Source organism: Anser anser, assembly GCF_964211835.1.
Source record: "Anser anser genome assembly, chromosome: 1".
In the NCBI taxonomy this organism is placed as follows: domain Eukaryota; kingdom Metazoa; phylum Chordata; class Aves; order Anseriformes; family Anatidae; genus Anser; species Anser anser.
The window spans coordinates 7,501-68,170 of NC_139720.1; the positions used below are offsets into that span (position 1 = coordinate 7,501).

Here is a 60,670-nt window from a genome sequence, read left to right on the forward strand (position 1 = left end):
AAATGCTCCAGAAAAGCCCCAGACGCAGGCCCCAAGCACTACAGCTAGGCCCCAGAAGCTCAAGACACATCCCAAAGCCAAAATGCAAGCCCCAAACGCTACAGAAAAGCCCCCAAACACCAGACGCAGGCTGCAGAAGTCTACAAGCAGGCCCCAACCCACACCCAGACGCAGGCCCCAACCACACCCAGATGCAGACCCCAACTGTCCAAAAGCAGCTCCCAACCCCCCCCCCCATGAACTGGACCCCACCCCACCCAGATGCAGGCCCCAGGCCCCAGACCCCACGCCCCAGACTCAGGCCCCAAAGGTGTACAACCAGCTCCCAACTGCCCCCCTCAAAGGGAGGCTCCAAAGCCCACCAGAGGACCCTAGAGTGTACAAGCAGCTCCCAACCCCCCCGGCACAGGCCCCAACCCCCCCAGACACAGGCCCCAAAGGTGTACAAGCAACTCCCCACCCTCCCCAGAGGCACGCCCCAAAGGTGTACAAACAGCCCCAACCCCCCAAGACCCAGACCCCTACAGCGTAGAAGCAGCTCCCACCCCCCCCCAAGGCAGGCCCTAACAGTGTACAAGCAGCTCCCACCCCCCCCAGACGCAGGCCCCAAAGGTGTACAAGCAGCTCACAACCACCCCCCCAGAGGCAGGCCCCAACCCCCTCCAGATGCAAGCCCGAAAGGTGTACAACCAGCTCCAAACCCCTCCCCCCAGACACAGGCCCCAAGCCCCCCCAGACACAGGCCCCAAAGGTGTACAAGCAACTCCCCACCCTCCCTCCCCAGAGGCAGGCCCCAAAGGTGTACAACCAGCACCCGACCCCCCCCCCAGATGCAAGCCCCAAAGGTGCAGAAGCAGCTCCAAACCTCCCCCCCCCAACCCAGGCTTCCAGTGTACGAGCAGCTCCCACCCCCCCCCAACGCAGGCTCCTATACTGTACAACCAGCTCTGAACCCCCCCACTCCCCAGAGACACAGGCACCAAGCCCCCGCAGAGGAAGGCCCCAAGGGTGTGCAAGCAGCTCCCAACACCCAACCCCCAGAGGCAGGCCCCAAAGCCCCATAGAGGGAAGGCCCTAGCATGTACAAGCAGCTCCCAACCCCCTCCAGATGCAAGTCCCAAAGGTGGACAAGCAGCTCCCAAGCACCCCCTCCAGATGCAAGTCCCAAAGGTGGACAAGCAGCTCCCAAGCACCCCCGAGATGCAAGTCCCAAAGGTGGACAAGCAGCTCCCAAGCACCCCCGAAATGCAAGTCCCAAAGTTGGACAAGCAGCTCCCAAGCACCCCCGAGATGCAGATCCCTACATTGTACAAGCAGCTCCCAACACCTGCCCCCAAACGCAAGCCCATACTGTGTACAAGCAGCTCCCAACCCCCACAGATACAGATCCCTACATTGTAGGAGCAGCTTCCAACCCCCCCAGATGCAGGCCCTGACCCCACCCCCAGACACAGTACCCAAAGGTGTACAAGCAGCTCCACACCCCCCCCCAAGACACAGGCCACAAAAGCCTAAACATATGCCAAGAAAGTATTAATGCAGGTGCCAAATGCTACAGACAGGCCCAAAAGCACAGGCACAGGCCCCAGATGCTCGAGGCCGAGACGTAACTTGGCTTTCTGAATTACTGGAAAGTGGCTTTCATTCTCAGCGAGGTGTGTGCAGGCTAGACAGGATGGGGCTTCAGGCACCTCTTCACCTGTGGAAACACACTGCCATCAGGCACTGCCATGCCAGACAAGCTTTTTCTGTTAAAACACCCTTCTCAGATGCCCTGCAGCATTCAAGTGACCTGCTTTGCTTCGATTCTAAAGACTGATGTTACAGCCCACCTTGCCTGTGGCACCTGATGAACAGAAGACAAAGTAACCATACCGTTTGGAAACCGTCACTGCACGTGCCGCTCCTTGATGCTCTGTAACCTCTTCTCAAATCCTCAGCCACTTCTGTGTAGAGCCTGCCATGACACGTGCAAAGCAAGATGGATACCCTTCGCAGTCACCTTGCGCAACTTGGCCATTCTGCGCCAACCCCACTCACGACCAGCCTGCCCTTCTCGTGCTGCTCTTCCGAGTGCAGCTTGGCCCCTCTGAGTCTGTGCAAGGCACCTGCGAAAGAAAAAGAAAAGCATAGGCCACGGCAGCATCCAAAGCCGCAGCACAGCTAGGACAGGTACTCTCACCTGCTCCCTTACTCTGCCCCCTCACCTGCCCTCGAGACAGATGCTTCCATCTGCTCTCTTAAGCCAGCTACAACACCTCTGGAATATAAACAGGACTTTAACTGTATTTTGTGTAGTTAAGTAACTGCAGTGACAACCGCACCCCTAAAATAACTGCTAACGTCTGTTCATCGCTCACCTTGCCAAAAGCAGCTCTGGTCGTGACGTCCCAGGTTGTACACTGTGTTTCAGCTTTAACAAATGAAAACAGTCAGAAGATAATCATTCAGATGCCAGCATTAGCACCCATCCCTCAACAATACAAGGGACCCCATGGCTAATTTTATCATTTCAAAACAGCAGCCCCCTTGCCTCAGTACCTGGAAAGTAGATCAAGCCAGTCACTGGGTTGCCTACCGAGTCCTTCACAGTTCCAAAAGGAGCTCTTTCCTGTGACCAGTTCCTCCTAAGGTTTACACCTCTACTGGGGAGGGGAAAGAAATACAAATAAAAAAAATCAAAACCACACATGTGCAAGCTTTCAAGATTCAGTGACAGACCTCTCCTCTAGCACCACTCAAGCACTATGCAAACAGCTGCTCGCAAGCAGCTCAGGTCTCCCCCTCCACATTTGCCAAACACCACAGAGATGACTGTGCCAGCTGCCCTTCAGTACGTGCCCAGAGGCAGACCGGATGTATTTGCCAAAACAGTCCGGACAATGTATTAGTACACCGATGGACCGCCACGGTAGCTACCATCACTAACTGCCAGGCAGGACAGCTCCAGGCCAAACACGCACACACAGGCACGCTACAAACATTACGAACAAAACACAGAACACAATGCGCAAAAAAAAAAGAATGACTCCCAGAGGGAAGCCCTACAGCGACAGCAAGTCAGAACAGGTGCTCTGCAGCAGCAGACCCAAGGAGAGACTCAAATGTCACGACCTGCGACTGGAAGCAACTGCCAGAACTGGGATGATGGAGGCATAAAAAGCCTGCCTTTAAGACAAGAGACCAGAATGATGGGGAGTGTAAACCCCAGAAGAAATCTCTTAGGAAATGAATTCCCAAGCAAGTGCTCCTGATGCGACCCAGATGACTTTTGCAAGAGTGAGGATGGAAACAGACGCGATCAGAAACCGAATATGATGCACAAGACCTGAAACACATCTGCACTTTAAGCTGCAACTGCAAGACAAGAAGTGCTCGGATCAGACCCATGATGACGAAACAAACATTTAGGACCTTTGGCACGGCTACCAAGTTGCCTGTCTAGACAGTCCAGTGCAAAAAGCAAGGAGGATATCAAGACCCAAGGAGTGCATGACAGAACATACGCTGCAGAAGCAGCGCTACAAGACAGATGGGAACTGTCCTGCCTGGCACAGACACTCACGCTACAAAATACCCCCTACTCCTTCTATTAGCCTGGAAACCCAGCCTCAAGCAGCCTGAAGGTGACCCAGCCTGAACCACCCTCACAGTGGCACCAAGTATATTCAGCCAGCTGGCTCCATGCTGCTCTGGCTCCCAGCTCCCATCAGCCACACCACATATGCAAATACCAGGTGCCCCTCAACTTAGCTCTCAGATTGCTGGATGGTAAATTCCTTCCACCTCAAGAAATGCACAGGCACTGAGAGACATCTTAGTCCATTGCTGGGCTTATCATCGTCTGCAAAAACAGCGTACCGGCATTCACTAGCACACCGGCTATGATGCCCACCTCCTCCGCAATGCTGACTACCACTGAAGCAACATACGGTTGTGCTCACCTGTTCTTCTCTGAGTCCAAGCTCCAACAGTACCGCCAGTATCACCCACACCACCTGGGAAAACAAAGGGATAAAATGATCGTTGTGTTCTCAAGTAACCACCCACCACACTGCTCCTCTATCCCACCCAGCCTCACCTCAGACCCTCAGCGGATTCTGAGGAAGGCCTGCCACAGCACCTGCTAAAACAGAGGGGAAGCACTTCAAAGGCTTGCCTTAATGGGACCTTGCTTAGGAACACTGACTGGGCTGACGACCCTCTTGTTTTTCCTCAGCACTCCACGATGCGGGGATTCACCCTCTCCAAGGCTGCAGGAAGCACCCACAAACGAAAAAAAAGAAAAGGCAGATCCTCAGGCACCTCACAGGCACAGCCTACCTGCTGCAATACCTCTCTTTCACTAGCTCTTTTTCTTCAGCTGCTCACATGCTCCAACTCGGCTGGGCCGGCACCACGCGGCAGCGGGGCGGGCCGCAACAGGCCTGCGCCACGCAGGGAGCCACCTCCCCCACCCCCCAAACCAGAAACATTAGTCCAAAACCACAGAACCGGGACCCCAAACCACATGGAGCCAGGCTCCCAAACCGTACATGAACATGAACACACACAAGCCCAAGACCGAGGGCCATGATGGCTACCATCAAGAAATGTAGACAACGTCAAGCTCTTGAGAGAGATCAGCCTTTTGAAGTCCCAATGAAAGACAAGAAACACTTCATTACTAGTCCCATGCCAACAAGACAATACATTTAAGACCCATGATGTGGTGCTCAGCAAGCACAGCAGAAGCCAAGAACTATGGGAACAAGACCTGATAAATGTATACTATAGTACACAGAAACAAACATACACCATGGAACACATGCTAGAACTGCCCTGCCTGGCACACGCTAGGCTGCAAAGGATAAACCCACGGTCTCTTTACCCAGTTGTTACTGGATCCTGTTCCTCTGCTGCACTGATTTAAAAGCCGTCCCCACGCACATATCACACACACACACACACACACACACACCAAGGTACAACCCCACCCAAGACACAGACAGGGCATTTCAGGTCAAACTTAGCTTTCGGGACTGCTGGAAAGCAGGCTTTATCCTCAAGGCACGCGCAGGCTAGATGAGATGGGGCTCCAGGCACCTCTTCACCTGTGGAAACACACTGCCATCAGACACCGCCACGCCAGACAAACTTTCCCTGTTAAAACACCCTTCTCAGATGCCCTGCGGCATTCAAGTGACCTGCTTTGCTCCAATTCTAAAGACTGACGTTACAGCCCACCTTGCCTGTGGCACCTGATAAACAGAAGAGAAAGCAACCGCAGCGCTTGGAAACCATCCCTGAACATGCTGCTCCTTGTCACTCTCCGGCCTCATCTCAAGTCCTCAGCCACTTCTGCGGAGAGCCTGCCGTGGCACCTGCAAAGCAAGACGGAGACCTTTCATAGTCACCTCGCGCTACTGGGCCATTCCGCTCCAACCCAGCTCATAACCAACCCCCCTACTTACGCAGCTCTTCAGAATGCAGTTTGCTCCTTTGAGCCTGTGCGAGACACCTGTGAAAGAGGAAGAAAAGCATAGGCCAAGGCAGCATCCAAGGCCACAGCACAGCTAGGACAGTTACTCTCATCTACTGCCTTACCTCTACCCGCTTACCTACCCCGAGGCAGATGCTTCCATCTACCCTCCTAAGCCAGCTACAACACCTCTAAAACAGAAAAGAGGGGACACTTAGAGTGACAGTGAAAACCGGAAACCAACTTTACCTGCTACATCTGTTCATCGCTCACCTCGCCAGAGGCAGCTCTGGGTGCGACGTCCCAGGTTGTACGCTGTGTTTCAGCTTTAACAAATGAAAAGTCAGAAGATAATCATTCAGCTGCCAGCATTAGCACCCATCCCTCAACAACACAAGGGACCCCATTTCCAATGTTATCGTTTCAAAACAGCAGACAACTTGCCTCGGCACCTCAGAAGTAGACCAAGCCAGTCACCGAGCTGCCGAACGACAGCTTGACAGCTCCAGAAGGAGCTCTTTCCTGTGACCGGTTCCTCCTAAGGTTTATCTAGGACTGGAGAAAAAAAAAAACACTCCACATCTGCGAGCTTTCAGGATTCAGTGACAGACCTCTCCTCTAGCACCACTCAAGCACTATGCAAACAGCTGCTCGCAAGCAGCTCAGGTCTCCCCCTCCACATTTGCCAAACACCACAGAGATGACTCTGTGCCAGCTGCCCTTCAGTACGTGCCCAGAGGCAGACCGGATGTCTTTGCCAAAACAGTCTGGACAATGTATTAGTACACCGATGGACCGCCACGGTAGCTACCATCACTAACTGCCAGGCAGGACAGCTCCAGGCCAAACACGCACACACAGGCACGCTACAAACATTACGAACAAAACACAGAACACAAGGCGCAAAAAAAAAAGAATGACTCCCAGAGGGAAGCCCTACAGCGACAGCAAGTCGGAACAGGTGCTCTGCAGCAGCAGACCCAAGGAGAGACTCAAATGTCACGACCTGCGACTGGAAGCAACTGCCAGAACTGGGATGATGGAGGCATAAAAAGCCTGCCTTTAAGACAAGAGACCAGAATGATGGGGAGTGTAAACCCCAGAAGAAATCTCTTAGGAAATGAATTCCCAAGCAAGAGCTCCTGATGCGACCCAGATGACTTCTGCAAGAGTGAGGATGGAAACAGATGCCATCTGAAACCGAATATGATGCACAAGACCTGAAACAGATCTGCACTTTAAGCTGCGACTGCCAGTCAAGAAGTGCTCAGATCAGCCCTACGATGATGAAACAAGCATTTAGGACCTTTGCTGTGGCTATCAAGTTGCGCATCTAATCCGTCCAGTGGAAGAAGGCAATGAGGATATCAAGACCTGAGGAGCACGTAACTTATGATGATCACATCAAGAAACATTTGATACAAAAAAAATACATGCACAGAAGAAATGATCTCTTTAGGCTCCCACTGCAAGACAAGAAATGCTCAGCTTCTGATTGAGCATCAGCATTATTCCAGTGAGGTCAAGTGTTCAACACCCTCAGGACGGCTTCCCCAGGGGCTGCCAAGCACCAGGAGCAACAGCACAGCACAGACAACACAGAACACAGACACCAAGCTGGAACTGCCCTGCCTGGCACGTTCTCAAGCCGTACCTGACAGAATCCCACCCCCCCCACACACTCTGTCTGACCGTGAACAATCCTAAAAGGCCCCATCCACAGCAATGACTTAAAAGCACAGACCCTCGCCCTATGTGTGCATTCAAAACCCAAAAGCAAACATAGCACTTGCCCCACAACTTAGCTTGGGAATGATGGGAGGCAGGTTCCATCCTCATCAAGGAACACGAAGGCTAGCCAGGACATTGCTTCCGGCACGAGGCTCCTCTTCACCTGCAGAAATAAAGTGCCATCAGGCACTGGCACATCAGCCAAACTTCTTCCAGTGAAACACCCTCCTCAAAAACAAAACGGTAGTCCACTGACCTGCTCTGCTACTGAAGTCAGATTGACAAACTCGAGACAACTGCCCGCCTTCCCCTGCCAACCACCCCCAAACACACTGTTTATTTGCCCCTGGACTTAATTCTCAGTGGTCACAATCCATCCTCAAGGTGGACCACAGAGGCCAACTAGGATGTTCCCAGTATCTTCTTCATCCCCAGAAAAGAGGAGTCACCCAGAGGTGGGACCAATAGACTACCAAATCAAAAACAATGCCCTTTTTCCAACTTTTCTCCACTTACCTTCCCGATCCAGGCTTAGCGCTTCCATGTACTGTGCTGAGCCAAGGTCACACAGCTTAGACCAAGGAGAAAGAACAAACAAAAATGACAATCCACAAAAGAGTCTATACCCACTCCTCTTCTTTCCTCCCCTACCCCAACAGCCAAGAAGCCCCAGACCCACATTTCCCAACCCAGTACCAACGCTTCGCTCACCGAACATCCCAAGGAGATGCATCACGCTCCCAGCTCCTCTTGCGCTGCGAGCATCTCCAGCATTTCAGGAACTGGAACCGCTGACGCCTGACGCGCCTCAGGAATGTGGCAGAAGATGTACTCTGCTGTCGCAAGGTGCTTCCAAAGCCTGCCCAACAGGCAAAGCAGACTAACACAATCCACTGACCAACTCAGGGCCCACATTGCTGTCTACTCACCCTCATGCCTCATTCAAGTGTTCGTGCCCATGCCCTGGGCTACAAGAAACAAAAAGAGGAGGTCATATCCGTGATGGACACGCAAACAGTACAGCTCCTTGCAGACGACTCAAACACAGAGATGAGAGCCAGAAAAAAAAAAAAACACTCTCAGGTCCACAAATGCCAAAAGGCCATGAATGCACAGCAGCCCCAACAGGGGTAATCACAGACTTATCCTTTACAGATGAGAAAGGTGACCCTGCTCAGTCTCTCCGTAATACTGCACTTATGCGGTCAAGCCCCTTCTGATGCGTACTGAAGCTCCTTGTGAAGCCTCTGAAAAGTTATGCAAATGGATTAATATACCTAGAGATTAAAAGATAACTCCAAAAAAAGGAACCGTAACCCACCATTTCCCAAAAACAAGTCCCAAAAACAAGATAGCCAGCAACACCTCCTAAGCACACCTCTATTACGTGAATTCCAAGCACTTAAAATCTAGAAGGCTGCAAGGTCTAAAGACTCTACAGCCACCCAAACCGCAGGCAAAACCTCCGAAAATATAACAAACTGTCCCTAACCCTGAAAAAGACTACACCTTACACACCTACTGCTGCTCTTTTCAGATACATGCTTACACAGGGAGCTTCGATGCTACTTATCTCCTAAACCCTGCTCCATCAATTTGCCACTAAGGTTATAACTTTGATATTATTTGCCTTAATTCTGCAGAAATCATAAGGGACCCAGAACCACAAAGCAAACACAAAGTAACACTGCCATCCTATCCGTAAACACGCTATAACAATTACTCACCTGAAGAAGAGCTGCATGCAATACAGGCACCTATTACTAGATTGGTTTACTCTAACAGATCCTACTAGTTGTTACCTCACAAAGATGGGCATACCAGTCTCTACTTGGAAACGCATCAGTCCATAGACTCTTAACCACCTAAAGAAACCTGCAACTGACTGAAGGAAAAACAAAGCACTTACCCCAAAGTGCAGCCCAGGCAGAATGAACTCTCTAATGGGATGCCTGTGACTCAATTACCACTAGGCCCTGCCTGGAACCCAAAGCCAATCACCTGGGAAAGGGGAGGGGCAAAACACAAGAAAGTAGAAAGAGGAGAGGCAGCAGCTGTGGTTTATTTATTTATGTGGCTTAGCTCAACAGCATGCAGAGGGCAGACAAGAGAACTGGGGTGTTTCTAGAAGCAACAATCCCCATGCTTTTGCTTCAGCCTTGAACATTGAAAGCTTTGAATACTGAAAGTTTTTCTCCTCTACCAACACCTGTCTCAGGAACCAAACAGCATTCAAGTGACCTGCTTTGCTCCTATTCTAAAGACTATCACAGCCCACCTTGCCTGTGGCACCTGATAAACAGAAGAGAAAGCAACCACAGCAATAAAAGCCACAGCACCCTTAGGACAGTTACTCTCATCCCCTCCTTTACCTCAGCTGCTTACCTACCCCACATGGCAGATGCTTCCACCCGTTCTCTGAAGCCGCCTAGAGCACCTCTAAAAGAGAAACTGGAATTTTACTCTATTTGATGTAGTAGAGTAAATGCAGCGACAACCACACCCCAAAAATAACAGCTACCTCTGTTCATCACTCACCAGAGTCACTCCAGAGGTAGCTCGGGTCGTGACGTCCTGGACTGCACACTGCGTTTCAGCCTGAACAAACGAAAACACAGTCAGAAGATACACATTCAGCTGACAGCATTAGCACCCATCCCTCAACAACATAGGTGATCCCATATTTAATGTTTTCATTTCAAAACAGCAGTCCACTTGCCTCTGTAGCTGGAAGTTAGATCCAAGCTCGAAAGGAACGGCCACCATCACCCATGCCACCTGGGAACACAGAAGGACAAAATGACCACTGTGCTTGCAAGCAACCACCTGCCACACTGCTCCTCTATTCCAAACAGTCTCACTTCAGACCCTCAGAGGGAAACACCCAAATGTCTTCCCTTCGCTTCAGATAAGGGATGACCAGGCTGATAAAACTCTCACCTTCCCTCACTGCTCTGTGACACGGGGAGTTCCCTAACCAAGACTGCACGAAGCACCTGCAGAGACAAGAGAAAAGCACACCCTGAGGCACCTCACAGCCACAGCATACCTGCTGCAATACCTCTCTCTTCCCAGCTCCTTTACTTCAGCTGCTCACCAGCTCAAACTGAGATTCTTCGCTCACAGCACCGCAGCAAACTCTGCCCGGGCCACACAACACACACTGCACAAGCTACATTGTTTAAGACACACAAGCTGGAACGTTCCTGCCCAACAACCAGTGGCATCGCACAGGAAGGATGCCGCACGCTCCTAGAAACCAAACCTACCAGTCCTGAACAGCTCCCCTGCCAGACAACTCCCCATCTCCTCCTGCCAACCACGCTCAGCACATACACTATTTGGCCTTCAAAAAAAAAAAAAGTAAGAACATACACACACACAAAAAAAAAAAAATGAGCTCCACAAATGCCAAAAAGCCATGCACACACAGCAGCCCCGGCAGGGGTAATCACAGACTTACCCTTTACAGATGAAAAAGGTAACCCTGATACGACCCTGCTCAGTCTCTTGGTAATACTGCGCCTACGTGGTCAAGCCTCTTGAAGTCAGTACTCAAGCTCTTTTCAGTCCTCTGGAGAGTTACACAAGTGGTTTGATACATCTATAGATTAAAATACAACCCAAAACCAGAAGTGTACCTCACCAACCCAAAAACAAGTGAGCCAGCAACCTCTGCTAAATATCCCTCTAGTAAGTGATTTCCAAGCACTTAAAATCTAGAAATCCATTGACTCCAACCTGCCCAAAGAACCCTGCAACTGACTGAAGGAAAAACAAAGCACTTACCCTAAAGAGCAGCCCAGGCAGAATGAGCTCCCTAATGGCATACCTGGGGCTCATATACCATTTGGCCCCGCCAAGCACCCAAGCCCAATCACCTGGGAAAGGGGAGGGGCAAAGCACAAGAAAGTAGAAAGAGAGCAGGAGGAGCAGCAGCTATGTTTTTTTTTTGTTTGTTTGTTTTTTCTGGCCTAGCTCAACAGCATGCAGAGTGCAGACAAGAGAACTAGGGTGTTTCTAGAAGCAACAATCCCTGTGCTTTTGCCTCAGCTTTGAATATTGAAAGGACAATATGACCAAGCAAGTAACTGAACTTTTTTTCAACTGCAAGTAGCTCAAACCGTTGTTTTATACAGGAAGAAAAATCTAGGAGCATAACAGATTACACACCAGAAAAAAAGATCAATTCTATGTAATAACATCACTCGCAGCATAAATCACATACTTGAGTAGGCTATCTGAAAACCAGAAGGCAATGCTGATGGGTAAAAACACATGACAGGACACTGGATCCTGGCCCTCTGCTGCACCGACTTAAAACCCATCCCTACACTCACCACGGTGCAACCCCAACCCAAACACAGACACAGCATTTCAGGCTACACGGGATGGGGCTTCAGGCACCTCTTCACCTACCGAGGAAGACTGCCATCAGGAACTGCCACGCCAGACAACCTTTTTCCTCTACAACACCTTTCTCAGGAACCAAACAGCATTCAAGTTGTTAGCGTTCATGAAAACACATAATCCACAAAGTGATTATGGGAAGGTGCTTTATTAGGCACCGGAAGTTAGGGGCACGCCTGCCCAAATCTAACTTCGTCTGATTTGTTTTCTTAGTTCTCTTTTATCTCCTAAGATATTACATATGCATTAGGGTTCACAACTCATCTATGCATATTCATTTCCTAGCTCCGCCTAGCCTCGCTTCGTATGCTAATTATCTTATCAGTCCTTCTGCGCTTGCGTACTAATCTCTGGTGGTCGTCTGGGTGGTCGTCGGGATGAAGTAAGATGTCTTCATCAGAGTTGAACTTTTTAACCTTTCCTTCTCACGCATGCTCTCTGAGCCCTTGGTCTCAGTCCAAACTGCAAGGTTGGTTTGATCCAGTTCCCAGAGTCCAAGAAGCCCCAGTTATCTAGATGTCTGGCAAATTGAGCATTCTTTTAATCCTCCTTACTCCTCATCATGAATTGGTGCATTCTCATGTTACCCTTGCACATATATTTTGTATCTTCCAAGTACAGCCTCGGAACAGTACATCGCAAATGTAACATATTAAACAATATTGTATTATTTCTTCTTCTATTACTAACATTTCCCCCCTTTGAAAGCATTTCACTCCTTTCGAGGAGGGCAAATGCTTTCACTAACTAACTAAAATGTTTTACACTCAGTGCTCACCAATAATATAATCAAGGAAAATTACTTCATTAGGAATCAAGAAAATTGCAAAGATTAGGATTGTCACAACATTTCATAAGTCCACCACTTCTGCTTTATGTTATGTTCGCTCTTCTGGTTGGTTTCACTTGATCTGAAACCGATCTTGTCTATTCGGTTTTCATTGCATTTCGCCTCCTGGGTTCCTCAGATTCTTTCTCTGAAATCCAAAGTTGTTAGATGCCGGTGGAGGATATTGAGGATGTGGTTCCATTTGCCGAGCAATGGTTTGCATCGCTGTCCAGTTCCAGGTTGTCTTCCTTAGAACCAGACTTTTCAGCATTATAAATGTTAACTAAATTAGTATCCCTACAATCACCAATATAATTATTGTCTCCAGTAAGGACTTAACCCAATTACTAATATTCCATCAGCTAAAAATTTTATCCAACCAGCTTGTTGTCATATCTTTCTCTTCCTGTTCTGCTTCTTGTTCTACTCAAGCCAGTTGTTCTATGACTTGTTCTACATCAATAGTCACATTTGAAATGTGGATGCAGCAATGATCAATATGATCTTTTAGAAATCCGCATACTCCATGTTCCTTTAATAACAGTGTATCTAATGCCAATAGATTTTTGTAGCACCATTTTAGTTGTAGATTGTAGTTGGATATTAAGGTCTCTAAAGCCTTCTTTTGGGGCTCTCTTGCGCCTACTCACTTGTCTTGTAAGTTTATAAATCATTTCCCTATTTCCATAAGTAACTACCTTTGCAAATAGAGATTCTAATGCCCAATTGAATTTTACTCCATCCGAGGGTTCATGCCATATATCTTCATCTGCCCCTTCTTCTAAACTTCTTTTTGCTCTACTAATTTGTAGGGTTTCCAACTTTCCCTTAAAAGGAGACTTTTTCCATATTGGACGCAGTGGGGGGAGGGAGTCCTAGAGTTATTTCTTTTAGTTCCCCATCTATCGGCAGGTGTGTAGTCCAAGTTCCATTACTGGCTGCCCATACAAATTGTCCTGGACTTTGTATGGTACTATAGCTACAATCCACTGCGACTTGACTAGCCTGGCTATTTCTTTCCGAATTGTACTTAATTCCTCGGCAAACACATCCTGCCCTAAGAGCTATCAATACCGGAAGTAAGTGCTCGATATCTTCATTATTACTGTCGCAAGTATATTTCTTCTCACAAGTCCACCAAGCTACCTTTGTTGACTCTTGTCTACCACTACTATCAACCCAGCTTACTGTATAAAACTGATCAGTTCCATTCTGCTTTCCCTGCCATTTAATACACCATGATGTATTCCCTCCATACTGGAATTTCTGCAATAAACTTACTGTCCAAGAACTATCCCACCCTTTCATTCCTTTTGGCTCATTTTTCTCTTGACATTCCCAAACAATCTTTTCTCTAACTCCTTCTACTACACGTAGTTCGTCGTAATAACACTGTCCCACATTCTTAAATCTGCCTATCGTTATGAATTGGTAGTTCTTCTTCTTTTCACATTCAGACCTTGATGTTGGGGGGCTCAGTTTCCTATAGTATTGTGTAACATTTATCCTCTCTAAAACTTTCACTTCTTTACATTGAATTGTTTCATTTCCTTTTACTTGGGGCAGTGGGGAGGTTATTATACCCCACTCAAGCGGGTCCCCCGTTGCTTTTGGAATGGGCATACAAGCAGTAATTCTATCAGTTCCTTTAATTATGGCAACATCTTTAACCAATCCTACCAGTAAATTCTCTGATGGTTGCCTGTGTGGGATCTGTACCACTTGTGTCCATGGTACCTGGCCCTCTCTTTTTCTTCTAGATCCTTTTCGGTGGGCTACCAATATTCCTTTATCCAATTTTGGATATACCAATATTTCTCTTATCCCGTAATCTGTGCTATTTTCATGTGTTACCATGCACCGGTAGTTTCCTTTGTTGACTTTAGTAACACTAAACAGGGTTCAGGTGGTAGCTCCTCTCAGTTGTTGGCCCAATTCTATGGTTTTACTTACGTACGCCTTCCCCTTCCATCCAGCCTTCAATCCTGTATTGTCCCTGGTTGTGTCTACGTATATTTCCTGGCTCTGACCGGAGTCACTTATTTTTTCCCAGACCACCTTTAGAGAGCTAATTGTTATTGGTTTATCGTTATGCATTCCACATTCCAAAGTAACATTTTCTCCTCTGAATATTTCCTCTTTCTTATATTTTTCTGGTATTTCTAGGAACTCAATTACAAGGTATTTACACAAAACAATTACTGTTATCGTTACTGTTGTTAAGAACCCCAACATTGTATGGTTATACGCGCCTCATCTGTAGTTTTGTATCTCCGATTGCTCGCACTGACCAAAATTCGGGAACCTTTTTCACCCGAGTATAATGAATCCAAGCATCCACCCCTTCTACCTTTACAGCTGTAAAAGTAGTCAATAATACTTGATAAGGTCCGGCCCACCATTCTCTCAGGGGTTCTTCATTCCAGTTTTTAATGTACACTCAGTCACCTGGCTGAATATCGTGGACAGGATTTTCCAGTGACAACGGTCGGTTCCACACCAGAACACTTTGAAGTTGAGCTAAAGTTTTACCAAGAGACAATATATAATTATAAACGTCCTGGCTCCCTGTTATATGCATATTAGGATTTGGTTCTGGGGATTCATAAGGCTTTCCATACATTATCTCGTATGGGCTTACTGACATTCCACTCCTTGCCTTTATCCTTATTCTCAGTAAAGCTATAGGCAAAGCTTGTGGCCATTGTATTTTGGCTTCCTGGCAGATTTTACTGATCTGTCCCTTTAGAGTTTGGTTCATCCTTTCTACCTGTCCACTAGATTGGAGTCTCCATGCAGTATGTAAATTCCAAGAAATTCCTAATAGCCGGCTTACGTCTTTAACCACAGATGCAACAAAGCGGGGTCCCCTATCCGAGGATATTCCTAACGGAAACCCCAAACCTCGGAATGGTTTTCCATTATATAACCATTTTACTGTCTCTGTAGCTTGATTGGTGCGACAGGGAAGGGTTTCTGGCCATCCGGAAAAGGTGTCAACCCCTACTAACAAATACCTATATCTCCCAGTCCTAGGTAACTCTACAAAATCAACTTGCCAGTAATCTCCTGGTTCTATTCCTACTCTAACTCTTCCCACCTCAGCATGTTTTCTTGCTACTGGATTATTTTTCAGACAAATCTCACACTGACATTACTGATTTTGCCATTGTTAACATATGTGTAGAGACAATGCTACGTTTAAAAATGTTACCATTGCCTCTGCACCCCAGTGACACTCATTATGTCTTGTCTGAAGTATTTCTCGCATCACCAAGGGAGGTATTACTACCTGGCCCATAGCGGTTACATACCGTCCATCAGAGTTCTTTCGGGCCTTTAGGAGATTTGCTAATTTCTCATCCTCTGGCGAATATCTTGGTTCCTCGGGAAGATTAAAACAAGTGGTGCCTACCTTGAGTACTACCAAAGCCATTACATTCCACACCTCCCGAGCAATTTGTCGAGCTGCTCGATCTGCCAGCCGATTCCCTTCTGATATTTTCAAGGTTCCTCCTTGATGAGCTTTACAGTGCATAATAGCCACTTGTTTTGGATTTTGTACCGCATTTATCAAATTTAACACCTCCTCTTGATAGCTTATATTGGCTCCTTGCGAGGACAACAGCCCTCTTTCTTTCCATAATGCTCCATGAACATGGACTACTCCAAAAGCATACTTTGAATCTGTCCAAATATTTACCATCTTTCCTTTACTCAGTTCCAGTGCTCGAGGTAGGGCTATCAGTTCCACTCGCTGTGCTGATGTTTCAGGTGGTAAAGGTTTTGCTTCGATTACTGTCTTCAGGGTTGTTACTACATACCCTGCATATCACGTTCCATTCTCCACAAAACTACTACCATCAGTAAAAAGTTCCCAGTCATACCTTTCAAAGGGTACATCCTTCAAATCCTCGCGGCTGGCATGGGTATGTTCACTTATTTCCACACAATTGTGTTCCAACAGTCCTTCTTCTGGAACAGTTCCTAGAAATACTGCTGAATTTAACAGGTTAGTTGTTTTCAAGGTTACGTCATCTTGTTCAGTTAGTATTGCCTGATATTTCATCATTCGTCTGGGTGATAACCAGTGGCCCTCCCTTTTGTTCTAAAACAGTTGTTACCATATGTGGTACAAAAACTTCAATATGTTTTCCCATTCGAAGACAAATAATTTTCTACTATCTTTATCAAGAGGTATGCAAGAGAAGGCATCCTTTAAATCTATCACAGTAAACCATTTATATATCTCTCTCACAGATGTTAATAATGTGTAAGGATTAGCCACTACTGGGTGAATGTCCTTTGTTATTTCATTTATTGCTCTAAGATCTTGTACCAATCTATATTCGCCATTCCGCTTCTTTACTGGAAAAATTGGAGTATTGTATTCCCATTTACATTCTTCCAAAATCTGATATTTGAGAAATTTGTCAATAATTTTCACTGTCCCCTGCCTAGCTTCTATCTTAAGTGGATACTGTTTGATTCAAACAGGTTTGGCTCTTTCCTTTAATTCCACCTTTACCAGTTGTGCCAGTTTCGACTTCCCTGGTACATCTGTTTCCCATACTGTTGGTATAACTGCATTTTCTACTTCTCTTGGAATATTAACAAAGGGTTTATCTTTGATCATTAGGATTTGTCCTACTTTGGACTCAGGTACCTTCATTATTAATTCTCCATCCTCAGAGGTTATTGTTGCATCTAATTTAGCTAATAGATCTCGTCCCAAGAGTGGAATCGGGCATTCTGGTACATACAAAAAATCATGGTTTAGTTCCTTACCCCCAAAACACAAATCAAGGGGTTGTAAGAATGGCCGTTCCTCCTCCTTCCCTGTGGCTCCAATTATTGTAGTTGTCTTAGTTCCTAATCGTCCTTTTAAACTATTTAACACTGAATATGTTGCTCCTATTACGTTTACAGACGAATTAACACAGAGAAAGAAGCTCCTGTAACCAACAACAACAAAAAAATTCAAGCCTCTCGCTTCGTTTCCTAGCTTTATTTCAACTAGTGGACCTGCTAGGGTAGATGCCCCAGGTCCCCGTCATTTCTGACTGTTGTAAGTTTATCCTGCAGCCTAAGACAAATTCTTTCTGATATCAGGGGCCGATTGCCCTAGAAAGAGGCTAGCCAATTGCCTCTGTTTGTTTTCTGAAGCCAGGTCCAAATTTTCTGTCCTTTTTTTTTTTTCATTGCATTTCAAAGTTGGTCCAAAAATTCAAAAATTCCATAGGGTTTTCTTTTGGACCTTGTTGGAACAGATTCTCAATTCCCAATTTAACCAGATTTTGGTATTTACATAATTTCCGGGGTGGTAAGGGTCTCAGTGTGGGGGGGGTCGGTCAGGGGAATGCAATGGTTGAAAGTTCCCTGAGCGGTCCCATTGGCAATCTGAGCTCACATATGAACTCAGGTTGTTTTAAGAGTTAGCTGCTTTTCTGTTTCCATGACAACTCTCTCGGACCCATCATGGTCCCTCCGCCCCAGAGGGCTCACACCGTGATTTTGAGATCTCAGCCTCGGGTTGAGGCGGAACTATTAACATTCCTACATCCTCTTCCCCTGCTCGTTCAACTTCAAAAAGCTCTGTTAAATACTACATGCCACAAAACCTTTAACAACTTCAACAACCCTTTTAACACTTCCTTTATCTTCCTCCAGCCTGTACTTTTCTAATGCCAACACCAAAGGCTCAGTCAGGGGCCAGCTTAATTCCATACATTTCCCTCCAAGATGCTGAAACAAAGTATCAGTATACAACATTTCATCCTATTTTCCTTCTCTCCTCAAAAACAACATTAATTGCAAGACACTGTTATAGTCGATTGATCCATAAAGTGGCCATTTAGTTTATATAGTGGCCACAATTGATTGCAATACTTAGCGGAAATCCTCTTGCTTTCCGCGCCCCCCCCACTCCCCGTTCTGACAATATCCTTGCAATGTGCCAACCCAGGGAGGCTTTCTTTAAAACGTCTTTGTTTTGGATATTACCCATTTCCTTGATTTCCCATTCCCTTTTATTTATTTATATTAATTACTGTCCCTTGTTTCAATTTCCACGCAAACCTTTTTTTGGAAGGTTTTTACTATGTTTTCCTAATCTTCTCAAATGTCCCAATTCTCTGGGATTAGACTCCACATACAAACTTCACTATTTCAGATTATTAATGAGCCCCGTTCCATATCATAAATCTGGATCATAAATCCACAGGACTTTGGAAAAACACCTGAAGCACTCAGCCTTCCGTCTTCTAGACAAACAATACCACCTTTTCCACAAAATTTACATTTCAACAAGGCCGAATTTCAAGCCAAATGCTAATTTTTCTCACGCACTTTGTTAGTAAGCCTACACAAAACAAGGAATCACTCCTGTGTATCCATCAAGATGGGGGGTTTAAAAGGTATTGAGGCCTAAATAAATTCGCTCTCCCCCTTCTTACCAAATTCCCAGGGCTCAAGCCCGAACCACCAAAGAAGTGACTCTACATTCTACCGCTTTGATAATCAGTCAGCCCCCCTCCCCCGATACTTGGGAAACTGACCAAACACCACCGCAAATATACCGAAACTTTTAACCTGTTACTTAGATAATGCTCCCACCTTCCTCCTTGTCACACTCAAAACATTTAAGAACGAAATAGGATTACAAGATGCACCGCCGGGCCCATATATTGGGCACCACCAATCAACATTTGGATAAAACAGCACTTCTTTTCGGTCTGTCATGCGCTTTGTTCGTCTCCGGCCGCTCCCCTCGCAGAGAATACGGAACCGCGGATCGGAACTCCGCACTCGCTTCGCAGCGATGCTGCGTCTCACTCACAACACAATCACGCAATCACACAGAGAGGCCCCTTGCACTTCTCGCTCACAAAATAACATTAATTGTAAGATAGTATTGTACTGTAAGGTTCCGTTTTCTGGACAACTTTCTTGATCTTCTAGTTCATACTGTGGCCACCAAACATTACAGTAATCAACCAGTTTACCCTTTCGTAACTCCTGCCCAAAACACCCCTCCTTCCAGTGTGCTAGTAAACAGCCCAAAGGGGAGGATCGCGGTACCGAAGCATTACCGCACAGAGTACTTTTAAGTTTTTCCATTATCAGCTATAGCTTTTACCGAACCGAACCAGATGCTGAGCCTGCAGCAAAACCAGACCACTGATGCCAAACCTGCAGCGCTTTCGCGACCGTCTGACGGACGGCACCTAGGCTTACCACGGGAATTCCCTAGCCCAACCGTGCGTGGCTTTCGCTGCGTCTAACCGGCAAGCTCCCAGACCAGATCGGTACCGATTACCAGAAAGCACCTTTTTCTTACCCTTTCAGAGGTACGTTGTGAGCAGCGGGGGTCGGTCGCGGCCGATGGCTCCCCGAGAAACTCCTCGGTGCCGGCTGGAGCGTGATCAGTTCGCGAGCCGCCTCAGCAGTGCCCACGAGGCCCCACCTGGGTCGCCAAAATGTTAGCGTTCATGAAAACACATAATCCGCAAAGTGATTATATAAAGGTGCTTTATTAGGCGCCGGAAGTTAGGGGCACGCCTGCCCAAATCTAACTTCATCTGATTTGTTCTCTTAGTTCTCTTTTATCTCCTAAGATATTACATATGCATTAGGTTTCACAACTCATCTATGCATATTCATTTCCTAGCTCCGCCTAGCCTCGCTTCGTATGCTAATTATCTTATCAGTCCTTCTGCGCTTGCATACTAATCTCTGGTGGTCGTCTGGGGGGTCGTCGGGATGAAGTAAGATGTCTTCATCAGAGTTGAACTTTTTAACCTTTCCTTCTCACACATGCTCTCTAAGCCCTTGGTCTCAGTCCAAACTGCAAGGTTGGTTTGATCCAGTTCCCAGAGTCCAAGAAGCCCCAGTTATCTAGATGTCTGGCAAATTGAGCATTCTTTTAATCCTCCTTACTCCTCATCATGAATTGGTGCATTCTCATGTTACCCTTGCACATATATTTTGTATCTTCCAAGTACAGCCTCGGAACAGTACATCGCAAATGTAACATATTAAACAATATTGTATTATTTCTTCTTCTGTTACTAAGAAAGTGACCTGCTTTGCTCCTATTCTAAAGACTATCACAGCCCACCTTGCCTGTGGCACCTGATAAGCAGAAGAGAAAGCAACCACAGCAGCAAAAGCCACAGCACCCCTAGGACAGTTACTCTCAACCGCTCTTTTACTTCACCCACTCACCTAACCCCCGAGGCAGATGTTTCCATCTGCTCTCAAGCCACCTAAAGCACCTCTAAAAGGCAAAATGGATTTTTATTCTACTTTTTGTAATAACTTAACTGCGGTGACAACCACACCCCAAAAATAACTGCTACCTCTGTTCATTGCTCACCTTGCCTTAGGTAGCTCGGGTCGCAATGTCCTGTATTGCGCACTGCATTTCAGCTTGAACAAAGGAAAACACGGTCAAAAGATAAACATTCAGCTGCCAGCATTACCACCCACCCTTCAACACCACAAGTGACCCTATATTTAATTTTATCATTTCAAAAGAGCAGTCCACTTGCCTCTGTACCTGGAAAGTAGATCCAAGCTCAAACGCGGCCACCTGCAAGGCCGGGGGGGGGGGGGGGGGGGGAGGGGGAGGCATTTGGCAGCCACCTGCAAGGTGGGGGGGGCACCTGGCAGTTTTGCTCTAACAGACCCTACTAGTTACCTCAAAAAGATGGGCTTACCGGTCTCGATTTGAAACGCATCAGTCCATAGGCTCTGACCCACCTAAAGAACCCTGCAACTGACTGAAGGAAAAACAAAGCCCCCACCCCAAAGAGCAGCCCAGGCAGAATGCCTGCCCTAATCATGTGGAAAATGGGAGGGGCCGTGCATGAGAAGAGATAAAGAGAGCAGGAGGAACAGCAGCCCTGTTTTTGGTCTGGCTTAGGTCAACAGCGTGCAGAGTGCAGCACAGGCAATCAGCCTGTTTCTCCTGAAAGACTTACCTTAGCTTTGGTGAAGGAAACTGACCGGGCTGACAACCCTCTCACCTTTTTGCACCACTCCACAACATGGGGAATTCACCTCTCCAAGGCTGCACGAGGGAACTGCAGAACCAAGACAAAGCACACCCTGAGGCACCTCATAACCACAGCCTACCTACCTACTGCAATACCTCTGCAATACTTATACCTCTCTTCCCAGCTGTTTTACCTCTGCTGCTCTCCATCTCCAAATCACATTCTTTTAACTGTCACGCAGAGCGGTGGTCCTCCAGGTGCCATAGAGCAGCGCCATTATTTTTTTTCTTTTTTAATTTCAAAACAGCTTCCCTTCGAAGCTTCCCTTCCGCTTCCCTCTGGAAATGGACAGTAGGTCAAGCCAGTCAACGAGTTGCCAACGCAGAGCTTCACAGTTCCAGAAGGTGCTCTTTCATTCGACTGATTCCTCATAAGTGTTACCTACCACTAGCAAAAGCAATAAACAGACTGCAAACAGGCACCGCCACATTTGACAAACTTCATGTTTTTAATTTTATCATTTCAAAACAGCAGTCCGCTTGCCTTTACATCTGAAAAGGCAGATCAAACCAGTCACCAAGTTGCCGAACAAGAACTTGACAGTTCCAGGAAGTGCTGTTTCCTTTGACCGGTTCCTCCTAAGGTTTACCTACTGCTGGAAAAAAAGAAAAAAAGACTCTGTGCCAGCTGCCCTTAAGTACTCACCCAGAGCTTGAGTATTCGCCCAGAGACAGACCAGATGTCTTTCCCAAAAGAGTCAGGACAATGTGTTATTGCACTGTTGGACCACCATGTTAGCTACCATTACTAATTGCCAGGCAGGACAGCTCCAGGCCAAACACACACATAAAAAGGCACACTACAAACATCATGAACAAAACATGGGAAAAGAATTACTTACACTATAAGAATTACTATAACAATTACTCACCTGAAGAAGAGCTGCATGCAATAAAGGCACCTACTACTATATAGATTAATCTACTTTAGATGATCCTACTAGATGGTACCTTAAATAGACATACTTATCTCTTTCAACTTGGAAACACACCAGCCCATAGACTCTGACCCACCTAAAAAAAAGAAAAACAAAACAAAACAAAACAAAACAAAAAAAACCACAAAAAACTGCAACTGACTGAAGGAAAAACAAAGCACTTACCCCCAAAGAGCAGCTCAGGCAGAATGAGCTCTCTAATAGGACACCTGCGGCTCACAGCATTAGGCCCCACCCGGCACCCTGCCCCAATCACCTGGGAAAGAGGAGGGGCAAAGCACAGGAAGGGATAAAGAGTGCAGGAGGAGCAGCAGCTGCATTTTTTTTATTTGGCTTAGCTCAATGGTGTGTGGAGTGTTACTAGAAGCAACAATTTCTGTGCTTTTGCTTCAATTCTGATTATTGAGACAACAATATGACCAAGTAGGTAACTAAAACTTTTTTTTGACTGTAATTAGTTGAAACCTTTCTTTACATAGGTAGAAATAATCTAGGAGTGTAACAGATTACAAACCACCAAAAAAGCAATTCAATGTAGTAAAATAACTCACAGGAGAAGTAACATACCTTAGTAGACTATCTAAAAAACAAAAGGCTATGCAGATAGGTCCGAAAAAGTCAACCCAATCAAGATCTGAAAAGGGTACAGACATTCTCAAAAGGAGAAAGGAAAAAATAGTGGCACAGTACAAGCTGGAAAGGATGCTGCGCAGATTTAAAAGATCTGTAAGACCTCAGGAGGGACCTGAGCAGAGCACCTAGGTCCTTGGAAAGTGTGTGTGTGGGGGGGGGGGTAGGCAGGGACTAGGAATACTAAGTTGAGGAGAAAATGAGCGTTGTGAGCCTGAAGTGTGTACAAGCATCATAAAGAGGGCTCCTGAGAGGACGGGGAAACAAAGGGAAAGCTGCTTACTTCTGAGCAGTAGTCCTTGATCTTCATGCCACAGACATTTGTCTCACATGCTCAGCACATGAGTTTAGGGGCCCCCGTACATTGAAGGCTTCTTACCTCTAAGTCCTACATGGCTCTGCCTGCGTTACTGAATTTTTTCGCCAGCAGGTGGGGGCAGAGGATGCTACCACCCTCATCGTCAGAACAGCTGACACAGCTTCCCAAACTGTTTTCTCAATAATGGAAGCAGTGCAAACCACGTGGAAAACCACACGTGAAAACAGCAGAAACATGTGCCCCATGTCGTCTCAGGGAGGAAGTAACTGCCCTGAGCAACGTGCCCTTACCCACTACGAAGCTGAGCGGCAATGTGAAAAACTACATTTCCCGGCATGCCACGGAAACCAACATGGCCGACAGGAAGCTCGAAACCCAAAGACCACGACTCCCAGCATGCTGTGGGGCAAGATCCTCAGGTCACCTGACTCTGTGGATGCCCTGGAGCCAGCCCCTGGCTTCCTCACCTGCAGCCCGACCCCCACCCCCCACCCGAGGCTTTCCCTGCCCCAGCCGCTCCGCCAGCAGTATCACGTTTCCAGCAGCAGGTGGCAGCATAGGGCGAAGCACAACTACTGCGCATGCACGCCGGCCCCCCGCTGGAGGTACTGCTTTTTCACCAGCCGACTCCGTGCATGCGTGGAACCAGGCACGGCTTCTCATAATGTTTTCTTGTTAACAGAAGCAGTGGGATCCACGCAGAAAACCACACGGAAACAGCAAAAAGAGGTACCCCGGTCCACTGGTGGGGAGGAAACAACTGCTTTTCCTACCTGGCTCCGTGTTGCTCCCGGCTTGGAAGCCGAGTGGCAACGTGGAACTATATTTCCCAGCATACCGCAGAAGCCAAAGTGGCCGACAGGAAGCTCGGAGCCCAAAGACCTCAACTCCCGGCATGCTGCGGGGCACGAGGCCTGGCAGTTGCTACAGCGCATGCGTATCTCCTCCGTCTGCAGTACCTCCCTTTCGCCAGCAGGTGGGAGCAGAGAGCGACGCGTCACCGCAGCGCCTCTTCGCCTACAGCACCGCTCGCTGTTCGGCCACCAGGTGACACCAGGCGCCGCCGCGCCACCCTGCTCCATGCATGGGCGGAAACAGAACGGCAGGCACGGCTTCCCAGGCCGTCTGCTCGTTAAGGGAAGCGGCGGGAGCCGCGTGGAACACCACACAAGAACGGCAAGAAAAAGCACCCCGCTCCACGGGCACGGAGGAAGTAACTGCCCATCCTAAATGGCCCCGTGCTGAGCAGCAACGTGAAACTACAGTTCGCAGCATGCTCTGGAAACCAATGTGGCCAATCAAAAGCCCGGAGCTCGAAGACCACAACTCCCGGCATGCTGTGGGGCAAGACGCTCCCAGCCACCTGACCCAGCTGACGCCCCGCCCCAGAGTCAAATCCGTGCTTTCTGATCCACTGCCTACTACCCCAGCCACGGATCCCGCAGGACCCAGCCGCCCCAACACCCTTCCCTCCCCTCTGCCACGGACGCCCAGGCCCTCCCTCACCTGCTCCTCCGCAGCAGCCACAGCCCAGGTCACCCTCGCCAATCACTCCGTCCACGCAGACCAGCCCCAGCACACCTGGCCCAGGGAGCAAAGACAGCACAGGCCTACCCCCACCATTGCTGCCCTTGCCCCCCCCCGCAGGGTGGCCCCCACACCCAGATCACTTGTCTGTGTCCATTGGCTCCCCCATGGACAATAAACACAGGGCCAACACCCCAGCCCCCGCCCCCTCCACACCCAGGAACCTGCACCCAGCAGCACAGCCACGGCCACTTACAGTGTCCACAAACACAGAGGGCAGCACAAGCCAGAAAGCAAACTTTATTAAACTCTTACACAGGACTCCTGGGAGGGAGACTGCGGCAGAACTCCCTGCCCAGACATTCTCCCCTTCCCCTGGGGGGCTGCGGGGCTCAGGCATCCAGCAGGTCCATCCGTCCGTCTCAGCATCCATGCCCTGGGGAACAGCTGCCTCCTGCAGAAATGGGCTGTGAGGCACAGAAGGAGCAAGAAAAAGGAAAAGGGCACAAGTGGGATACAAGCAGCAAGAGAGGAACTGGGTGGACAGACAGACAGCAGGGCAGAGGGACAGAAGAACCACCCGGCGGGCAGGGAGCAGGACAGGGGTGATCGACAGGGTTGGACAGAGAGTCCAACAGAGGCACAATTGCGACAGCCAGGATGACCGAGAGTAATAGCAATTTTACTGACATCAGACAGCATTAGTTTGGGATGAAATCAGAGTTTTGGTTTTTGGATCAGAGATGACTTGGTTGAACAGTCTCTGCCTTTCCAGTATTTGAAAGGAAAAGGCATGAGGATAAGCACACAAGTATGAAGCTATTATTACCAACAGAGATGCTGGAAGTAGGCTTCTCAATATCGCTTTTGGTACTTGTGGAGTAATTGCCTTGAGTAACTAGGCAAATTAAACTAATATTCACATTTTAAAGAAAATGTACAGCATTCAAAAAGCTTTCAGGGTGGAGGGTAGCTGCGCTTCCTAAGCGTTCCCTAGGCCTCCAACTTTACATGCTATTGCACTAGGGGAACTTGGTGTGCTGACTCTAAGGAACAGTACAGAGCGTAGAGCAGAGTGGAGACACCACGGATAGGCTCTGTGATGAGACGTGGACCTGATGCTCTTATGTGCACCAAGACTGATAAGCTGCAGGTTTACCATCCTTGTGAGAAAAATCTCAATTTTCTTCAGACAGGATCTTCTGTGAGGCTATTTTATTCGTGATTGCAATGGCGAGTGTCCTGTCAATCAGGAACACATTTTAGTAAACAAATCATAACCTTTTATTCCCTATTACCCGACACCTGATCACCTCCCCTGTTTCCTCATTGGCTAAGTACTACAGGTTCACAAGCTACTCGACGCTCCTCTATACCATGTATGTACAATTTTTCTGTTTTTTCAACCCTTTAATTTCTCCTTTCTTATGTTTTGAGAACTTGTGATCTTTGTTTTACTGTTCTCACATTGCTCATCTTGTTTTTCTCAAGCTTCTACCTTATTTTGGAACAGTGAGGCCTTCTACTGTCCACTTATCTACAGGTGACCCATTCGATGATAAACTGGAGCTGATTGATACAGCGGTGCACTAAGGGTTAAGAAGAAGGTTACTCACAGGCATAGAGTGGTAACCAGGCTAGAATAAGAGGAAGTGGGAACCAATAGGAAGTTGCTAGGCTCGGACGGGCCTATAGAGGGCTATGCATGATCAAAAGGAATGCGCTAATCAGAAGTCTGTAACTACGCACGCTAGCTGCGTGCAGTGCATGTAGCTGGCTCAGAAAGTTATATAATATCTGGCATTGGAACAATAAAGGGTCTCCATTTCTCGACTATCTTGGAGTCTGTGTCCTCATTCCCTTCACTTATCTACTTAGCATTTCTCCTTATTATGACTACACAATTACCTTGGAATACAGAAAAGTAATTCTGTACTGCAAAAACACAACTTTGTTTCTCACACCCTGAGCCAACCACCTGTCATGGTTTTGACAGAACGTTGTACTCTAGTGAACTTTTGCTCATTATATCATCATTATAATACCAAAACACATCTCCATCCCAAAAGCTCCATGCCTCCAAGCTGCGGCCACCCCTCACTGAGCACACGCTCTGAATTTCTCAGACCCCTATAGCTTTAAACGAAAGCAAGAAAACTTTACAAATCATAACCAAGATATGCCTGACTAGAGTCACTCAAGCTCCACCTAAAAGGGACAGAAAATAATCACAGAATCATAGAATATCCCGAATTGGAAGGGATCCACAAGGATCATCGAGCCCAACTCCCGGCATCACACAGCTCAACCCCAAAATTCAGACCATATGACTAAGTGCACAGTCCAAACGCTTCTTAAACTCCGACAGACTTGGTGAAGCGACTACCGCCCTGGGGAGACTGTTCCAGTGCTCAGCAACCCTCTCAGCGAAGAATCTCTTCCTGATGTCTAGCCTGAACCTCTCCTGCCGCAGGTTGACACCATTCCCACGGGGCCTATCACTGGTCACTAAAGAGAATAGATTGGTGGATAATGTAAACTGGCTTAAGTGAAAGGGGATGTTAGGGAAGATACCATCACAAAAGGATACCTTTCTGACTTCCAGGATCAGTCGACGGGCTGAGCCTCTCTTCCCCCCGCACTGGGATGTCGTGGGGTAAGATTTGAATGCTTGGTTGTACCAGGCGTCTCCGTAGAAACTTAGAAATCTCTACAGCCTTTGTGCCTTTTAATGCGTTAATAGCCAGGACGAGTACCTGTGTATTTCATGTGTGCTCGCTTGCTTTTGCGGACAGTGAATTTATCGCCGGCAATTCCAAAGAACCTGTGTCCCTGTTGCTGTAATAAACTGCCCTTCGTTGCATTGTTCCTAGCCGTGACAGTTCTCATTGAACACAACTAGAGCGAGGGTGTGCTACGTTATTGGTGAATCCGTGACCGTGGTAGTTCAGTACCCCGAATCCGACCAGACCCGTAACAGTTAGTCAGCTACGCCCCTTAACGCGACAGTATTTCATAGGGAAAAACATCAAGCCTAAGATTTCTCATCCCTAAGGCCTTAGGGGGGCAGGCAGAGAAGGAACCAGAGATGCTTAGTATGTCTCCTGAGAATCGCAGCTTACAGTTACTCCACATCTTCTGGTCTCACGGGATGAGGCAGAGGTATAATTAATTCCTTCTCCATCTCTCTGGAAAGAGTTTTCCTCCTATCTGTGACAAAGGAGAAAAATGTTATGGTCGTGGAAGTCGTTATACAAAGCCACACTCGGTGAATTCACTATTACAGGTAAGATCGTTTTTAATCGAAAACACCTCAGCAGCAGTGTTACCACTGCAAACATAGCGCTGCACAAAAATTCAACTCAAGATAAAGGAAAGGGCGAGCTAAAAGGACAAATGACGTGACCGAAGGCATCTGCAACAACCATCTGGTAGATGGTTGTCCACAGCCCTCGGATTCCATGGTCGTCTTTCCTGCCAAATGAATCCTGGAAGAACAAGAAAAGATACACAACATGTCCACAAAAACTTTTGGGGAGGCTACTGAAAAGAAAAACAAAAAAATAGAAACAGCATGCAGCTAGTACGTCGGTTTTGTTAACAGAGTAACATTAACATACTAGAAATTTCCACATTCTATGTAGCCCCAAGGTGATGCTGGGTACATCCACTGATATTAATGGGGTGGCACAATGTAAGAGATAGTTAATAGACAAGGTACACCTGAGGTGCACAGATTGCATATTCCATGCGACAAAAAAGGCACAGCTTGGCACCCAGTTTGGATCAGCTTGCGTATGAGTCTGCTGATACGTGAGTATATACAGCAAGCAGAAAAGTCTTTTACTCCACAGACTCAGTTTCATTTATGTATATACATACATATACATATGTGTATGTATCTCTCTCTCTCTCTATGTATATATATATATAAACAAACAAACGTTGGGAACTTCATAACCACTTGAGTAACTATCATTAGCTATGCCTACGCTGAAAGCCAGGACTATGCCTAAGTGATTAAGTAAACACGGAGTCTTATCTGTGAAATGCTGAAAATGCCCCATAACCACTGGGGGGCTTATGCACGGTGTACATAATTTTTGCGCAAACATGCATCTTACTACACAAAGAGGAGGGGCGAGGCAGACAAAGGTTTTAGGGACTCGTCAAGACCAGAACAGCCACTGGGCAATCGCTCAGATGTGCAAAGCCCAGCTAAAACCTGCACAAATCCACCGAAGGAAGGAGGCTACCTACTTGTCTGCTTAAAATAACCTCTACAAAGAACGTATTACAAAATCAAAAACGAAACCAAACCATCATCCAGCAAAGCAAACGTCTGGAATACAATGGGCTAAAACTGACAGCTGAGGTTTGATTCTTTAGCAATTTCAAAGGTTTCCAGATCCTACCTGACTTCTCGTGGATGGTGGCGTTGCAGCACAGAAATGAGGGGAGCGGGAAGATCGCAACAGGCCAAACGCGGTGCTGAGCTCCTACAGGAGCTGGTGGGATAGCACTGACAAGAGTGAGACAGGCTGTCAGCCTTCTGCACGAGCTGAAGAAGAGGAGCGCAAGTGTCCGAAGAAGCTGTTTCTTCTCATACTTCATTTAATACACACCGTCTTTAAATCCAGGGCGTCTTCTTAGGGAAGAGATAAAGAAGTAGAGTTAGCAGCTCCAAGGACACTTCAGGATCTTAGTTCTTTCTATAGTTAGCTGCTATCCATAAAACCAAACCAGTTAAAATAGAGAGTTACATTAAAAATTCTGGATAATAACAAAAGCATGGGATTTAAAAAAAAAACATGCACAGAAAAGAGGTTAAATTATCTCATTCGTTTCTCAATTCCGCCACAAACTCTACGCTCAGCTCCTCTTAACTCACTCACCCCACTTACCCATCCAAACACAGGGCAGACGCAGCAGTTCTCATCATTCTTGGTAAAAAGACAACATTTTCATGTTTGCTGTCAAATATCATCTCTTTCCAGCACAATTTCCTGCAAGCTATGCTAATTCCTCCAGGCTTTTTAATATATGCTAGAAACTTCGCTGTTTTATCTTAATGACCATCTCGGTGGAAGTCGCCGAGCTGCTATCTTTGATTCTGCTGTCTTCACAAATACAAATAAAACAGTACTTCAGCAACAATCTATGACAAACTAGGCAATACATGCATCTACCTCTTACATAAGAAAGGAAAGAATTTGTAGACAACATCCAGAAAGTATTACCGTGTTAGATATCAGAGTGGTGGGGCAGAATGACAATGCTACACAAGACTGTACTTACACTCCTGGGATTGCACAGGTTTGCTGGAATACAAAAAAAATAAAGTAAGGTCACTATGCGGAACAAGTTCACTCACTCCATTATCACTGTGAATGACAAGAATATTTCAGTAAGCGTTCTTTTAAACCCATGGAAATTTTCAGATTTATGTCAATTTGGCTTCACGAAAACTGAAACTTGCAGTGCAAAGATCATTTATAAAAGCTGTAGCAGGTGACCTTTTTAGGCACGGATTTTGTCACCTTTTTGGGTAATGTTCATCTCTCTCCCCCATTACCCCCCTTCCCTCCCCTCCCCTCCCCTCCCCCCCCAAAAAAAACAAGAAAAAAGATTAAAGGCCACAAACTGGGACTTCTCGGAGGTATGTCTCCATTTTTCACCTTATACACACAGTTTCTTCGCTATGCTAAACTTTCACAATGACTGTATAATAGAGTCTTACTAATATTGTTTCTGTCTGTGAGTTTGATACTACTTCCCCAAGTTGGATGAAACAAGCATTTTTCATTGTGACAGACATCAAAACAAATAATGTCTCTCGTCAGCTATGGAGTCCTGCTGGCAGTATCACCAGCTCACACAGAATCCCATCTAGTTTTTGGGGTCCACCCCATCTATCCTCAGCAGTGGGAAGTTCTTCCAGAAGCAAACAGACTGTTATTCGTTCCTCAATGGAGCTGAGGCTCTGTAAGGCTTTGCTTTTTTCTTCCCTCACTCCCTCTTTTATTTCCAAGCTTTAACTTAAAAGCTAAGCTTGTGGGGCTGGGGGGAATCCCCAAATCAAATCCCAGCCCCAACACCCCATAGTCCCCTACTCTCAGGCCCAGCAATCTACAAATGCACACAATGCTACAGACTGTGGTGGGCAGGTCCTTCAGGGCAGGGATGTTGTCATCTTTTCAGGTGACGTTCAGCTCCCTGAAAGGGCTGAAATACCACATCCATACTCACTTCCCCTACTTGATTCGCACAGGTGTAGTCAGAGGAACAGGGCCACACCAGCACTCCCTGCTCACAAAGCTCACTGCCTACCTCCAGGTTTGCATCGTTTCCTTGTATTACTGTTAATTCTGACACATTTCTGCTATAAAAGCATATCTCAGTGGCATTAAACAACCAAACGCGTGGACTGTGCTGTCTGCAATATTTTATCCCACACACTCCAATTATTTAATCAGCTGTTGAGCCCGTGCCTCGAGCAAGCATTTTGCTGGGTAACCATCTCCTAGTCTTGAGGGGACATGTGAGAATAATTTTTTCTTGGATAGTATTTACTTCAAATACTCCTGCAAGGCCAGTTTAAGGAATCCACAAATTCCACGGGAGGGAGGCTTGCCTAAATTGTTTCTGTCTTTCTGATAATTTGCTCAATGGAGCATTTCTCCCTTCGGTATTTCTGGGGTAACGACAATGACTTGGATTTCAGAGAAGCAAGGTTTGAAAGGATAGGTAGTATCTTGAAATAGGTCAGATTTCAGGAGTACAATCTCAATACATTCCAAAACCTAAATTCCACAATGCTGCTTCTGCAATCTGAGGGACAAACTCTTCTGCCACAGATGGGCAGGGATATCAGACCAGCGCATAGGAACACTTCAGGAGTCAGCAGAAGTGATAATGAGAGAGCTGCATCCCTCTGTGATAGATACCTGTGTCCGAACAAGCTTTCCTTCCGCTCACAGAGGAAAAGAGCTGGCGTCCTACAAAACGTCTCGCGTCTACCACTTTGGAGTGTTCTCAGTCAGCTTGTCTGTACTTCAACTTCCCTTTGAAGGAAGTAGCAAAGTACATAAAAACCTCCTTCCGGTAGCTTGGCACTGACCTGCAAGTCAGCACCAGGAGAAGGGCTGTGTCACACTTCAGCCCAGAGAAGAGAAGGCTCTGGGGAGACCTCATTACTACCTTTAAACACGTATAGTGGACTTACAAAAGAGACAGGCAAGGACTTTTTACCAGGTCCTGTAGCGACAAGGCAAGACAAGTTTTAAACTGAAGGAAAATAGATTTAGATTGAACAAAAGGAAGAAGTTCTTCTCAATGAGGGTAGTAAGACACTGAAACAGGCTGCCCAGAGAAGTTGTAGAGGCCTCATTACTGGAGGTACTCAAAGCTGGGCTGGATGGGGCTTTGAGCAACCTGACCTAGTGCAAGATGCCACTGATCGAGGCAGGGGGGATGGACTAGATGATCTTTAAGCGTCCCTTCCAACCCAAACCACTCTACGATTACATGAAAGGAATTGCCTCCCAAGTCATTCTTGACTGACTACAATTAGCATTCTGGAAAGCCCTGCAAGCACTTGTTCATTATTTCTAGGATAATTCTTAAAGCTGAAGCAGGACAAAGTTTTGTCAGCAAAAGCCTTTCGGGAGACTACTGAAAGGAAAACCAAGCCAAACCAAAAAAAAAGAAACAGCAAGTGGCTATTACATCAGTTTTGTTAACAAAGTAACATTAACGTACTAGGAATTTCCACGTTCTTTACCCTCCACCTTTAAAAAGTCACCCAATTCTGTCAGCGTTCACCATTAGCATTCTTTAAAACTTTCACATGGACATCTGAGAAAAACATTCCAAGTCCCTGTCATCGAGGGACAAGAGAAAAAAAATAGGGATGAGGGGGGGAAGAAGCACAGCCATTCCTTTCCTTGGTAAGGCGAGCAAAAAGCTCAGGCACTCAGCAAAAACATTCTTTGAAAGATAAAACAGAAGAAACTGCACGTTATTTAACCTCAGCTTGTCCTGGTTTCAGCTATTATAGAGTTAATTTTCCTCCTAGTAGCTGGTAGGGTGCTATGTTTTGGATTAGGATGATGCATCAACTGGGATGATGACCCCATTGACTGGGTATTCCAGGTTCACAACCTATCCGACGCTTCACAGACACTACGTGGCCTTCAGTTGCCGGCCTGTTCAATTTCAAATTTCTTTTGACTTTTTTACTGTTCGAAGTGGTAATGTTTCTTCACTGATCTGACTTGACACCGTGATTTTCACCTAGCTGCTCTGAGGAGTCCGGATGTCTGCATTTTACAAGGTTGTCCGTTAAGCTTTCTTATCACTGCGAGCCTATCTCAACACCGCATTCCTTCCCTCTAAACAACGTAACTCTGCAAAAACAACATTTTTATTCCCACAATTCCCCCCTTTTCTTCTTTATAAATTGTTGATTTTTGCAAAACTTTTCTCTGCGGTGTAATTTGGTAGATCTCTTCCTCTTCTTCACCTTCTTTGCTTTCCATCCCCTCTAATATCATCACCTTACGTGAGTAAGGTGGTGGCTCCACGGTCATTTGTTTCGATATTGCAGTTTCAGTGAACCACTGTACGAGTCCTTTTACACAGGGGATAATGCAACAACCAAGGGTCGTCAAAACTCGTGCTACTACGATCAAGGACGCAGATACGGACTCCAGGATCCCTTTCCATTTACCGAGCCAACATTCCGAACATCCCGTGACGGAAAGGCCGCTTCCTAATTACCCCCGCCCCTTCGTCCTCCCTCCCTCCCCTCCCCTCCGGCGTGATTTGCATGCCCCGCCCATCTCCCCGGAGCCACGCCGCCGGCTGCCGCCTCGTTGGCCGGGGCCCCGGGCCGCCCGCCCCGGGCGGCACCGAGCAGCGCCGCGGGACCTGCGCGCGGCCGGCCGGGCCGGGCCGCTCTCGTCGGCAAGGAAGGCCCGGGCGGCCGGCCGGGCGCGGCAGAAGGGGGAAGGCTGCCGCCGGCGGGGGTCCTCCGACCCTCCGTTCAGCGCCTGCGGACGCCTCCGGAGCGGGGCACGGGGCCGCGGGGCTCGGCCCGGCGCGGCGACCGGGGGAGCGGAGCCGCCGCACGAGAAGGGGCTGCGAGCGCTGAGCGCGCTCGGGCCGGAGGGGAGACGCTTTGTCTGCTGCGGGAGCCGGGAGGAGACGCGACCGGGACGGCGACCCGAGCTGGCCGCGAAGGGGCGTCCGGAACTGGGAAGGACGGCCGGGGGGCGGCTGCTGCTCAGGAACCGGCCGGGCAACCGGACACGCGTGCGGCGGTAGCTTTGCGTGCGCGTACACGTTGTTGTCGTTACTTTCTCTTAATTTGCTGTCCTATTAAACTGTCTTTATCTCAACCCGCACGCTTTACCCACCCCACCCCACCCCACCCCCGATTCTCCCGCCTTTCCCGGAGTGGGGGACTGAGGCGGCGAGGAAACGGCTGCGCGGCGCTGAGCTGAGCTGTGCGGCAGGTTGAAGCTCAGCAGCCGGAGAGGCTCCCGCTGCCCCGCTGCTGTTATGTGTTATGTAGCCCCGCTACATAACCTGCTCCCGTAAAGCTGGCAAGCGCCGTGTGCTCGGGGTGCACACTACTCCGTGCCCGGGGCGGCACCGACCACCAACTTCGTTGCGGCACCGCGCCTCAGCGGCCCGACCCGGCCGCTGCCGCCCATAGTGCCGGCAAGCCCTGCACTGCACCTCCGCCCTGGGTTCCTCCGAGCCAATCACGGAGCGTTTCCGCCCTGAGTGAAGGCTAGCCGTGACGCCACTTCCGCCCTGGGTTCCCAGCCAATCGTGGAATGCTGCTGCCCTCACTGACGGCTCGCTCGGACACCACATCCGCCCTCACGGTCCAGCCAATCACGGAGCCGTTTTGGCCCTCGGTGAGGGCAAGCCCTGACGTCACTTCCGCCCCCGGTTCCCTCCCACGTAACGGGTCTCAAGGCAGTTTGTTCCCTTTAAACAATAACAGAGCGCGGCTGTACTTCAGGAGCGCATTGCAGTAAGCAAAGCATCAACTATGTTTTGGATTAGGATGAGAAAAGATTGGATTTCTTGAAATCTATAGGAAGCAGTCCGTGAAATGTGATCGCGGACCCTCGCCTTTTAAGCATTAGAGGCAAACGTGCTATCTGTATATGCTCCTTAGAAGCTAAACTGTCAGTCTGCAATTGTTTTACCTTTACTGCAACTCAGGACCGCACTTGGAGCACTGACTCAATGCCGTGTGTGCTGCCTCCAGCTAGCTGTCAGGCGCACACTGCTCCACGGAGAAGTCAAATTTCCTCTGTAATTGCTTACCCAAGGCAGTATGAGACGCAATAGGAAACTACGGAGGAAGCAACCCCTCCTCTGCACTCAGAGTCCGTCCTGCCGTCAGCTACAGCATGGGACAGGAACCGTATTATTCAGATGCGGAGGTATCAAAGATGATCCTCTGAAGTCGCATCGGAGAACTTGAGGCTGGGGGCTGGCAGGAAGAAAAGTAACTAACAAGACAAGCCATCCTAAGTCCGTAAAAAAAAAATAGAAAAAAAGGAAAAAATAGAAGAAGGTTGGGGGGTGGGAAGCCAGTAAGAATCAGCCTGATAAAAGGTTTACAAATGAGATGAAGAAGAAGAGGAGAAGGGGAGAGATTGTCTATGCAAGGCAAGAGACCCAGGAGGCAAAGGCTGAAGTCTAGGAAGGCAGACTAGAATTTGACGAGGAAACATACTGGCTTTCTATGAAGAACAGAGCTAGCAGCAAGGAAGTAATAATGGCAGACGAGGGAGACTAGTGCCTTTTCCTTTCACGTGAGCATACTCCCCTTCAGTATGAAACAAGGACCAACACTCACAAAATTCAGTTATAAAATAGGAAGCTGCCCTTTAGCAGTCTCTTTCTAAGTGCCCATACCCATCACTTGCTCCTCAAACACTTGCTCATATGTTAGAGAAATGCTCAATCACTCTTGCTAAAAATACTAGCAGTGAGCGCCTAGACTCATCGCTCCACAAGTGAGTAAAAGCAATCATTCTGCCTCAGTGCAAACATGCAGTATCAGTATGGGACAGACCACTCACAGCCTAGAGCTTCTACTTTCTGTGCTAAGTTTTTTTTTAACACATATTCTTAACAGTTGCAATTTGTTATTAACAATCTATATTAAACATTTGATGTTGAATGGTAGCCTGCAACTCAGCTGCGTTCGGCATGGACAGGAAAGTGCTCATTGGTAGGAACCTCACAAATTGCAAGTTCAGCAGGGAACCTGCGTTATAAGACACGTGCAGAAACCGCAGCACCTGAATGTAAGCTAACTCCTTCTCTACGCTGGGTATCAAAAACCAACCCTGAATAACTCTTGACATTGCAGAAGCAAGTCCCAAGAATGTGCCTGTAGAAAAAAAAAATTGGGATGGCAACAGAATTCATTTCAGAAGAGTCTTTTGAGGCAAGACTTCTTGCAGCCTTCCAGTAACTCACCAACAGAAATACACTTTTGTTATCAAAGATCTCTCTGCATTACAGTTTGTGACGTGCCAGTTTCACACATTTTCTAACCCAAGACCAGCTTCTCGATGTACCACTCGAACACAAAAGAATGGATTTAGTCTATGCTGCCTGAACTGTACTTTCCTCGGTCAGAAGGTAATATGGTTTGTTCCGGAAAGCATCATTTTTAAGTAACAACCTTCCACACAGGGGCCAAACATTACGTTAACCAGCCCAGGAGATACTCATGCTATTTCATACATGACGATAACAGGGAAGATACTTGCTATATTCAATTTCTAAAGCGAGCCTCCTTTGGCAAAAGAAAATGCTATTTATTTATTTATTTTGATTTTTATTTTTTTTTAAACAATGCTGTGGGTTGCTGTTTTCAAAGGCCTCTCTGTCTTCTCTGATGAAGACATCTCTCATGTAATTATGGAAGCTGCAGCTGTTTCCACTGACAAGCTCTCAAAGTCCTGGGCTCACTAACCTGTGACAGCCATAATATCCAATTGCAGGTGACAGAATATTCTAGTTCTGCTCATTTCCTTTGAGGCCCAGAAAAGCTCATGACAACAGGAGTACCATGAAAGGACCCATAATATTACCTTTATTTTCAGCTTCTTCTAAGTCCTTCTCGTTTGCCAAGAGAATTTCTTCTCTCTGATCAGGTAATAAATCAGCAAGACAATAATCAATCTCCGCTCTCTGAAAGAGAAAAGCTTCTGAACTGCATCCTTATATGAAGTCCATGGTGTCTGACATCTGGCTCACTTCAGCTCATTTCTACTGACACACCTTCTCACTGTCTTGACTCCCTGAATGCTTGGAGCCAGCTGATTTTTTCCAGGACCCATTTGTGTTATAAACCTGTATTTTAAGACTTGCCACATGTTCCCAACCTTAAAGAGTGAGCACATACTGTTCTCTCACCTGCTCAGGCTGCAGCGCTGCCAGGGTCCTGCCACCAGCTCGAGACCTTTCACCCTGCTGCTCTGCTGGAGGGCCTGCCAAAACAAACAAACAAACAAACAAAACACAACCACAAGACATGCAGACAGAGGTTACAGCCCACGTGGCAGGAAACGAATGCTAACCTTTCATCTTCCAACTCCTTACTCAAAGCAGGAAAACAGGTATGGTCCTAATAGACATATCAAAGAAATTCACTGTATGCCAGAACAGGAAAATCTGTATCAGATACCAAAATGCTGCCACGGTCCCCGAGCACAGCCCTTTTCAAGGCATCACGGAGATTCAGCAAGATCATCCAGGTCACAGGGGACGAACAAGCTTGTATCAAAGCTGTATACAGCTTGTATCAAAAAGACTTGACAAAGAGCAAAAGAATACAAGGACGGCTAAATCTCAGGGCGTAGGAGAAAACTGAAAACAGGGAGGCATCCTTTGAAAAAGTTTAATTAGACAACTAACGAAAAGAGAAAAGATTGCAAAACAACATGGGAATGTACAAACAGTACTGGAAGCCAAAAGCGGCCTGAGTAACAGCTTGCAGAATAGCTGCTCTCTCCACGCCCCTCCCTGTGCACACTGAAGGGTTCCTACGGAAGAAAGGTTTTCTTCTTGGCATGGATATCAAAGAACCTGTCTCAAACTGAAATGATACAGAACAAGTTTTGAAACAGAAGCAGAAGTAACAAGTCAAAAGGCTCACGCAGCATTTCACTAAGGAGTTCTCAAGTAGCTCACGGATAAGCTACGTTTTCATTTTTAACTCTCTTGAAATTGTCTGTAGGACAGATGACTTGAAATGTGACTAATACGCCTGGACTTCTATTTCAGAAGCGTCCTACAGAAATTGCCAGAGCAGGAATTCCCATGTTAAGGAAAATAACAGGAGGTAAGAAAAGAACTAGCGGACACTTGATTAAGAAGACTTAATTAAGGAGTGTTAAAACAGCTTTTTAAAGCGAGGTCATACTTTATAAAGGAGAGTGTATTTTCGTGTTCTTTGAAAAAAAAGTGACACACGCGAGGAGATAAGAGTTCATTTTAAAAAGTTACCTGAATATTTAAAGTGTGTTTTGGAAGACAGAAGACAAAAGAAAGAATGGGAGTAACCACGTTCCATGGTAGAGGAAGGGTCGCAATAAGATTTCACCTTTACTTTTGCTGTTCACCATATTTGTAATTGTCTGAGACGTGGGGTTACAAGATGAAAAGCTTTATAGCTGATACAAATTTATTGCAGCAGGACAAAGTGAAAAGCGCTGATATCGCACTTTTTCCTAGAAAAGAACTTCTCGGAAAAGGAGCTAAGTTTCCTGGTGGACACCAACTTGAACACGAAACAGCAATGTGCCTTTGCTGCAAAAGCAGCTGAGGGTATCCTGGGTGGCATTAGGCAAAGTATTGCCAGCAGGTCAAGAAAGGCGATCCTCCCCCTCTGCTCAGGAACAGTGAGGCCGCACCTGGAGTGCTGGGCCTGGGCCTCCCAGTACAAGAGAGACCTGGACACACTGCAAAGAGTCCAACGGAGGGCCACGAGGATGGTAAGGGACTGAAGCACCTTTCCTATGAGGACAGGCTGGGAGAGCTGGGACTGTTCGGCCTGGAGAAGAGGAGGCTTGGAGGGGATCTCATCGATGTCTGTAAACACACGAAGGGAGGGTGGAAAGAAGACAAAGCCAGACTTTTCTAACTGGTACCCAAGGAACAAAAAAGGAGGCAACAGACACAGGCCGAAACATAGGATGTTCCCCTCCTGTGGTTTCCTGAACATCAGTAAATACTTTTTCGCTGTGAGGGTGACTGAGCACTAGCATAGGCTGCCCAGGGAGGTCGTGGAGTCACAGTCTTCGTGACGTTTCAAACCCTGTTTGGACATGGTCCTGGAAAACCAGATCTGGGTGGCTCTGCTTGAGCAGGGGTGTTGGACCAGGTGACCTCTGGAGGTCCTTCCGACCTCAACCAGCCTGTGATTCCTTTGCAGCCGCTATGCAACAAAATAGCAAGTACAATTCAAATCAGATAAACGTGAAGCGATGCAGAGGCAAAAGGGGAAATCAGGCCTTGGTACTGCACATTCTATATGCACATATATATAGTATATATATATACCATATATATAGGTACATTCTATATGCACGCTTTCACCCTGAAATCTTCAATAATAGATGATAACCTCTAAGACTAAAAGCAATACAAATTCTACCTAGTTCTTTGAATGCAAGACTGATGCAGCAAGTCATCAGCTGGAAGGAACCCGAGCAGAGGATTCAAGATGTTCTATTCCAACATTAAAAATTACCTTTCAAAAGCCGTTTGTCAAGCAGAGCATAGTTTCCCATTTGTTGAACAGGTAGGCCTAGCCAAGTTTCAACCCTAAACTTTCAGGAAATCTCTACAGCTCCCAATGTACATGTTACTTCCGTACTCACCTGCAGGTTTTACCTCTGAAAAAAAAGTTCCAACTTTCTTCCCTTCTACAACATCTGTGATGACATGACCCGAGATCTTTGGGTGGGTTCCACTTGCAATCACTGCAGAGGTGCCTCCTTGGAGGGCCCACAGAGCTGCTTTCACCTACGATGAAGGATAGAGCCAGTTCCCGAAAATGCACTTGTTATTTGAATCCCCATGCTCAACAGGAATTCTTGCTCCACTTTGATCACTTACGTTGGAAAAGACCCTTCAGACCATCGAGTCCAACCATCGTCCTAATGCTACCACTAAACCATATCCCTAAGTGCTATGTCCACATGTCTTTTAAATATTTTTAAGGATGGGGACTCTACCACTTCCTCGGGCAGCCTGTTCTAACGTCTAACCACCCCTTCCATGAAGAAATGCTTCCTGATAGCCAACCTAAACCTCCCCTGGCACAACTTGAGGCCATTCCCTCACACCCTATCACTTGTCACTTGACAAAAGAGACCGACACCTTGCTACAACCTCCTTTCAGTAGCTGTAGAGATCAATGTGGCCTCCCCACTGCCTTCTTCTCTCCAGACTTAAATCCCAGCTCCCTTAGCTGTTCCTCACGTTGTTTTCTAGTTTCTTTGCCAGATTTGCTGCTCTTCTCCGAGTGTATTCCCAGAAACTCAGTACCTTTATTGCAGTGAGATGTACTGGGTCTGGCTGGGATGGAGTTAACTTTCCCTGCAGCAGCCCATACAGTGCTGTGCTCTGCGCTTGTAGCTAGAACAGCACTGGTATCGCACCAGCGTCGTGTCTGCTGCTGAGCAATACCGGCACAGCATCAGGACTCCCTCTAACACCTCCCAGAGCTAGCAAGTTGGGGGCGGGCAAAAGGCGAGGAAGGAACATCACCAGGGCAGCTGACCTAAACCAACCAAAGGGATAGTCCATACCCTATGATGTCACACTCAGCAATAAAAGGTGGAAAAAAGTAAAAGAAGGGAGGGGTGGGCTCTCGTGAAAACGTCTGTGTGTTGAGGCCCTGCTTCAACGACGTGGTCAAGCATCGCTCGTTTGTGGGAAGTAGAGAGTAATTTCTCTCCTCTGCACTTTCACACAGCCTTTGCCTGTTGTTTTTATTTTTTTCCCTTTAGTCAGACTAATTTATTAATAATAATTTTTCCTTAATTTTTTTTTTCCTTTAGTTAAATTATCCTTATCTCAACCCGTGAGTTGTTTCTTTCTTTCTCTTCTTCCCCCTCCTCTTCCAAGGAGGGGGAGCGAGAGAGCGGTTGTGGTGGAGTTCAGCTGTCTAGCAAGGTAAAACCATCACAGGAGGGGACCAAAACCGAGCGCAGTGCTCAAGGTGCGGTCTCACCAGTGCCAAGCACAGACGGACCATCGCTTCCGTTGTACTGCCGGCCACGCTATTTCTGATACAAGCCAGGATGTTATTGGCCATCTTGGCCTCCTGGGCATACCGCTGCCTCCTGTTCAACGAGCTGTTGACCAGCACAACACCCCCAAGTCCTTTTCTGCCAGGCAACTTTCTAGAACGCTGCTTGTGACCAGCTGACAACTGGATTGAACTCCAAAGACCTTCTGAGCCCAGACATACAACCACCAGTGCTGGTGAAGAGAGCTGTTCCTCCCTAGGGGTAGGGCTTGGCATTTCCCTCTACTGAACTTCAAAAGGTTCCTGCCTGCCCCTATCTGCAGCCTGTCAAGGTTCCTCTGAATGGCAACACAATTATCTGCTCTATCGGCCACTCCTCTCAATCTTGTATTATCAAGTCCCCTTTCCACATCTCCCTTTCCCTCTCAGTAAGAGAATAAGTGTTCTACATTTCTACCTTGGCTTCCATTCCTCCCATTCCCACCTGGGATTTGGTTCCAAATGTCACAGATTGTTGGTCTCCTGGGTAGGATGTGTCAGTGAGCTTTGCATCATCGGATCCTGGAGGGCTGTCAAAGAGTCCTGAAATGAATAACAAAAAACTGTTAATGTTACATATCTTCTGTTCCAAAGCTCACCAGGGAAAAATAACTAAAGCCTTTGAGGCTAAAAACCTGTATTCCACTTTACAGGATTCAAAACTCCCACAGAACCCTCCTTTTGTGGAACTGAAAGGATGAAACACTAACATGCAGGCTCAAGATGTGTCACTTCACCGGAATTGTAGCTAGTGTGAGGAAACAGAATATCCACATGCTGAATAGTATCGCGTCAGCTGGGAAGTACCCACATTTCAGTGAGGTTAGAGAGAAAACCAGAAAGAAGTTTACAGCTTTTATATGGTTCAGAATCAGGGCTGACACACAAGAGTGCACAACTGAACAAAGGACAGTCCTCTTCACCTAAAATCTCAGATGATATTCCCGAATGCTGTGTTGTACACTGATAAACCGGGCAACTTAGAAATATGTATAAAGGCTAACTATTGAGTTCTGCAAAGAAAGGACACAAGACTATAGACACACACTTATTCATTTTAAATAAATGTTGTACTTTTATTTAACTATGTTCTGAGTTGAGTGATACTTCTGTTTACCTAACATGTAAACCCTAAACTCTACCGCCAAACTTCCCAGAGGTTCTATGCGAACAAACACGTCTGGCTATTACCCATCATTTCAGAGAGCAGTCCCAGGCACACCCTACAGCCTAAAAGCTGGGTGGTTGAATGAACTAACCGCAGCTCTGAGTAGTTGCAGTAGGCCCTCTGTGCTAGATACCTGTGCCCGAACAAGCTTTCTTTCCGCTCACAGAGGAGAAGAGCTGGTGTCCTACAAAAAGTCTCACGCCTACCACTTTGGAGTGTTCTCAGTCAGCTTGTCTGTACTTCAACTTCCCTTTGAAGGAAGTAGAAAAGTACATAAAAACCTCCTTCCGGTAGCTCGGCACTGACCCGCAAGCCAGCACCAGCAGCAGGGTTCTGTCACACTTCAGCCCGGAGAAGAGAAGGCTCTGGGGAGACCTCATTACTGCCTTTAAACACGTATAGTGGACTCACAGAAAAGACAGGCAAGGACTTTTTACCAGAGCCTGCAGCGACAGGGCAAGGCAACAGCTGTAAACCGAAAGAGGACGTATTTAGATTGAACAAAAGGAAGAAATTCTTCACGAGGAGGGTAGTAAGACACTGGAACGGGCTGCCCAGAGAAACTGCGGAGGCCCCGTTACCGGAGGTGCTCAAAGCTGCGGTAGCTGGGGCTGTGAGCAACCTGACCTAGTGCAAGACGCCGCTGGTCGAGGCGGGGGGATGGACTAGAGGATCTCTAAGTGTCCCTTCCAACCCAAACCACTCTACAATTCCACGAAAGGAATTGCCTCCCAAGTCGTTCTTGACTGACCACAGCTAGCGTCCCGGAAAGCCCTGCAAGCACTTGTTCATTATTTCTAGGATAATTCTTAAAGCTGAAGCGGGACAAAGTTTTGTCCACAAAGGCCTTTGGGGAGACTTCTGAAAGGAAAACCAGGCCAAACCAAAAAACCAGGAACAGCAAGCAGCGTGTACGTCGGTTTTGCTAACAGAGTAACACTAACGTACTAGAAATTTCCACGTTCTTTGCCCTCTACCTTGTCGTCAAAGTCATCAAAGTGTCACCCAATTCTGTCAGTGTTCACCATCAGCTTTTTTTTTTTTTTTTTTAAATTTTCACATGGACTTCTGAGGAAAACATTTCGAGTCCCCATCATCGAGGGAGAAGAGGAGAGGAAAAAAAAAGAAAAAAGAGGAGGGTGGGGAAGAAGCACAGCCATTCCTTTCCTCAGTAATGTGAGCAAAAAGCTCAGGCGCTCAGCAACAACAGAATCATAGAATATCCTGAGTTGGAAGGGACCACCGAGGATCATCGTTAAGGATCACCGAGTCAAACAACGCGCTTTGAAAGACAAAACACAGAAGAAACTGCACGTTATTTAATCTCAGCTATAGAGTCACGTGTATTTGTACCCGCTCATTTATTCACCTGCCAGTTTATTGTGCTACAGACGTTACAGAACATACAAACTGCAAGGTTACTACTACCTTTTGTAACCGATGCGATCTTTGGTAGGACTAGCTGTCTAAGAGAGCCACCAAAATCCCCTTCACGCCTGGATTTCACCCGGAGGTCGCTGCGACTTACCCGGACAGCTGGGACAGACGGGCTGCTCTTTCTCCTGGGACACCTGCGACTGCAGCACGCCAGCTGCAGCTTTCCTCCCTTCAGCTGCCGCGCCACCTTCGCTCGGCGACAAACCCCGCGGGGGTCCCAGCGGCGGGGAGCTGCTTCTGCCCTGGTGAGCCGCAGGGAAAGGAGAGAGCCGGCCGTCAGCACGCGGGGGGAGGAAAACCTCCGAGGCGCAGCCCGACGATCGAGCGCAGCGAGGACCCGCGCCCGGCCGCCGCAGCCCCCACCCCTCCCGGCCCGACGCTCCGGGGAAGCGCCCCCGAAGGCTCTCGCTCGCCTCACCGCCTGCAGCCGCGCTCGCAGCCAGCGGCAACCTGCGCCTCCCGGCGCGCACGGCCCGGCCCCGGCCCCGGCTCGGGGAAAGACCGGCCGCGCACCACAGAACTACAGCTCCCAGCATGCCGCGGGACGGAGCAGTCCATCCAACCCACAGGCGAGTCGGCCAAGCGCACGCAACCGCCCCCCCCCCCCCGCCGCCCTCCCTGCGCCCGCCCGCCCGCCCCCCCCGCGCCGCTTCGCCCCTCTCTCCCCCAGCCCTCCGAAGCCCCGCGCAGTGCAGACCCCGCCGCACGCCCGGTCCGGTCCGGTCCGGTGCGGCGCCGCCCCCGCCCCGCACAAGGGCCGTTTCCGCAGAAGCCGCCGAGCGCGTGGCGCCCCATCCGCCCGCCGCCTCACCCGCTCCCGTCCCGTCCTGGCCCGTCCCGGCACCGACCACCAACCTCGTTGCGGCACCGCGCCTCGGCCGCCCGGCCCGGCCCGACAGCTTCCGCCCTCAGTGCCAACACGCCCTGTACGGCACCTCCGCCCTGGGTTCCTCCGAGCCAATCACGGAGCGTTTCCGCCTTGAGTGAAGGCACGCCGTGACGCCACTTCCGCCCCGGGTTTTTCCAGGCAATCACGGAGTGCCTCCGCCTTCACAGAAGGCTCGCCGAGACGTCACTTCCGCCCTCAGTTCCCAGCCAATGACGAAGTAATTCTGCCCTCAGGGAAGTCTCGCCCCAACGGCACATCCGCCCTCATGGTCCAGCCAATCACGGAGCCGCTTTGGCCCTCAGTGAAGGCACGCCCTAACGTCACTTCTGCCCTCGGTTTCCTGCCATTCACATAGCCGCTTCTGCCGTCAGTGGCTGCCGTGTAGACCTGGCAGCCGCCCCAAAACAAAAAACAAGAAAAAAAGAAGAGGTAGAACTGGTGGCCGCCTGAAAGAAAGAAAAAAAAAAACACGGGTAGACCTGGCAGGCGCCCGCGGTCCAAAAATGCCAAAAGGCCATAAATGCTTAGAAGTATGCATTTATCATACTACATAGCATCTGCCCTGTAATCCTGCAAAAATCATAAGGGACCTAGAACCACAAAGCAAACACACAAAGTAACGTGTGTTTCCTATCCACAAACGTGGATAACGTGTGTTATCCTATCCACAAACATGCTATAACAATTACTCACCTGAAGAGGAGCTGCATGCAATAAATGCACCTACTACTATACAGATTGCTTTACTCTAACAGATCCTACTAGTTGTTACCTCCAAAAGAAGCATGTACTGGCCTCTACTTGGAAACACGTCAGGCCATAGACTCTGACCCACCTAAAGGACCCTGCAACTGACTGAAGGAAAAACAAAGCATTTACCCTAAAGTGCAGCCCAGGCAGAATGAGCTCTCTGATGGGATGCCTGTGACTCAATTACCATTAGGCCCTGCCTGGAACCCAAAGCCAATCACCTGGGAAAGGGGGGGGGCAAAGCACAAGAACCTAGAAAGACAGCAGGAGGAGCAGCCGCTGTGTTTTTTTGTTGTTTTGTTTTGTTTTGTTTTTTCTAGCGTAGCAGAGTGCAGACAAGAGAACTGGGGTGTTTCTAGAAGCAACAATCCCCATGCTTTTGCTTCAGCTTTGAATATTGAAAGGACAATATGACCAAGCAAGTAACTGAAACTTTTTCAACTGGAATTAGCTCAAACCTTTCTTTTACACAGGAAGAAAAATCTAGGAGCATAACAGATTACATGCCAAAAAAAATCAATATAGTAACATCACTTTCAGGAAAAAAAAACGTGCATGCGCGGTGCCGCTCAGCCTGCAGTACCTGCTCAAAAACAGCAAAAAACACGCACACCACGCTGTCTAGGGGAGGAAATAACTGCCCAGAGCAACGTGCCGCTCCTGGCTTGGAAGCCGAGCACGAACGCAAAACTACATTTCCCGGCATGCCCCATGAACCGGCATGGCGGACCGGAAACCCAGAACCCAAAGACGACAATTCCCGGCATGCTGTGGGGCACGACGGCTAGCCACCGGTACTGCGCATGCGAGAAGCCTCTCCTCCTGCAGTACCAAGTTCTCGCCAGCAGGTGGCAGCAGAGAGCGCGGACCGCTTCTGCGCCCGCAGTACCGACCTTCGGCCAGCAGGTGGCACCAGATAGCGTCCCGGCGCCCGTGCAGAGCCAGCCTGCTCTGCTCATGCGCGGAGTCAGAGCTGCAGGAACAGCTTCCGAGACCGTTTGCTCGTTAAGGGAAGCAGCGGGAACCCTGCGGAACACCACACGAAAACGGCAAGAAAAGACACCCCGCTCCACTAATGCGGGATGAACTGCCCTTCCGAACTGCGCAGTGCTTTTGTGGGCTCGAAAGCTGAGTGGCAACGTGAAACTACATTTCCCGGCTTGCCCTGGAAACCAACGTGGCTGAGCGGACGCTCGTAGCCCAAAGACCACAACTCCCGGCATGCTGCGGGGCACGGCGCTCACAGCCACCTGACCCTGCGGATGCGGATGTCCCGGAGCCAGCCGCGGGCTTTGTGACCCGCCCCCACCCCCGCGGCTAGCCCTGCTCCCCCGCCAGAGGCTTTCTTTGTCCCAGCCTCCCCGACACCCTTGCCTCTCCCCTGCAAGCAGAAGCAGCCCTCGCCACGCTTGCCAACCACTCCGTCCATATAGACCAGCCCCAGCATACCTACCCCAGGGAGCAAAGACAGCACAGGGCTACCCCACTGCTGCCTTCGCTTTCCCCCCACTCCCCTGGCCCAACAGCCTGCAGCCCCCCAGCAAGGTGGCCCCCACACACCAAGGAGCAGTCTGCATCTATCAGCCCCCACAGCCTCACCTGGGGCCCTGCTCCAGGAACTGGGTACCAGCCTCTGCACCCTTCTGCCACCCACCCCACTACGGAACCTGCACCCACCAACACCGGGATGGCCACTTACCCACGGCCACAAACACAGACAGCAGCGCAAGCCAGAAAACCAACTCTTTATTAACTCGTGCGCAGGACTCCCCAGAGGGAGGCTGTGGCAGGGTTCTCTGCCCATACGTTCTCCCCTTCCCCTGGGGGGGGGGGCACAGGGCTCCAGCATCGAGCAGCTTCACTCCCTCTGTCCATCCATCCCGCAGGGAATAGTTGCCTCCTGCAGCCATGGGCTCTGAAGCACAAAAGGAGGAAGGGCAAAGAAAAAGGACACAAGCAGCGAGAAAATGGACAGACGACAGACAGCAGGGCAGAGCGACAGAACCACATAGGGAGCAGGACAGGGATGATCAAGAGGATTGGACTGGGAGCAGAACAGAGGCACAACTGCGATGGCCAGAAGGACCGAGCAATGGACAAAGGAAGTCAAAGGCTGAATATGGGGGTCTAGTGAGAAAGGAGGAAATAGGAAACAGCACGGGGAGAGAGACAGAAAAGACAAGGACAGGAAGCAGAACAGAGAGGGACCAGAAGTGAGAATAAACACAGGGACAGGGAGGGGTGCATCAGGAAACACCAGGGGCAGAGGAAGCTGGACAGAGTGACAGAGAAAAGTAAGCAAAGGAACAACTGGGCTATGCTTTGAGGCAGACAAAGACGAGGAAAGGGACAGGAACTGGGACAGAGGAATAGAGGGGGGGGAGGCACGAGAAAGAGGGAGAGAGAGAATCACGGGGGGTGTGGGGTGCAGAGAAAGGTCAGCACAGGGACGTGGGGTTTGACTGGGAAAGGGGACAGGGAGCACAACAGATGGACTGAAACAGAGGGGTGGAGAGCAAGGAAGCACAATCGAAACAGTGGAGCGGAACAGGATGTAACAACACAGAAAAGCAGAGGTAGACAAAGTGGGAAAAAACTGACAGAAAGAAATTGCAAGATAAATAGAATCATACAATCATAGAATATCCCGAGTTGGAAAGGACCCATAAGGATCACTGAGTCCAACTCCTGGCTCCACACAGGTCTATCCAAAAATTCAGACCATATGACAAAGTGCACAGTCCAAGCGCTTCTTGAACTCTGACAGGCTTCGTGCTGTGACTATGTCCCTGGGGAGCCTGTTCCAGTGCGCAACAACCCTCTCAGTGAAGAGCGTAAGGAGCAGGAAAGAAAGATTGAGAAAAATCAAATACTGCTGGGGCAACAGGACTGAGAGATGGAGAACTGAGAAGTTCTTAGAGGGAGTGGGCAGGGGGAGAACACTGGAGCACTGAGACTGAGGGGTCTCAGAATGGGACAGAGATGAGAAAGGAGAGAGCAGTGTGCAGCAGGGTTGAGACGGCAAAAGAGTGTCAAGGGAAGGGGAGAAGGACAGGGGCACAGAAGAAAAAGGTGAGCAAGCTGGACAGAGGGCTTGATGGCACGATGGTAGAGGCCATGGGACAGAGACATGCAGACGGGTAGGACAAGGAGCGGAAGGACCACAAGAGCAAAGAGCAGGGCAGATGAGGGTAGTGACACATTAGCAGGGGAGAATTGGTGTATAATTGAGAAAGACGGAACGAAGGACAGAGTGGGGAAAAGAACGACAAGGACAGAGAAGGAAAAGCCTAGGATGAGCAGAGAGAGGAAGGGGAAGTGGGGAAGTCCAATTCACGGAGCATGGGGAATAAGCAGGAGTAGTTAGAAATCCATGTTCAGTCAGGAGATTATGATCTGGTGGCAATTACAGAGTCATGGTGGGACAGCTCACATGACTGGAAAGTGGTCATGGATGGTTATGCCCTCCTCAGGAAAGACAGGCCAGCAAGGCAAGGTGGTGGATTTGATCTTTACATGAGAGAGCAACTACAGTGTATTGAGTACTGTCCAGGGGCGGATGAGGAGCAAGTTGAGTCTGTGGGTGACGATTAAGGGGCAGGCTGGCATGGGTGATACTATTGTGGGTGTCTATTACAGGCCACCAGATCAGGATGAGGAAGTTGATGAGGCCTTCTACAGGCAGCTGATAGCAGCCTCGCAATTGCAGGACCTGGTTATCGTGGGGGCTTTTAACTACCCTGATATTTGCAGAAAGCCTACTCAGCCAGCCACCCACAGTCCAGGAGGTTCCTCCAGTGCATTGGTGATAACTTCCTGATGCAAATGGTGGATGTGCCAACTAGGAGAGGAGCGCTGCTGGATCTTATTCTCACTAACAGGGAGGGTCTGGTTGAAGTGGTGAAGGTTTAGGGCAGCCTTGGTTGCAGTGGCCATGAGATTGTGGAGTTCAGGATATCACGTGGCAGGAACAGAATACCAAGCAGAATCACAACCCCGGACTTCAGTAGGGCCGACTTTGACCTTTTCAAGCAATTGCTAGAGGAAATCCAATGGGACAGGGTACTTGAAGGTAAAGGGGCCCAAGGTAGTTGGTTAGCATTCAAGGACTGCTTCTTCCGAGCTCAAGATCAGAACATCCCAACCCGTAGGAAGTCAAGAAAGGGAGCCAGGAGACCTGCATGGTTAAACAGGGAACTGTTGGGCAAAGACAAGTGCTTCTTTGTCTCTGTCTATACTGCCGGAGGCTGTCCTGAGGAGCCCTGTACCCTTGAGGCCCCAGAGGAAGTCAGGATAATGGAGGAGTTTGCCTCGGTTGATGAGGACTAGGTTAAGGACCAATTAAGCAATCTGGACATCCATAAATCCGTGGTCCTGACAGGATGCACCTGTGGGTGCTGAGGGAGCTGGCAGAAGTCATTGTTAGGCCACTCTCTATCATCTTTGGTAAGTCGTGGGGAATGGGAGAGGTGCCTGAGGACTGGAGGAAAGCAAATGTCACTCCAGTCTTCGAAAAGGGCAAGAAGGAAGACTCAGGTAACTATAGACCAGTCAGCCTCACCTCCATCCCTGGAAAGGTGATGTAATAACTTATCCTTGGCACTATCTCTAAGCATATCAAAGATAAGAGGGTCATTATGGCAGTCAACATGACTTCACCAAGGGGAAGTCATGCTTAACCAACCTGATAGACTTTTATGAAGACATAACCAGGTGGATAGATGATAAAGCAGTGGATGTGGTCTATCTTGATTTCAGTAAAGCATTTGACGCCATCTCCCACAGCATCCTCGCAGCTAAACTGAGGAAGCATGGTCTGGACGATTGGGTAGTGAGGTGGACTGTGAACTGGCTGAAGGAAAGAAAGCAGAGAGTTGTGGTCAATAGGATAGAGTCTAGTTGTAGGCCTGTATCTAGTGGACTCCGTCAAGGGTCAGTACGGGAACGAGTACTATTCAGTATATTCATCAACAACTTGGATGAGGGAATAGAGCTCATTGTCAGCAAGTTTGCTGGTGACACTAAACTGGGAGGAGTGGCTGACACACCAGAAGGCTGTGCTGCCATCCAGTGAGACCTAGACAGGCTGGAAAAGTGCGCAGGGAGAAATTTAATGAAATATAACAAGAGCAAGTATAGAGTCCTGCATCTGGGCAAGAACAACCCCAGATATCAGTATAAGTTAGGGACTGACCTGTTGGAGAGCAGCATAGGGGAAAGGGACCTGGGGGTCCTGGTGGACAGCAGGATGACCATGAGCCAGCACTGTGCCCTTGTGGCCAAGAAGGCCAATGGCTTCCTGGGGTGTATCAGAAGGGCTGTGGTTAGTAGGTCGAGAGAGGTTCTTCTCCCCCTCTACTGTGCCCTGCTGAGACTGCATCTAGAATATTGTGTCCAGTTCTGGGCCCCTCAGTTCAAGTACAGGGAACTGCTTGAGAGAGTCCAGTGCAGAGCCACAAGGATGATTAAGGGAGTGAAGCATCTCCCTTATGAGGAAAGGCTGAGGGAACTGGGTCTCTAGCTCGGAGAAGAGGAGGTTGAGGGGTGACATCGTTTATGTTTATAAATACGTAAAGAGTGAATGTCAGGAGGATGGAGCCAAGCTCTTCTCAATGATACGCAATGAGAAGACAAGGGGCAATGGGTTAAAGCTGGAACATAGGCAGTTCCACTTAAATGAGAGAAGAAACTTCTTCTCGGTGAGGGTGACAGAACACTGGAACAGGCTGCCCAGAAAGGTTGTGGAGTCTCTTTCTCTGGAGACATTCAAAACCCATCTGGATGCATTCCTGTGTGACCTGATCTAGGTATTCCTACTCTGGCAGGGGGATTGGACTAGATGATCTTTCAAGGTCCCTTTCAGTCCCTAACCTTCTGTGATTCTGTGATTTTGTGATTCTGCGATTCTGTGATTCTATTCTTCTAACAAAGGGAACAGTTCCAAGGTAGATTTTTTTATACTTTTTTAATCCTTTATATACAAAGAAAGCCAAATAGGTTAGAAAACAACTATCGTCCCCTTTACAGAGATTTCCTCTCTCCTGCACCCTCAGTTTTCTTCCGTGTAGGTTCTGACAAAGGCACATACACTGTCAGCATGGTGTCACAAAAAACATGCTTGCTTGAGAGCCAAAAATAAGTGAAATCATCCAGTAACAGAAGGACATAAAAAATCTAGAAACTGAGAACACAATGCATGTCTGCAACTGAGTGTAATGATAATATATTGGATATTTTTTTGTGTCTATTACAAATAAACTTACAAAAATTCTTTACTTTCCTAAGAACTAAAATTAGATATTTTTTTCTGTATGTCAGATGATACTAAAAGTGCAGTTTTACATGTAGCTAAGTGACAAAGGTACAATAGAGCGAGGACTTGTAACAGGTACAGGACAGGTTTAATAGAGGTGCTTTTTTTATAAAAAAAAAAAAAAAAGTCTGTCTTCCTTAGTACAAAGGGACAGCAGAATCCAACAGCGTATGTTCATAATAATCCTCTGGAAAACTGAGAAATGTTTGCTAATATCCAGGTTGTGATTCCTCTCAGCAGCTCTAAGACTACAGATGGGTACATGCCACTGGGACCCAGAGTGTAAGCCCCCTTGGCAAAATATTGGCACCTAGGCTAAAAATGATCAGTCACTCTCTCAAGCTCTAGCGACAATCCTGACTAAATCTTCCTTGACTTAGATGAAAGCTTAGACACTTTGCTAAGTATATATAGGTACGTCACGGAAGCTAAAATATAAGCAAGATTAATCCCCCTCCTAATGTCTAAAGTCTTCTTGTTATAGATCTGCAAGTTCTTCCTTCTGCACAGGAATCGCATACACAACTGTGGCACAGGCACTCTGCTGAACTTTTCCTGTGTTCTCTTACCTTCTCTCTCTCTCTCCAGATTCAAAGGAGCCTCTGATTCTGACCTTACCTAACATCAGTGAACAAGAAACAGTTGGCTCAGTTTCTACCCATGCTACATGGCTCATTTTCTATCCATGCTACATTACTCATCCCATCATCTACAAAGACGCATGGTCATTTGTGGCAACACTGATCTATAGTATGAACTTCACCAATTGCATGAACAGCAGAATTCACAAGTCACCTTACTGAGTTGCCTTTTGCTTCTCAGGTTTTCTCCCCAAGAATAAAAAGAATGACCAATAAGGATGTGTGAAGCAACAATACTTAGGATCATCTTCACATACTTCATTTATTCAGTTGTATGAGAGCACAGCAGTAGGAATTACAAGGAATGTAAAAAAGATCTGATATCTCAGGTAATTCTTTTTCTTTGAGAACATGACTGGCATGTTTTCTCTGATTACTGAAGTTGCTCGTAAACTATTGACTAGTTTGGTAAAGAGTACTTTTATCAAAGAAAGCTGCAAACGGCAGCATTACTGACAGTGCAGCTGGGAACAGAATAGTCATTACGAGCCTTAAAGACTGATGTTTCTTTCAGCTCTCAAGTTCTTATGGATAAAGCTACCAAGGCTATCAGAGACTACCAAATATGAGCACGTCTGCAGCAGACAAGCCTGCTGGTGTTTATGATCTAATATCATGACAAGAACAGGGGATGTTACAATGTATTGACAGTTCTCTCCATTGATAACAATTCGTAGCTCTTCTTTTGTACACATCTGATATTTTCCACAGCCCATTGCCCCTTTCTCCCAGTGCTCTTTGCAAATTTAGGATTACCGTTAGTCCATTGCAAAGTGACAATCTGGGACACAGAAGGAAGTAATTTGTGTCTTGAAACTTGCCCTTTAGAGTTTAGGAAGTCAAGTTGAATACTGCTACACAGACCCAGTTTTTCTGAACCTCCCCTGCATATGTGTGTCTGAGTTTCAATGCTTGCACAAGAACATGGACTCAGGTACACACATATAACAGTTTCTTTCTGTTCCTACTTCCATATGTATGCTTATGGAAATTTTGTTTGTTTTTTAACAACCTCTGTCCTTCCTGGTATGTGTACAGTCTTCGGTCTATTGGCACACCATTTTCTCCCAGCTTGATTTATACACTATGCCGACGGTTGTTGATCATGGCCACAATGTGCGACAGATCCAAACTTTTCATCATAACCTCCATGAACTCCTCGTCTTTCCTTGCTCCTTCCACAAATTCATCCAGAGAAAGTTCACCTGTGTCAGGCACAAACAGAAGACCTCAGAATCATGCCAATCCACATTTGAACAGTAAAAGGAGTACAGTAATCTGACATTAGGGACCACGTGGTATACATACACTGTTCTCATGCACCAAGAGGCCTGAGAGTCATTTCAACTTTATTTGAAACTTAGCCGATATCCAGGAACTACAACTCTCACATTTTTCCCTTGCAAGGGAGAGTACATTACAAAAAATACAGGAAAACTGTGGCTAAAGAACAGGGTCATAGATTCCTATTTATAAGGCTGGATTAGTCTGCTTCTTTTTGGTGTAACCTGTCATACTGCTAAACCTGTCCCATAATTGCTGTTTTTCATGTTAAAAGAAGTGACAGTAGGAATTGTGCCAGTCAGAAACAGGTTTTCTGCCCTAGACTAATAAGATCTTGTTGAGGGAAGCAGCTCAGCAGAATTCTTCTGGAATAACAAGAGCGTATGATAAGGTAAGCACGTGAAGTAGCAAGGAAAGAAGTACCTCTCAGGGACATGCAACGATTACAGTGCCACTGAATATCTTTTGGCTGACTGGTCCATAGCACTTAAAGTACTTGCTGTACAGCTTGTAACAGTCTCAGTGAAGGAATTCGGAACTTCAACATTAAATTCCAGTTCTTCCTTCTCCTGTTGCTGAAAGAGTTAGGAGCAGCTGGGAGCACCTGTTAGCCCAACCCACTTCTAACTCTGACATAAGTTACACAGAAACATACAAAAAGGAAGGAAAAAAGAAACCCTACAAAACTAATGTGGAGAAAATGTAGCTAAGAATTAGTACCAGGGAACAAATTCTATAGTACTGATTATGTATGATTCAAGGAGAAAAGTGTCTTAGCAAAACTCATGAAAAATGGATTCATGTAACAAGCAAATATAAAATGAAGAAGCATAAAGTTCAAGAAAGAAAAGAAAACATGGATCTCTCTCTTTAGCACTGAAACTATCTAAGTAGGATGACAGACATAGCATTCTCACCATCTCCATTCACATCAATTTTGTTGAAGACTCTGTTGGTGAACTCTTCTGCACTAGTTTCATGGTCACCACCATTGATAGCCCGAATAGCCTAAAAGAAAAGAGCAAGAATGGGAAGCTGCCTATTGACTCCCAGAACAACAGACTACTCCATTGCAGCCTGTCAGCCTAGATTCAGAACAAGGTAGTCATGCATGGTACCTTTCCATGCCATAATCATAGGAAAAACACAGCAGACATCATCTGGCCTTATGGTTTGCACTGAAGGGTAGGAAAGAAGAGTGGTTCTGGAGCATGTAACGAGCAGTTAAAACCAGAGGACTGCCCTAAATCTGCTTCGGTAGAGCTTTAGCACTGCAGATATGGCAGAATCAGGATCACGGCCACTTACCCAGATCAAACATACCTAACTTAAGCCATCTACATTCACAGATATAAGATGGCCATCTATGCTACCTCTAAACAAAATAAGAATATTGATAGACACATTTCCAGAGACCAATTTACTCTGTACTGAGAACTATTAGATGGATATCATGAACGTCTCTCTACAGATGCCCATTTCAATGCATCCACTGCAGCCGAATCTTGCCAAATCTAAAACTAGATTATCATTTTTCAGGTGTGAAGTGAAGATGGAATAAATTACACCTTCAGAATCTGACAGGTTAAAAGCAAAACCTTCAAATTTATCTGTGAAGCACTGGATATAAAAAGATCACTCGCAGCCCTTTGGGATTTCATGCTCCACACAGAAAATCTTGCTAACAGTTCATATTATCAAGTATAATTGCAAATGCTATGCATTTTGAAGTATTCCACACATGAATTGATTGAGAAAAGGCACGAAAATACTCTATTTTCTATGTGAATCTTCCTAGATTCCTCTGTAGTTAAACATGATACAAAGACACAATTTAACTTCCTTGCATGCCTTGTTCTTTTGATAATCCACCTTCTACTACCCTATGGTGCACTAGGCTCAATAAACACTGTCAAACATTCTCTGCATTTGACATGCTGAAATTCTTTACTATGAGGGCAGTGAGAGAGGTTGTCCAGAGAAGTTGTGGATGCCCCATCTCTGGAAGTCTTTATGGCCAGGTTGGATGGGGCTTTGAGCAATCTGGTCTGGTGGAAGGTGTCCCTGGCCATGGCAGGGGCGTTGAAATTTGATGATCTTTAAAGTCCCTTCCAAACCAAGATGTTCTATGATTCTATGCAGTAATATATGCTATGGTGGTAAAGAAGACTGCTAAGTCTGCTTATTGGACTATGGCTTTTATAGAAGATGTCAACCATGACCATCCATGTGAGGAACGTCAGAAGTCCTACTTGTGTGGGAAGGGAGGGGAAGGGGGGGAAGAGGGGGGGAAGAGGAGAGGAGAGGAGAGGGAGAGGAGAGGAGAGGAGAGGAGAGGAGAGGAGAGGAGAGGAGAGGAGAGGAGAGGAGAGGAGAGGAGAGGAGAGGAGAGGAGAGGAGAGGAGAGGAGAGGAGAGGAGAGGAGAGGAGAGGAGAGGAGAGGAGAGGAGAGGAGAGGAGAGGAGAGGAGAGGAGAGGAGAGGAGAGGAGAGGAGAGGAGAGGAGAGGAGAGGAGAGGAGAGGAGAGGAGAGGAGAGGAGAGGAGAGGAGAGGAGAGGAGAGGAGAGGAGAGGAGAGGAGAGGAGAGGAGAGGAGAGGAGAGGAGAGGAGAGGAGAGGAGAGGAGAGGAGAGGAGAGGAGAGGAGAGGAGAGGAGAGGAGAGGAGAGGAGAGGAGAGGAGAGGAGAGGAGAGGAGAGGAGAGGAGAGGAGAGGAGAGGAGAGGAGAGGAGAGGAGAGGAGAGGAGAGGAGAGGAGAGGAGAGGAGAGGAGAGGAGAGGAGAGGAGAGGAGAGGAGAGGAGAGGAGAGGAGAGGAGAGGAGAGGAGAGGAGAGGAGAGGAGAGGAGAGGAGAGGAGAGGAGAGGAGAGGAGAGGAGAGGAGAGGAGAGGAGAGGAGAGGAGAGGAGAGGAGAGGAGAGGAGAGGAGAGGAGAGGAGAGGAGAGGAGAGATGTACCCCTGGAGACTCACCTTAATGATGTTGAGCAATTCATGTCGATCAATGCAGCCATTGCCATCTACATCATACAGTTTGAAATACCACCGCAATTTCTGTTCCATCTTCCCACGGAGAACAAGGCTGAGGGCAGCCACGTATTCCATGAAGTCAATATATCCATCCTACGGCAAAACAAAAACCAACTTGTGACAGGAACAAACAGAGGGAGTTGTGGCTCTGGAACTGCTTTACCTTATTCCTGTGTAGATTTGCAGCTAAAAGAGAAAAACAAATGTCACAGAACCGCATATGTATGTACAAGCTTTAGAACAAGAATATATACACACTATTTTTCTGGTTGCCTTTAAGATTTCCTAAACACCTGGATTCCTGTACTTATGATCTATTACATGTCTAGGATACTCTGTCATCACCAACTGCAGATAGAACATGTCATTCCTCGTGGCCAGTGCTCTTTTTACAGTAAAGTTTTCTAATCCCTAGATTTAACACTGACTAAAATTTATATTAGTTAGACACAAAAAAACAAAAAACAAAGTGCATATGTTCCTCAGTGATTCTGAGTAACTACTTCAACAAATTGCAAAGGAAAAAAATGAAACTTTATTTAAGCAAAGTCAGATGCCTTTCTGGAATGCATGTTAATATATGTAAAATGCAAATGTTGGTAGACTAGCAGAGCACTACCGTTTTACAGCAAGGACCACAATATTTTAGAATATTCATTCAGGATCATTGTCATATTCCCATTACATGAGTTTTTCATAACTTCATTGAGCAAAATAACAGAAAACACAGATAACCAACTTTCAATATGGGAAGGAGAAGATAATTGTAATTTATAAAATAACTCCATTGAAAATTTTTATTCTTTGCCCTCAGCAGAGTTCTCAGAATGTGAATATCCAGGTAGGTGATTTCATCCAGTGTCGATATCTGTATTACTGCAGGGTGGCTCTTCCCCTGGGTGCTTTTGTTCCTTGCCATTGATTATAAAATGAACGTAGATTAAATGGCTATTAACAAGCTAAGATTAACTGATGTAGGTCCAACCCCACTGGTTGTCACACTCTTACTTCATTCCTCTTGAAATCATTTTCTTCGGATGATAGCTTTTTATCTTAATATGATCTAATTTGAATTTGAAACTTTTATTAAAACATCGTTCACTGCATAACTTGGAGCTCACGAGGAACTTTGGACAGTGCAACGTTTTTGAACAAATATTCAAATCCTTAAACTTCTCAAGAAATGACAGAGGTAAAGGGAAAAGCTTGTGCAAGAACTGTAAACATGTTGGTTTAGTTTATAAAACTGCTTCTCATCACCATCACTATCCTGGGCACTGAGAACATTAGAATGAGAAAGAAGATTCTTTGATGTCTGCAGTCACTTGCAGTCATTACATCCACCACAATATCTCAGCAACCCTAATGGAGTCTAGCTGCTCCTCTCTTACCTTTCTGTAGTAATTTTGCAATATTCTTTAGCATTCCTTAACTCCATGTGCCTTTTTACATTGTCCAAACTGCCATTCCTTCCTCAGTCCCCAGCCTTTCCTTCTTCAAAACTTACCCTGAGATTTCCCACCTGTTTCACATGTCTCAGCACCTAGTTCCTCCTTGATTCGGGCTATTTCAGAATGTTGGAACACAGAGCAGAGCTGAGTTTTCCTGTGTTGCTATATGAGCAAATTTATCTGCCATTGAGATTACAGGCCTGCAAGCACAGGATGAAGTATATACAGATAAAAAACAGGCAAAAATGAGGGGCATTTAATGATTAAAGACATTATGGGAGCTACTGTTTTTTACATGGGACAGCCAGAGGTCACCTGTCACAGTGAGAAATACTACCTGCCTCCTAGCTGCTGCTGTGTGCTCTACCTCCTACTGCTCAGGAGAGCCGTTGAGACAGACTGTCTCCCCATGCAAGATTAATTTCATCTGTGAAATAACTGGAAATTACTTCCTCTACAAATGTTATAAAGATTTCTATTGACTTTGAATCATCTACTATCTAACATGCGTATTTTTGAAGAATAATAAAAGGCTTTAAAAGCTCTAGATTTCAGCATCATCTCTTTCTATTAGCATTTTGCTAGTCAAACAAGGCCAAACCAATTAATACACTATAAGGAATTCTTAAAATTCAAGGGTGAACTTGAACAAGGTAGTTAGATAATGAGGTCTTATTACCTATGGGTGTTATCTATGCCATTATCTACACTTGTTAATTTGCCCCTTACATTCTGCTACTTTACATTGACATCCCTCAGCAGTTTTGAAAAAAAAACAAAAAATAAAAAAATACAGGGACTCCCAAAAGTTGCAAGAGTTGGTTTACTTTTAAGCAGTACAAGGTATTTCATTTCCTTGCTGGATAACTCACCTTATTCATATCAAATGTGCGAAACATCTGCTCAATGTATTCATTGGCCTGTGGATCCAGCCCTCGAAGCCCAAAGAACTGTTTAAATTCATGCTCTGTCAGCTGTCCAGAAGGACACTCCGTCATGAACTTTTTGTACCAGTGGTGGATCTCAACAGCCTGCAGATCATCCACTGTGGAGCTGCTATTGTTCCCCATACGTACGTGTGTTCAGAAGAATGGATGTTATAGGAATGATCCTCTTCGTCCTGTAGCTCTCACAGCAATGCCCGTTTGCTCCTTTCCACATTCAACGTTAATCTTAGATAAGTAAAGATCTAACCTTCCCCAAGCCAATTATAAATGTTAATCTTCTTAAATGCTGATTTACAAACCTGAAAGTTTCAATGATACAAACAGTCTTCTTAGAATGGAAAGAAGGTGTGAGATAATCTAGTAAATCACTGCTATTTCAGGAGACAAATCAGAAGGGGTGAGAAGGTTAAGCAGATACATCAGGAGCTATACTGGTTTTGTACACTACCCTATTTTTAACATTTATATAATTATACATGAAGACGAGAGGAAAAAGCTACACGATGGTGTATTTGATGTGAAGATCTGCTCCTCTAACTGGATTTGAGTCTTCTCAGCTAGAGAACTTGAATAATTTAGAGTATAGGAACAAAAGATTTCACATAAATGACCCCTCATAAGTATTAAGCTATGTGGGAAAAACCTCATCTCCACACACATGAAGGGGCATAGAAGAACAACAGCAGGTGGGGGAACCAAATTAGTCTCCTGATCTGGCTAGCCCCAGAGATACTACAGAGGGGCAATCAACCCATAAAAGACAACTGCACAAACAGGAAGGAGCAAAAAAAGACAATAACAGGGAGGGAAGCCCATTAACCTAGTAAGAGAGAATAAGCCCCTGCCTCAGCTTCTCCTAAGGCTGTCATAGGAGACCCATCAGCCCCATCGGCCTGAAGGTGACACCCATCACCATGAGTCAATGGGACAGGTTGCCAGAGTACCTTGCTGACTGGGGGGTTACTGCTCAGGGGCATAGAAAACATTGTGGGTTGCATGGGAAGGGCAATGAGGGGATTGCACAAGACTATGGGGTGGTTAGGGGAGGAACCAAAGGTAGGGAAAGGGATGGGTCTAGGTGGTCTGGGAAGGAACAAGCACGGCAGAATAGAAGGAAAATGGATGAAAGGGGCTGGTTGAATGTAAACAGATTGCTGTTTAGTATGCATGCCCTGCACCAGATCAGCACAGTCTTTCCTGACTTCTTATTAAACTCTAGAGTTCTGGGGATGCTGGAAGACTCTTGTCTTCTTATTAAACATCCAGAGATCTGGGGGTGCTAGCTGACAGCAGGCTCAACATGAGCAAGCAGAGTGCTTTGGCAGCCAGAAGGGCAAACTGCATTTTAGGATGCATTAAACACAGCATAGAGAGCTGGTCAAAAGCGGTGATTCTCATACTATATTTAACATCAGTGTGTGCAGTTCTGGTCTCCACAATATAAAAAGAATGTTAAGGTCCTTGAAAGCATCAGAGAAGGGCAACAAAGCTCGTAAAAGGGCTTGAAGACATGCCTTATGA

The 60,670-nt window shown here is 47.2% G+C and overlaps 2 protein-coding genes and 1 long non-coding RNA gene across 28 annotated transcripts; all 3 read right to left on the reverse strand.

Annotated features, from left to right (window-relative positions):
- Positions 1–1,503: 1,503 nt before the first annotated feature.
- LOC310903765 lies at positions 1,504–24,866 on the reverse strand. 26 transcript variants are annotated; one of them, XR_014587786.1, is made up of 27 exons: positions 23,437–23,555; positions 22,593–22,683; positions 22,362–22,503; positions 21,974–22,085; positions 21,624–21,768; positions 21,416–21,517; positions 20,809–20,861; positions 19,771–19,896; positions 10,656–10,796; positions 10,133–10,188; positions 9,912–9,970; positions 9,731–9,790; positions 7,904–9,631; positions 7,709–7,763; positions 7,255–7,355; positions 5,906–6,016; positions 5,735–5,787; positions 5,605–5,652; positions 5,454–5,500; positions 5,227–5,363; positions 4,082–5,093; positions 3,945–3,998; positions 3,750–3,870; positions 2,542–2,645; positions 2,361–2,413; positions 1,876–2,108; positions 1,504–1,699 (listed from the first exon to the last, which is right to left on the reverse strand). It is a non-coding gene; the product is annotated as an uncharacterized lncRNA (long non-coding RNA). The 26 variants fall into 26 exon arrangements; XR_014587780.1 differs by lacking the exon at positions 22,362–22,503 and having other exon boundaries at positions 21,624–21,877; positions 21,974–22,082; XR_014587781.1 differs by lacking the exon at positions 22,362–22,503 and having other exon boundaries at positions 21,624–21,898; positions 21,974–22,082.
- Positions 24,867–25,187: 321 nt separating this feature from the next.
- On the reverse strand, positions 25,188–44,770 carry LOC310903755 (delta-1-pyrroline-5-carboxylate synthase-like). The gene is made up of 9 exons (XM_083847633.1): positions 44,706–44,770; positions 43,942–44,092; positions 41,664–41,788; positions 39,831–39,975; positions 37,363–37,436; positions 37,038–37,137; positions 30,202–30,224; positions 29,319–29,551; positions 25,188–28,113 (listed from the first exon to the last, which is right to left on the reverse strand). Exons 3-8 carry the CDS (start codon positions 41,682–41,684, stop codon positions 29,534–29,536), a joined length of 381 nt encoding a protein of 126 aa, XP_083703759.1. The 5' UTR covers positions 41,685–41,788; positions 43,942–44,092; positions 44,706–44,770; the 3' UTR covers positions 25,188–28,113; positions 29,319–29,533.
- A 1,694-nt stretch (positions 44,771–46,464) lies between these two features.
- On the reverse strand, positions 46,465–59,272 carry LOC310902386 (guanylyl cyclase-activating protein 1-like; the record flags this gene model as incomplete). Its single annotated transcript, XM_083843879.1, has 4 exons — positions 46,465–53,648; positions 54,645–54,735; positions 56,695–56,844; positions 59,075–59,272. 4 exons carry the CDS (start codon positions 59,270–59,272, stop codon positions 53,521–53,523), a joined length of 567 nt encoding a protein of 188 aa, XP_083700005.1. The 3' UTR covers positions 46,465–53,520.
- Positions 59,273–60,670: the final 1,398 nt, after the last annotated feature.

What these genes read in the sequence shown, in the direction of transcription:
- LOC310903755 (XM_083847633.1), bottom strand. Translation starts at nt 41,684, where the DNA reads ATGGGAGGAATGGAAGCCAAG. An exon ending in TGGGAGGAATGGAAGCCAAG is followed by an intron (nt 39,976 to 41,663) that starts GTAGAAATGTAG and finishes CCTTCATCGTAG; the next exon opens with GTGAAAGCAGCTCTGTGGGC. An exon ending in TTCAGAGGTAAAACCTGCAG is followed by an intron (nt 37,437 to 39,830) that starts GTGAGTACGGAA and finishes TTGTTTTGGCAG; the next exon opens with GCCCTCCAGCAGAGCAGCAG.